Source organism: Somniosus microcephalus, unplaced genomic scaffold (genome assembly GCF_052327205.1).
Source record: "Somniosus microcephalus isolate GS21.2 unplaced genomic scaffold, FLI_Smic_1.0 unresolved_chr4, whole genome shotgun sequence".
In the NCBI taxonomy this organism is placed as follows: Eukaryota; Metazoa; Chordata; class Chondrichthyes; order Squaliformes; family Somniosidae; genus Somniosus; species Somniosus microcephalus.
The window spans coordinates 49,639,722-49,711,810 of NW_028225182.1; positions in this window are offsets into that span (position 1 = coordinate 49,639,722).

A 72,089-nucleotide genomic window follows, 5' to 3' on the forward strand; every position below is an offset into this window, starting at 1 on the left:
ATGGGTCATCTTCTGTTTCGACTTTTCCTTTTCTGCTTCTTGGAGACTCTCTGGGCTCCACTGTCAGCTGCCAGCTGCATGCGCAGTTCCTCCTTCTCTTCCTCCTTTTTCCGTAGTAGAGCCACCTTCTCCCGATGTTCCGTAGACTTTCGGTGCTCCTCCATGATTTCTGTATGGTGGGAGTCGAAGTTACAAGTTGGGCAGGACAGGACATAGTAATATTCGGTGTCGTCCTGATCTAGGCCAGCGAGAGGGTCTTCTATTTCCTCCATACCCAGCTGGGCGTTAGCCAGCTTTTGTTCCAAGTCCAGACATCTTTCCTGAAGAGACTTCTTCATGCGTACCTCTTCATCCAGCTTTTTCTGGGCTTTCAGCAAGTCGTTTACTAATGACCTCATTTGAGATTTTACTACTTCAACTTCTTTTGGAGATTGATTGATCGGACTATTCAATCCCTCTACCGGAGCAGCTGTTTCAGCGGTCTGTTGTTCTACGTTGACGTGAGTCAGCGTACTTTTGGCATCCAAGGGCTGCTCTGTTGCAGTCATCTCAGTCTGTGTTGCCACCTCAGCTCTTCCAATAACCTTTGAGAGCTCCGAACCCCTTTTGTTTGAATATTGAAGTTCGTGTTCAAGTTTTTCCCATTTCAGAGTCCTGTCCTTCAGCATATGCAGGAGTTGGCTGACCGTTAACTCCTCTGACATCAGACGTTTTGTGTGCTCCTGCTCCATTTTCTCCATCAGCTGCTTCTGTTGTCTTTCCAGATTCTCCAACTCTATATCAAAGAACTCTTTCGTTGCATTCAACTCTTGCTCAAAATGGCGAAGCATTTGTTCTAATTGCTGTTGTAGTTTGAAATGGAGTTGAGTTCGAGCCCGGTGTCCCTCAGAAATGGGCACATCAGTAGACTTGCCAGACTCAGAATCCACAGTTAAACTATGTTGTTGTTGCTCAGTGGAATTCTGTGCTGAAACTTTGTCTTTTGCACCTGAGTTGGGCTTACCATCATCCGTTCCAGAGTCTGGGCCGACTATCTTCACCGAGTTCTCACTCGTTATTGTTTGTAGGAAATGCCAGTCCATATTCATTTTCCTAATCCACTCCCGTCCTAGTAGTGGAGAACCTCCTTCAGATATCACATATAAGTCCATTATTTGACTGTCTTCGCCCTTGTGGACCACTGCAACCTCTATTTTCCCGATGGGGTACACTCTTTGCCCCGTGTATGTTTTCAATATAATCCCCGTATCCTGTAGGGGAATATGTTGGAATAACTTTCCGTAATCTTTCTTATTTATGACCATCAATGCCGATCCAGTGTCCAATTCCAGTTTTACTTGGACTCCTTCTATCTGAAGAGTGACCCAAATTGTCTGGAGGTCTGCACCCTTACCAGCGTTGAGTACTCTTAAGCTAGCCAGTTCATTACAGCTTAAGCTAGCCAGTTCATTACTGCTAGCGTCTGAATCGGACTCCTGTTCGGTCACCTTGTGTACCTTTGCGTATTTTCCTTGCGGTGACTTCTTGTTGCTGGTCTTCTTCCCTGACCTGCATACTCTAGCTATATGTCCAAGCCTACCACAAGTTCTACATTCTTGGTTTTTAAACCAACACTGGTTCTGATCATGCGTTGTCTTTCCACAACGATAACATTTGCCAGAACTCACACCCAATTTGTGTGCACTGAGCTCCGGTGACCGTAGCTGCATTACTGCCGTGCCTCTCGCTGCGGCTTCGTGTGCTGCTGCCATAGTGACTGCCTTCTCAAGCGTCAGCTCATTCTCCTCGAGCAGTCGCTTTTGTGTATCCTGTTTAAATAAACCACACACAAATTTGTCTCGTAGTGCCTCTGTCAGTCCCGTTCCAGACTGGCAATATTTCGCTAATTTACGCAATTCCAGCAAATATTCAGCATTGCTTTCATGCTGTAGCTGCCTTCTGTCGTAAAATTTAAATCGTTCCACTAGCATCAGCGGCGTGGGGTTTAGATGATCTTTCAGGACAGTAACAATCTCATCGAACGTCTTATCCGCCGGTTCATCTGGTGATAACAGGTGTTTCAATTGCCCGTATGTCTTCGCACCCATTAAATTTAATAATGTTAGAGCTTTATCTTGGTCACGAATTTTATTGGCCTTACAATAATTTTTTACTCTTTCAACATATATGGCCCAATCTTCAAGGTCACTATCAAAGGTGCTAATATTCCCGTGTTTAGGCATTGTAGATTTGCAATTTCTCAGATTTTATTTTGTTTACTTGTTATCAAAGATGGCGGCTTCCCGCTCTTGCCGTCGTCCTCCGCCCACAAAATGGCGGTTTTCCCGCGCTTGGCGGTCTTCACCCGTCCCCCGACGCCGTCTCCCTTCAGCCCCCGAGTGCGGCCCTTATCTTCGCCGCGATCGATAGCCCACGCTGTGCACCGCGGCTCTCGCACCTTGAGCTTCGGCAGCCGCCGGGCCTTTCAGTCCGAGTGCGGCCCTTATCTTTGGTCCCGATCGCTGGCCCGCGCTGCGCCTCGCACTTGAAGCGGCTCCCGGCCTCTGGCTCACCCGCTCGCGCGGCTCTTGCTCGCTCCCTCCCGGGCTCTGGCTTACCCGCTCGCGCGTTTCACCGCGGCTCTTATCAGGGATTGCGATCGCCCTTATCCTCTCCAACTACCCCAGCCCTGTCTTTGCAGCCAACGCTGCACGGCTTACCCCACCACCTAGGTTGAACAAGGAAACTGCAGAAAGACTTCTGTCAGTCGCTGGAAGCTGTCAGGATGTTTGCTGCACTCCAGTGCTCAGTCGCTGATGGAGGCTTCAGAGTCCTAAAGCCTGTCGCTTCTAGTGGGGTGGTGATGTTTGAAACCTCTCTTCAACTGCCGCAGGGTAAGAACCTGACTCGTCGCCAGTGTTAAGTATGTGTATTGTATTGAACAATTAACACAAAGACTTAAACGTATAACTCAAACAGGTCTTTACTGGTTGGAGGTCGGGACTATACGTAGGTCTTTACTTCATGCCCACAGGCGGGAACTGAGGGGAGATCAGTACCCACAGTACTATTTATACCCCTATGGCCAGGAGTGGTACTGCGTATCACTACGCCCTACAAGTAGTGCAGTCCTGTCCATAGGTTCAAAGTAGCACACATATTACATACACAACACACAGTACGAGAGCCGCTTCTGGAAGAACTCACATTTCTGCCAATTAACTCTAAGTCCATACTCTTTCAGTCTGTTGAGCACCAGTTCCAAGTTTGCGAGGTGTTCTTCATCACCATCACCTGTAATCAGAATATCGTCCAGGTAACATTGTGTGCCTGGAATTCCCTGTAATACCTGCTCCATGGCCCTCTGCCAAATTGCTGGAGCCGATGCCACTCCAAAAACCAGCCTATTGTACCGGTACAAACCTCGATGCGTGTTGATCGTGAGGTATTGGCGTGACTCTTCTTCAACCTCCATCTGCAAGTACGCTTGCGCCAGGTCTATCTTGGTGAAGTGTTTCCCGCCAGACAACGAAGCAAAAATATCCTCAATCCGCGGAAGCGGATACTGCACCGTGTGAAGCACCGGATTAACGGTGATTTTGAAATCTCCACAGATGCGAACCTTCCCTTGTTCTCCTGGCTTGTTGCTCGAAGGACGTTTCATAACGGGAACAATGGGTGTAGCCCACTCACTCCAATCTACCTTGGACAGTACACCTGAACGTTCTAGCGCTTCCAGTTCCGCTTCTACAGTAGGTCGTATTGCATAGGGTACCGGTCTGGCTTTAAAAAAATTTGGGTGTGCATGTTCATCAATCTTGATGTTTGCCGTAATTCCTCTCAGTGTTCCCAGTCCCTGCTGGAACACCTCTTTAGCATCATCCAATATTTTGGACAATCGTTTAGGTTTGACATCTGTTTCCCCGGAATCTACCGTTAGTGCCTTCAAGGAGTGCCAGTCCATATTCATTTTCCTAATCCACTCCCGTCCCAGTAGTGGTGGACCTCCTTCAGGTAGCACATATAAGTCCATTACTTGGCTTTCTTTGCCCTTGTGGACCACTTTTACCTCTATCTTTCCGATGGGGTACACTCTTTGCCCCGTGTATGTTTTCAATATAATCTCCGTATCCCATAGGGGAATATGTTGGAATAACCTTTTGTAATCTTTCTTATTCATGACCGTCAATGCCGATCCAGTGTCCAATTCCATCTTTACTTGGACTCCTGCTATCTGAAGGGTGACCCAAATTGTCTGGAGATCTGCATCCTTACCAACATTGTGTACTCTTAAGCCACCCAGTTCATTACTGCTAGCGTCTGAATCTGACTTCTGTTCGGTCGAACTGTTCTTTGTCACCTTGTGTACCTTTATGTATTTTCCTTGCGGTGACTTTTTGTTGCTGGTCTTCTTTCCTGACCGGCATACTTTAGCTATGTGGCCAAGCCTGCCACACGTTCTGCATTCTTGGTTTTTAAACCAACACTGGTTCTGATCGTCCGTTGTCTTTCCACAACGATAACATTTTACAGTACTCAAACCCAATTTATTTGTACTGAGTTCCGGTGACCGTAGCTGCATTACTGCCGTGCCTCTCGCTGCGGCTTCGTGTGCTGCTGCCATAGTGACCGCTTTCTCAAGCGTCAGCTCATTCTCCTCGAGCAGTCGCTTTTGTGTATCTTCTTTTAATAAACCACACACAAATTTATCTCGTAGCGCCTCTGTCAGTCTCGTTCCAAACTGACAGTACTTTGCTAGCTTACGCAATTCCATTAAATATTCAGCATTGCTTTCATCCTTCAGCTGCCTTCTGCTGTAAAATTTAAATCGTTCCGCTAGCATCAGCGGCGTGGGGTTTAGATGATTTTTCAGGACAGTAACAATCTCCTCGAACGTCTTATCCGCCGGTTCAACTGGTGATAAAAGGTTTTTCAATTGCCCGTATGTCTTCGCACCCATTAAGTTTAATAATGTTAGTGCTTTCTCTTCATCTGGGATTTTATTTGCTTTACAATAATTTTGTATGCGTTCTACATACATGGCCCAATCTTCGATGTCGCTATCAAAGGTATTAATGTTCCCATGTTTAGGCATCGTTGCAATTTAATTTATTTTTATTTTTATCCAAGATGGCGGCTTCCCGCTCTTGTCTTCGTCCTCCGCCTACAAAATGGCGGTTTTCCCGCGCTTGGCGGTCTTCACCCGTCCCCCGACGCTGTCTCCGCTTCACCGCGGCTCTCGCGCCTTCAGTTGCCCCAGACACTGCGCCTTTTTAGCCCGAATGCGGCCCGGCCCTTATCACCAGCCGCGATCGATGTCCCCGCGCTGCGCCTTTTGGCCCGAAAGCGGCCCCGCCCTTATTCCTCCGTCTTCCCTCCCCGTCTGTGCAGCCAACGCGGCTGACTTTTTGGTCGCGTCGCTGCCCGGCTTACCCACCACCGAGGTAGAAAGAAGATAGCTGACAGCCGCTGATGGAGGCTTCGAGTTCAGGATGTCTTCTGCACTCTGGTTTCTCGATGTCTGCCGCGCGACGTGTCTTCCAGCAGGGTGATGAGGGTGGAAGCCTCTCTTCGACGTCCGTTCTGTGGACGAAGCCGCCGTGGATATAAACTGCCGCAGGGTAAGAATCGGACTCGTCGCCACTGTTAAGTCTGTGTGTTCTAGTTGTAATTACTAACACAGACTACAAGATAAAAGTTCAACAGGTCTTTACTGGTTGGAGGTCCTCTTTTTATTTGAACCAAAATTTAAAATTTAAACCAGATCAACTGTAAATAAACAAAAGTTCAACTAAACCTTAATAAATCAAATTAAAATTTGGTGTTCCAAATTGACGATGCACTCCAGCCCCCGCGGCGCCCAACGGTCGCGGAAATACTCAAGCGTACCAGCGGACACCGCGTGCTCCATCTCCAGGGCTACCCGGCCGCGAACATGGCCGCGGAAGAGAGGCAGGCAATCCGGCTGGATGACCCCCTCGATCGCCCGCTGCCTGGACCAATTGATTGCTCTTTTAGCCAGGCCCAGGAGCAGGCCCACAAGGAGGTCCTCCAGCCTACCCGCTCCCCTCCGCACCGGGTGACCGTAGATCAAGAGCGTGGGACTGAAGTGCAACCAAAAATCGAGGAGCAGCCCCTTTAAGTAGTGAAAGAGGGGCTGCAACCTCTCACACTCCATATAAACGTGGAAAACGGACTCCTCCAGGCCGCAAAAAACACAGGCGGCCTGGGAGTCCGTGAACCTACTTAAAACCTTATTGCACGGGACCGCTCCGTGCAACACCCTCCAGGCCAAGTCCCCGATGGAACAAGGGAGGACTCCTGCGTAGAGAGCCCTCCATTGGGGACCTCCGCCACCGCCAGTCGGCAAGACGCCACGCCAAGGCGTGTCTGGACGGCAGACGAAGATGGCAAAGTGGAGAGTGTGCAGGAGCAGCCCGTACAGGAAACCCCTCCGCGCGGAATGAAAAGGCACGGAGGGTATTTCCTCGAGACGGCTCAAGTTGTGAGGCGCCGGCTCCCGAGGGGAGTTTCGGGGCCGGGCGCCAATATGGAATTCCGTCCGGACGGGGGTAAGCTCGGACAGGATCGCCCCACGTGCTTGAGCCGCCTCGATACACCTAGTGGAATCGGGGCCCAGTGCCACTTTCACCGACTCGATGGCTTCGGCCGCAAGCCGGACGTTGGCCCAGGACAGGCGCCACGCCAGCTCCTCCGGCGCCATCGAGCAGGTCCCCGACTCTGGTCACACCGCCAGCCACAGCCCCACCCTCCGCCAGCCGCCCGAACCCACATTCACGGAGGTGCGGATTCCTGAGCAGCGGCTCCCGAAGGAGAGCCGCCGCTCCTGACGGGGGAGAGCTCCGCCTGGAAGCGACATAGTTCCAAACCCATAGTAGTTCCTGGTAGAAGACAGGCAGCTCCTGCAGGCCGGCACGCCTGCAGCCCACTTTCACAAACAGGAGCTGCGTGTCGTAATTGAGGCCGTGCAGCTGGCGGAAGAAAAACGTCGCCAGCGCACACCATCTCGGAGGATTCTCTACGTACAGGTATCTCTGCAGCGTCTGAAGACGGAAAGTCGCCGCCTGGGTGCGAAGGCACACCAGCGCCTGACCGCCCTCCCTAAGCGGGAGACACAGAACCGTAGCAGAGACCCAGTGCTTCCTTTTGTCCCAGAAGAAGTCGATGAGCTTCTTCTGTATCTTGGCGACAAACGCAGGGGGAGGGATCAAAGTGACCAACCGGTACCACAACATGGCAGCCACCAGCTGGTTTATGACCAGCGCTCGACCCCTGTAGGACAACACTCGGAGCAGTCCTGTCCAGCGTCCTAGGCGAGCGGTGACTTTGGCCTCCAGCTCCTGCCAGTTTGCCGGCCAGGCGTCCTCGGCAGGGCTAAGGTAGACTCACAAATAGAGGAGGTGCGTGGTGCTCCAGGCGAAAGGCCTGAACTCCTCCGGCAGGGAGTCCACCCGCCACTGACCCACCAGGAGTCCGGAACATTTCTCCCAGTTGATCTTGGCGGAGGATGCGTCCGAGTAAATCTGCTGGCATTCCCGCATCCTCCGCAAGTCAGCGGGATCCGTGACCGTGAGGAGCACGTCATCGGCGTAAGCCGAGAGGACCACCTCCACGCCCGGCCCTTGCAGAGCCAGTCCCGTCAACCTCTTCCGCAAGAGGCGCAGGAATGGCTCCACGCAAATGGCGTATAACTGACCGGACATGGGGCATCCCTGACGCACCCCCCTCCCGAAGCGAAGGGGCGCCGTCAAGGACCCGTTAACTTTAATCAGACACTCTGTGGCGGCGTACAGAAGTCGGATCCGGGCGACGAAATGCGTCCCGAACCCGAATGCGCGCAGAGTCCCGAAAAGATACTCGTGATCCACCCTGTCGAACGCCTTCTCCTGATCCAGGGAGAGGAAGGCGACCGACAGACCAGCCCTCTGGGTGTGGTGGACCAGGTCCCGGACCAGATGGATGTTGTCGTGGATGGTCCGGCCCGGGACCGTGTAGGACTGGTCGGGGTGGATCATGTGGGCCAGCACGGTGCCAAGGCGAGCAGACATAGCCCTGGCAAAGATTTTATAGTCCGTGCTAAGGAGGGAGACCGGGCGCCAGTTCTTGAGGAGGCGGAGATCGCCCCTCTTAGGCAGCAGGACAATGACCGCCCTGCGCCAAGAGAGGGGCATCTCCCCGGTCGCCAAACTTTCCCCCAGGACCCGCGCGTAGTCGCCCCCCAAGACGTCCCAGAACGCCCTGTGGAACTCCACGGTCAGCCCGTCCAGCCCCGGGGACTTTCCCCTAGAGAGCTGGCGGAGGGCGCCGGTCAGCTCCGCCAGGCTTAGCGGAGCGTCCAATTTTTCGGCGCCCTCCGGACTGACCTTCGGCAGGTCCTCCCACAAAACTCTGCGCGCATCCTCGCTGGACGGATCCGGAGAGAACAGAGCCCCGTAGTAGGCGCGGGTCTCCGCTCTGATTCCCTCCGGATCCGAGACCAGAGATCCGTCGTCGGCCAGCAGCCCCAAGAGCTGCTTACGGACCCCTCGTCTTTTTTCCAGCGAGTAGAAGAAGGGGGAGCCGCGGTCCAGGTCCCGCAGGAGCTGGATCCGCGACCTCACGTACGCGCCTCGGGACCCGACGAGCTGCAGGTCCTTCAGCGCGCCCTTCTTCTCTTCGTACACCTTCCGCAGGGCCGAGTCCCCGACGACTTGACTGAGACGGGACTCCAGGTCGAGCACCTCCTTCTCCAACCGCCCGACCCGGGCCTCCCACCTCTTGGTCGACCCCTTCGCATACTCCTGACAGAAGAGACGCACGTGAGCCTTGCCCACGTCCCACCACAGCCTCAAGGAGGGGAAGCCCCCCTGCTTCCTTCTCCAGTCGGCCCAGAACCGACGAAACGAATCCCGGAACCGCGCGTCCTCCAGCAGCAGGTTGTTAAAGTGCCAGTACGCGGACCCTCCCCGAGCGCACAGCGGGACGAGCTCCGCCCACACCAGGTGGTGGTCCGTGCACGGCACCGGCCGCATGGAAGCCGCCGGAACGCAGGATACGTACGCCCGGGAAATGTAGAGGCGGTCGATTCTGGACCCTCCTCCTCCAGACCTCACGTAAGTGAAGGCGCTGGAGTCGGGATGAAGATTTCGCCAGACGTCCACCAAGTCGAAGGACCCGACCAGGTCCCTCAACTTCTCCATCGCCGGCGGGCATCGCGGGGGACCCGTACGGTCCCTCGCCTCGAGGGTACAGTTAAAATCCCCCCCGAGGATGACGCACTCACCCACGTCGATGGAGCCCAGAAGAGCGGACACTTCTTCAAAGAAGCGCACTTGCTGCGCACCGGCCTGAGGGGCATACACGTTCACTAGATGGAGCGGCACGCCCCCCAGGCGAACAGTGACCTGGAGCAAGCGGCCCGGCACGTGCTCCTTGACCCCCAAGATCTCCGGCTGAAAATGCGGGGCCAGCAAGATAGCCACCCCGCTGGAATTATTGGAGAGGTGACTCATGCTGACCCCTCCTTGCCACTCCAGGAGCCACGTGGCTTCGTCTCCCGGAACGGTGTGGGTTTCTTGCAGGAAGCACACCGCATACTTCCCGTCCCGAAGGACCGAGAAGTTATTGAATCTGCGGCGCGCCTCCCCGCTGCCGTTGATGTTGAGGCCGGCTATGGTTATCTTCATGTCAGAAGCATAGTGCAACCTCTACCTACAACTAACGGGGGGAGGAAGCGCAGCCGCAAGTCAGCCGCCACCTCCTCAGCAGCCCAATGAGAAGTGTTCTGAGCCGACGCAGCTCAAGTGGGTTCACACCCTCGTCCGCGTCCATGGTCTTAACAGCGGCGCGGACGGAATCAATGAGCAGCGCCAGCTCCGACCACCTGTCGAGGGCCAGCCGGACCTTCCCACGCCGACCCAGGCACGTGGCCATAAAATCCCGGAGTTCCCTTGCGGGAATGAGGGGAGACTTGGCAAAGGGCACGAGGTCGTCCACCGCCTCGTCGGCGCCGGAGTCCGACTCGTCCTCCGTGCCCATCACCGAGTCCCCATCCTCTTCCAGGGGATCGTCACCAGCGGCCGACCCGCCCACCTCGCAGTGCGCAGCGGACGGCTCGGCCGCAACAGTCGGCTCCGCCTCCGCCCGGATCCCACCCCCAGGATCGGTGGCGGAGGAATTCTCCCTGGGCTCCTCCGGGGGCGCCGGGCCAGAAGACGGCGGCAGCGGTTCGGAGCCCCCCTCCGCCCCAGACGCCAGATCGAACGGAGAAATCGGGGAGAACACAAATCCGAACTCCCCCAGGACGTCCGGCGCCCGAGACACAGCCAGAGGGCCTTCCTCTTCCGCGCCACCGGCCTCTGACCCGGCAGATGGGACGTCTTTGGCTAAATCCTCGACCAGGTCGAGCAGCCCCTGGGAAATGACCGGGCCGCTTTGGGCGAGCTCACTTTCTTCGAACTCGCCCGACCCAGACCCCAGGCCGCCCGACCCGTCGAGGGGTAACGGCATCGATAAATAGTCTATTTCAGCCGCGGGTTGATCCGCGACCCCCCCCCCCCCACGGGCAGGGTCTCGTCCTCATCCCCGGGAGGCACGTGCTGCACAGACACATCTGCCTCAGCCTCCCGAGGGACAGGCGACCCCTGCCGATCGCCGGTGATGGTGGCAGCGGTGGGGGGGGGGGGGGCGCAGCACCCGCGGCGGGCGACGACTCCCCCTGTTCGGAGGGACCCTCCTCCTCCTCCCGGTCCTCCTCCTCATCCAGGGTGTCGCGCCTTTTTAGCGCGGAGGGAGCGAGGGAGACCTCCATGTCTGCAAAGGCCTCCTCCTCAACTCCCTCCGGCGGAGCAGGTTTGTCGGGTTCCTCGGGCCCGAGCCCAGCCGCAGGTAATGGCAATACCGCTGCGGCGGTTGCGGCCACAGGCTCGGGCACGAGGCCCCTCCCGCTCGCATCTGCCCCGGTCAACTCCGCAAGGAGCGCGGGTGTAAGGGGCTCAAGGGGCAAGGGCTCGCCATCCATGGGGGGACCCGCCCTAAGGTGTTTTTTCTTTCCCCGCGCCCTTTTTCCGGCCGGACACGCTCCCTCCCCCCCGCCGGAGGCCTTGGTGGCATCGGCCCCCGACGTCAACCGCGCATCAGACGTACTTGACGCGCGGGCAGACCCGGGGGGAGGAGCAGCGGCGGCGCCAGCCTCGGCCGCACGAGATGATCCGGCGGCCTTGGAGGCAGGGCAGTTCCTCCTGATATGCCCCACCTCCTTGCAGGCGTGGCACCGCACACCGTCCGACGTCCAAAAGACGCGATAGGCGGTCCCCTCGTGGAGGACGACGAACGCTCCGTCAGTGTCCTCCTCCCGTGCCAGCTGGATAAACAGCTGGCGCCGGAAGGAGAAGACGTGGCGAAGGCTGGCCTCCCGGAAGCCGAGCGGGATAGGCGTGATCCCCGACCTCACCTCCCCAAGCTGACGCAAATGGGGAAGGAGGAGCTCACCGGGAACATAGGGCGGGACGTTAGAGATGACAATCCTCTGCGCGGTGGCCTCGAGAGGATCCACCGGCAGGAAGGTCCCGCCCACGGTGAGCCCCTTGGTGACGGCCAGGGACACCGCCCGCTCCGACCCCAGGAAGAACACAGCCTTCCCGTACATTTTCGAGGCCGCGACGATGGCTGAGGGGCCGACAACCCCAGCCATGGCTTTGACGCAGGCCTCGATGGTCATAGTGGGGTGAGTGTAGCTTTTCACCCCAAGCTTTTTCGTTATCAGTTTAAATGGTGACGGGGCAGCAGAAGCAGCGGGAGCAGCTGTGGCTGTGGCTGCCGCCCCCGCATAAGTCTTGGCTTGCCCCGCCACCGGCGATGATGTAGTCACCATTCTGGGGTGCTTTAAGGGCTACACTCACCCCAAGTCACAGGCCTGAAGGTGTTAATGGCCTCAGGTAATATATATATTTTTTTGTCCTCTATTGAGCAGAGGGAGCTGATTAAAATGAGGACACACCTCTCCCCTTACTGAATGAAATTGGGGGAGGGGCCCTCTCCCCTCTGCTCAATAGGCAATTAATAAAAGGTGATGGGACTGAGGTGCCTTAGAAAGACAGGCAGAGAAAGAGAGAGAGAGAGAGAGAGGGGGGTAGGAAGGAGGGAGACCACAAGGGCAGTGTTGCCACTCAGGATGGTGGGTGGGTGTTGGCAGGGGGGCACTCTCTGATGTAGTTTAAAAGTCTTTGGTGATGGTCTTCTGGCAGGGGGAGAAGATGTCTTCACCTGGAAAAGCTGGAGAAGCCCAGGCTCAGTCCTGCAACAGGTCTTAATGATGTAATTAATGAAATTAGAGGCTTCACCTGGTCAGCTCCAGCTCTCCCAGGACAGGCAATAGTAGGGGTGCTAATTAGTGGTGTGTGTGGCCTAGCTTTTAACAAGAGCCACACACACACACACTACACCCCTTGATGGTCCGGCCTTGCTTCTTCTTTTCTCCCCCCACCTAAAATACAAAGTCTTGGGAGAGTGCCCCAAATAACACCCACCTGTAGATGTTTCAACGAGATGAATCTTCCCTCCCTCCAAACAGTTGGTGGTTTTTTTCCCGATGTTTCTCTCCCCTCTCTCCTGAAGTGGAGGCCAATTTGGGGAGGCAGTGATAGAAAAGGCCTCTCCCCGGTTGATGTTGATATAGGCCTCCTTTCTTCTTCTCCTCCTCTGCCCAATCTCTCCAGGCACCTCAGTTGTTTGAAGATGTTGGAGGAGGTGGTGATCTATCTTTCAGCTACTCCTCTTCCTGGTCAGGAGACCACCACTCTCCACTCTCTTGTTTTGGCAGCTCCTTCTCCTCTTGCTGCTTGAGACAGCCAGAAAAGCACACAGGTCTTTACTGGTTGGAGGTCGGGACTATACTAAATACAATATTACTACACAGTGCTTATATACCGGTGGTCACCACCGGTATTACGTATACAGCAGCCAGAGAAAGTAGTACATCTCATAAGGTGGAACAGGCTTAAGTTCTCTTAAGGTGGAACACGTTACATACACCACAGAAGTGTGTTGCTGAAGTTGACTATATTGGATGGTGAAGTGTGTTGCTGAAGTTGACTATATTGGATGGTGAAGTGTGTTGCTGAAGTTGACTATATTGGATGGTGAAGTGTGTTGCTGAAGTTGACTATATTGGATGGTGAAGTGTGTTGCTGAAGTTGACTATATTGGATGGTGAAGTCTGTTGCTGACGTTGACTATATTGGATGGTGAAGTGTGTTGCTGAAGTTGACTATATTGGATGGTGAAGTGTGTTGCTGAAGTTGACTATATTGGATGGGTGAAGTGTGTTGCTGATGTTGACTATATTGGATGGTGAAGTGTGTTGCTGAAGTTGACTATATTGGATGGTGAAGTGTGTTGCTGAAGTTGACTATATTGGATGGTGAAGTGTGTTGCTGAAGTTGACTATATTGGATGGTGAAGTGTGTTGCTGAAGTTGACTATATTGGATGGTGAAGTGTGTTGCTGAAGTTGACTATATTGGATGGTGAAGTGTGTTGCTGAAGTTGACTATATTGGATGGTGAAGTGTGTTGCTGAAGTTGACTACAATGGATGGTGAAGTGTGTTGTTGAAGTTGACTATATTGGATGGTGAAGTGTGTTGCTGAAGTTGACTATATTGGATGGTGAAGTGTGTTGCTGAAGTTGACTATATTGGATGGTGAAGTGTGTTGCTGAAGTTGACTATATTGGATGGTGAAGTCTGTTGCTGACGTTGACTATATTGGATGGTGAAGTGTGTTGCTGAAGTTGACTATATTGGATGGTGAAGTGTGTTGCTGAAGTTGACTATATTGAATGGGTGAAGTGTGTTGCTGAAGTTGACTATATTGGATGGTGAAGTGTGTTGCTGAAGTTGACTATATTGGATGGTGAGGTGTGTTGCTGAAGTTGACTGTATTGGATGGTGAAGTGTGTTGCTGAAGTTGACTATATTGGATGGTGAAGTGTGTTGCTGAAGTTGACTATATTGGATGGTGAAGTCTGTTGCTGAAGTTGACTATATTGGATGGTGAAGTGTGTTGCTGAAGTTGACTATATTGGATGGTGAAGTGTGTTGCTGAAGTTGACTATATTGGATGGTGAAGTGTGTTGCTGAAGTTGACTATATTGGATGGTGAAGTGTGTTGCTGAAGTTGACTATATTGGATGGTGAAGTCTGTTGCTGAAGTTGACTATATTGGATGGTGAAGTGTGTTGCTGAAGTTGACTATATTGGATGGTGAAGTGTGTTGCTGAAGTTGACTATATTGGATGGGTGAAGTGTGTTGCTGATGTTGACTATATTGGATGGTGAAGTGTGTTGCTGAAGTTGACTATATTGGATGGTGAAGTGTGTTGCTGAAGTTGACTATATTGGATGGTGAAGTGTGTTGCTGAAGTTGACTATATTGGATGGTGAAGTGTGTTGCTGAAGTTGACTATATTGGATGGTGAAGTGTGTTGCTGAAGTTTACTATATTGATGGTGAAGTGTGTTGCTGAAGTTGACTATATTGAATGGGTGAAGTGTGTTGCTGAAGTTGACTATATTGGATGGTGAAGTGTGTTGCTGAAGTTGACTATATTGGATGGTGAAGTGTTTTGCTGAAGTTGACTATATTGGATGAAGTGTGTTGCTGAAGTTGACTATATTGGATGGTGAAGTGTGTTGCTGAAGTTGACTATATTGGATGGTGAAGTGTGTTGCTGAAGTTGACTATATTGAATGGTGAAGTGTGCTGCTGAAGTTGACTATATTGGATGGTGAAGTGTGTTGCTGAAGTTGACTATATTGGATCGGTGAAGTGTGTTGCTGAAGTTGACTATATTGGATGGTGAAGTGTGTTGCTGAAGTTGACTATATTGGATCGGTGAAGTGTGTTGCTGAAGTTGACTATATTGGATGGTGAAGTGTGTTGCTAAAGTTGACTATATTGGATGGTGAAGTGTGTTGCTGAAGTTGACTATATTGGATGGTGAAGTGTGTTGCTGAAGTTGACTATATTGGATGGTGAAGTGTGTTGCTGAAGTTGTCTATATTGGATGGGTGAAGTGTGTTGCTGAAGTTGACTATATTGGATGGGTGGTGTGTTGCTGAAGTTGACTATATTGGATGGTGAAGTGTGTTGCTGAAGTTGACTATATTGGATGGTGAAGTGTGTTGCTGAATTGACTATTGGATGGTGAAGTGTGTTGCTGAAGTTGACTATTGGATGGTGGTGTGTTGCGGAAGTTGACTATATTGGATGGTGAAGTGTGTTGCTGAATTGACTATATTGGATTGTTGTTGGAGGTGCGGTGCTTTACCCGGCAGACCCCGCGGCGACTCTAACGGTCGGACCGTTTTTCGGCGCTATTTTCAAAATATTTAAAATTTAAAAAGAAACACAACACACAGACGGGAAGATATTATCCCCCATACCGCCCCTCCCTCCTCCATCACCACCTCCGAGCCAATCTAGCGGTGAAAAAATAACATTTGTATGTGTAGGGTGTTCATGTTGTTATCAGGGTGGATGTGTTGGTGCTGTTGCCCCGCGGTGATGGTTTGGAGGGGTGGGGGGCGGTGTGGTGTTTCGGGTTTGGTGTTCTTGTTGTCATTGCTGTGCGGTGATTGGCTGGCTGGGGTTGTTTTGGGGTCAGGTGTTGTTGTTGGCGGTGTGTTAGTGCCCGGCGGTGATTGGCTGGCGGGTGTCGGGCAGGTGTTGGTGTTGTTGTTGTCCCTGCCCGGGCGATGATTGGCTGGCGGGGCAAGTGTTGATGTTGTTGTTGTCCCTGCCCGGGCGGTGATTGGCTGGCGGGGCGCGGTTGGGGCAGGTGTTGTTGTTGTTGTCCCTGCCCGGGCGGTGATTGGCTGGCGGGGCAGGTGTTGGTGGTGTTGTTGTTGTTGTTGTCCTTGCCCGGGCGGTGATTGGCTGGCGGGGCAGGTGTTGGTGTTGTTGTTGCCGCCGCCGCTCCCGTGCTGCCCCGCGCTGGCGCCGGCGGTTGGCTGGCGGGTTTGGGCGCCATTTTCAAGCGCAGGGAGAGGGCGGAGGTGAGTGAGAGGATTTTTCACCCAATATTTCTTCATGATTTTTTTTTTCCTCTCTCTCTCTGTGTGCCTTCTTCGTCTCTTTTTTTCCCTTCTCTCTCCCCCCCCCTCTTTCCTCCCTGTCGGCAACCGTGTGGTTTTAAATAACCCCCCCTGCCTTCCCTTCCTCTCCTTTTAAAAATAATTACAATCCCCTTCAAATCCTAACCCCCATTTTCTCTGCTCCCACTTTTTTTTGATAACTCTTATTATTTTCTGCAGAAATCTTTCTCTCAGATTGCAACGGGAAGGTGGGAAATGTTAAAAGCTTTAATCAGAAGCATTTGCAGACTGATTTCTCTTTACGAATTAAATGGAGTCTGATTTTTTTTTAATTGCACCCCACACACATTTATGCAAAGGGGGAATTTTATTATATTGCTAAAGTTTTTTGCATTTTAAGGGGGGAGGGCTACAATAAATAATAGGCTTTTGTTTGGATTGCAGTTGGGTTTTTTCTCTCTATAATTTACTTTGGTGTGATTGCAACTCCTCTCCAGTCCAGAAAAAAGGCAATGATTTCTGCAGAATTCAGTCACTTTGCTTCGATGGAAAGGCGACTTTTAAAAAAAAAAAAAAAATAATAATTTTTTTTTAAATCGGTGTTTTATCCTGCAGGGTGCATTGGGACAGCTTTTAAAACCGTCCGATTTCTTCGTCTCCACTTAATTTCAATCCAACTTTAATATAGGTCGCATCCGAATTCAGTTCTGCAGCAGAATGCCCCAAAAGTATTTTACAATCGACGTGTTTTAATGTGCTGGAGAGGAGCTGTCATTAGATTGGCAATCTGAAGTGTTTATTGTGCATTTGCTTTTCTTCCCATCTTTTTAACTGATTTTGTGATTTTGCAGTTAACGTTCAATAGTGATTGAAGTCATTAAACTTGTCTTTTTTCAAAAAAAATAATGCGAAGAGCATCTCTTCCCCACCCCCCCCCGAAAAAAAACTTTTAATACAGTTGAACAGATTTAAAATATGTATCTTTTCCAGTCTTTTTGAAAGATGGATTTGATTTCAAATATTACAACCGGTTTTATCTTCAGAATTTTTCGTGCACAAATAAGAATTGGAGGGGGGGAAAAAAACTGCCACAATTTTTGAGTTGATCTTGATCATGTCTGAAGCTTGCATTCAATTACACTCAAATACAATTAAAGTAATTTGCCCAAAATTTACAGCAGGATGCAGAATTTAACACTTAAGACTCTTTAATAGCGCTCTTTCATATAGTATAAATTTGTATGTATGTATCTGCAAATAGTCATAAAGCACAACTAGATAATCTCTTGTCGATAGTTCATTCAGAATGGATGAACCAAAAAATCTTGTTGTTTTTTGCTTTTAACGCTGAAATAGTAATGCGTCCCTTTGGATAAAATTGCACAATTTTGGAAAGTTAATGTAAAGGCTTGTATGGATTTCAATTGGAGAATTATGTAACAAATTTTACCACGGCCTTATAATAATAATGGCCAAACTACACGGAAAGCTAACTAAAATTAGTGCTGCATTGTCGAAAGTTTAAAATTTTAGGCGTCTTTAACCCTTTGAGAGCAGCACGCATTAATTGCCTTAATCACCGATAAGTTCTGTTTATTTGGATTAAGGGGTAACAAGGGAGCTGTAAATAATGGGAGATAACCTTTTAACTGCTTGAGTTTAAAGTGTTTCTGTACCTGGAATTTTAAAATGGGCTTTTTGTTTTAGGATACTCAGATTTTGTATCTTTGTCTGATTTAGAGTTATGGGGTTGTACAGAATAAGTTGATATAAGGTGAGCAAGTTGACAGCTAATTTTCCTGCAGCAATTTACACTATGTTGCAGTTACTAATGAATGTTATAGGGGAATGTTTGAGATTTTTTTTAAATCTGTAATCCTGTAGTATTTAGTTGCGCATGTTATTTTGTTGTCCCTTATTTGCTTTATGTGCAATTTAGTTTAAGAAATTTAATTAAAGGGAAGGTAAGTTATTGAAAAATATTTTGGAGGATGCAATGGGCAATTAAACACAGATTAACTGTGGCTTGGAGGCAGCGAGGATTAAATTGTGGACTTTGCACATGTAAAACACGTGCTCTATTACTAAGCTTCACGCTCGGGATTGGCCGTAGATAGCCCAAAATAGCTCGGATGCATATTTGTGATCAGCGTGTGATGGATATCATGTACAGTATTGGGGTATTTGCATCATACAGAGGATTACACAGGAAATACTGCACCGAAACAGGCCATTCGGCCCAACCAGTCCATGCCGGCGTTTATGCTCCACTCGAGCCTCCTCCCGTCTTTCCTCATTTAAATCTATCAGCATAACCCTCGATTCCCTTCTCCCTCAGATGCTTGTCCAGCCTCCCCTTAAATGTATCTATACTATTCGCTTCAACCACTCCCTGTGGGAGCGAGTTCCACATTCTCACCACTCTCTGGGTAAAGAAGTTTCTCCTGAATTCCCAATTGGATTTCTTGGTGACTATCTTATATTGATGGCCTCTAGTTATGCTCTTCCCCACAAGTGGAAACACTCTCTCTGTATCCACTCTATCAAAACCTTTCATAATTTTAAAGACCTCTATTAGGTCACCCCTCAGCCTTTTTCAAGAAAAAGAGACCCAGCCTGTTCATCCTTTCCTGATAGTTATAACCTCGCATTTCTGGTATCATCCTTGTAAATCTTCTCTGCACCCTCTCCAGTGTCTCCAATATCCCTTTTATAATATGGAGACCAGAACTGTACGCAGTACTCCAATTGTGGTCTAACCAAGGTTCGATACAGGTTTAGCATAACTTCCCTACTTTTCAATTCTATCCCTCTAGAAATAAACCCTAGAACCTGGTTTGCTTTTTCATGGCCTTGTAAACCTGTGTCGCTACTTTCAGTGATTTGTGTATTTGTACTCCGAGATCCCTTTGTTCCTCTACCCCACCCAGACTCGCACCCTCCAAGTAATGTGACCTCCCTATTCCTACCAAAATATAAGACCTCACATTTATCTGTGTTGAACTTCATTTGCCAATTATATGCCCATTCTGCGAGTTTATTAATGTCTTCCTGTAATTTGTTGCAGTCCTCCTCAGTATTGACTATACCCCCCAATTTGGTGTCATCCGCAAATTTAAAATTGTTTTTGATTCCCAAGTCTAAATCGTTAATGTGAATTGTGAACAGCAGTGGTCCCAGCACTGATCCTTGTGGAACACCACGACCCACCTTCTGCCACTGTGAATAGCTACCTTTGTATACAGCGCATATAATTTGTGCTGATACATATAACGTACTTGGGTATTTGTACCGTACAGTGGGTACTGACCCTCCTGAAATAATAGTAACTCTTGCTTAAAAAAAACAGGAGTTGGTAACTGCGCTCTGATGTATCCTGGATAATGCTTTAATAAAAGCTTGACAACGACTATTGTATTTATAAACCAACATATACTGTACTGTATATTTGTGGAGATAAACCGTGTTTCTGGTTCTGCTCCTGATTTTAAAGGTTCTGGATTTAAGTTAACCCGTTGAACGCTGACAAGGTTTGAAAAGACCTTTACTTTAATCATTGCATTTTCAGTGAAATTGGAGAAATGGTTGGTAACGTTTCTTAATTCATCGGCTTCTTTTTGTATATAGTGCACACTGTTCAAAGTGGTGGTTGGGGTGGGGTGGGCATCTTTTCCATGGGTCAGATCCGTACTTGGAATGTGTTGGTTGGAGGTTGTCGAGTTTCCCAAAGCAGGAAATGCAAATAAATTGCTGGAAATTGATTGCCGCCGGCAGTGTTTCTTTGGTTACAGAATTCAAACGTTGCAAGTTGGTTACTTGGATGACCTGAGATCAAGTACGGATGTGCTCAGTGTGGGACGCGGGCAGGAGAGGGGAGCCTCACCATTGTAGGCTGGTTTCTCGCTCAGCAATGTAGAATCAGTTACAGCACGGAAGGAGGCCATTTCGGCCCATCATGTCCGCGCCGGCCAACAAAGAGCTACCCAGCCTAATCCCACGTCCCAGCTCTTGGTCCGTAGCCCTGCAGGTTAGAGCATCCCAAGTCCTTTTTAAATGTGGTTAGGGTTCCTGCCTCTACCACCCTTTCAGGCAGCGAGTTCCAGACCCCCACAACCCGCTGGGTGAAGGAATTTCTCCTCAAATCCCCTCTAAACCTTCCACCAATTACTTTAAATCTGTGCCCCCTGGCTTTTGACCCCTATACTAAGGGAAATAGGTCCTTTCTATCCACTTTATCTAGGCCCCTCATAATTTTATACACCTCAATAAGGCCTCCCCTCAGCCTCCTCTGTTCCAAGGAAAACAGACCCGGCCTATCCAGTCTTTCCTCATAGCTAAGATTCTCTACTCCCAGCAACATCCTTGTAAATCTCCTCTGTACCCTCTCTAGTGCGATCACATCTTTCCTGTAATGTGGTGACCAGAACTGCACACAGTACTCTAGCTGAGGCCTAACCAATGTTTTATACAGTTGAAGCATAACCCCCCCTGCTCTTGCCTTTATTAGCCATGGCATAGAATACAAGCATTCCGTATGCCTTCTTAACCACCTTATCTACCTGGCCTGCTACCTTCAGGGATCTGTGGACATGCACTCCAAGGTCCCTTTGTTCCCCTACACGACTCGGGTTCCTACTATTTTTAATGTGGAAGCAAGTCATCCTCGGTTCCGAGGGACTGTCTAAGAAGAGAAGGATTTAATGTGTATTCCCTTTCTTTGTTAGCCCTCCCCAAATGCATTACTTCACACTTCTCCGGATTGAATTCCATTTGTCACTGTTCTGCCCACCTGACCAATTTATTGATATCTTCTTGCAGTCTACAGCTTCCTTCTTCAGTATTGACCACACAGCCGATTTTAGTATCATCTGCAAACTTCTTAATCATACCCCCTATATTCAAGTCTAGATCGTTGATATATACCACAAAAAGCAAGGGACCTAGTCCTGAACCCTGCGGAACCCCACTGGAAACAGCCTTCCAGTCACAAAAACACCCATCAACCATTACCCTCTGCTTCCTGTCTCCGAGCCAGTTTTGAATCCAACTTGACACTTTGCTCTGGATCCCATGGGCTTTTAACTTCGTGACCAGTCTGCCATATGGAACCTTATCAAAAGCCTGGCTAAAGTCCATATACACGACATCAAACGTGCTACCCTCCTTGTTACCTCCTCAAAAAATTCAATCAAGTTTGTCAGACATGACCTTCCCATAACAAATCCGTGCCGACTATCCTTGATTAATCCGTGTCTTTCTAAATGAAGATTTATCCTGTCCTTCTGAATTCTTTCCAATAATTTTCCCACCACCGAGGTTAGGCTGACTGGCCTGTAATTACTCGGTCCATCCTTTTCTCCCTTTTTAAACAAGGGTACCACATTAGCAGTCCTCCAGTCCTCCGGCACCACACCTGAAGCCAGAGAGGATTGAAAAATGATGGTCAATTTCCTCTTTTACTTCGCTTAACAGCCTGGAATACATTTCATCTAGGCCTGGGGATTTATCCACTTTTAAAGCTGCTAAACCCCTTAATACTTCCTCTCTCACTATGTTTATTTCATCTAATATTTCACACTCCTCCCCCCCCTGATAGCAATGTCTGCTTCGCCCCCTCTCCTTTGTGATTTTTTTTGTTTGTAAATTAGCTTGCTGACCGCTGCTCCAAAGATGGTTGACCCAAGGACAGCATCCTACCAGTGCAGTGCACTCCCCTCCGTACCCCACTCAGCCAAGTCTCTACTTGTATCTTGATCTGCAGGCAGCTGCCTGAAAATCTCAGAGAGAGAGGCAAGAAGGAAAGAGTGAAGCCACTTGTGACTTGAGCTGCCTTGTCTTGTAGCACCTGGAGCTGGTGGGTGGATCTGAGGAAGGATGTTCTTGCCATGGAAGGAGTGCAGCGAAGATTCACCAGACTGATACCTGGGATGGCAGGAATGACGTATGACGAGAGATTGGGTCGATTGGGCTTATACTCGCTGGAGTTTAGAAGAATGAGAAGGGATCTCATTGAAACTTATAAAATTCTAACAGGACTAGACAGACTAGATGCAGGAAGGATGTTCCTGATGGCGGGGGAGTCCAGAACCAGGACAGAGATGAGGAGGAATTTCTTCACCCAGAAAGTGGTGAACCTGTGGAATTCTCTACCACAGAAGGCAGTTGAGGCCAAGTCATTAAATATATTCAAGAAGGAGTTGGATATATTTCTTAAGTCTAAAGGGATATGGGGAGAAGGCAGGGACAGGGTACTGAGTTTGGATGATCAGCCATGATCTCATTAAATGGCGGAGCAGGCTCGAGGGTCCGAATGGCCTACTCCTGCTCCTATCTTCTATGTTTCTATGTAAACCCCTGAATTGAGGGCCAGCACCGTGCAAAGCCCCGGGGGTGAGCCTACATGTACGACAATGTGAACCCTTCAGAGTAAGAAACGCCAAAGTAGTACATAGAAGGCCAAATATTAAAAGCTTTTACATTTATCCTTCCTGTACAGATTTAACGTCCATGCTCTTGTATGCGATTACGTTTTGGGGCCCGTCTCATGCATGGAATTGTGAAAAAAAATTGCGAGTGAAATAAGAGAGAATGTTGGAAATACATAGTTTCATCAACTGACGAGTCTGGACCTGAAATGTGAACATCTTTATTTAAAAAAATCTTTTGTTCATGAACCTGGTGTGTATTTCCAACCATTTTGATATTCCAGTAATTGTAACGCTGTTCCAGTTGCTTTTGGCTTGGCTAAATGGTACTCTGGAGCTTTAAGAGTTAATCACTAACTTCCCCGAAAATCATTCGCAGCGGTGACCAGTTAAACCGATCTAGTCTGGCTCGGGGCTTTGTGTTGCGGATGTACCGTATTTGGCTCCACTTGGGGTGTTTGCAGAGTGGAGAAAACATGAGATCCATCTATCCTGTGCGAAGCTAGTTGTTTGCAAATGGCCACAAGCGCACATTGCCAGCTGATTTGCATTGAGCCCAGTTTACAGGGTCTTTTAATTTCAAGTCTCTTTCGTGTGGATTTATTGTAACCAAATCGTGAAAATCGATTGGATTGTGTGTGTGTAATATGGTCTACTTAACTGATTGAATTGTTGGAACTAGGATCTTTCTGCAATTTGGGCGGATTCCAATCTACTTGCATGAATTTTTAATTAAAAAAAAAAATCAAGTCGCACACTTCTAGTGTTCGGGTGGGTGTCCTCCGGGTCTCTGGCCTTGCCACTGTTCCTCAGCTAATAGATGCAGTGTGAAAATGGTCTCGTGTTTCTCCCTCCAGGTTACTCCCACCCTGCTGCAGAGGTCCTCGGTCCGCGGTGCTCACACAGTCACATTCTGTATGGACTGCAAAAGTAAAACCCTTTTATTCCCCGTCGCATTCGCTAAATTTATGGTATTTTTTAATCTCTCAAAGCGGCGAGTGCTGAGTGCTGCTGTCCTAGCAGTCGGGAGTTTGAGTGGCTTGGGTCAGGAGCCCAAACCTTGATAAAATTGCCACGATGTTTATACACAGTAATGAGTTGCTGTTTACATAGGAACAGATGGGAGAAAATCCTGAATTTTAGCTTTTTAATGTAATTAACATGGTTACATGATTAAGGATTATACAGCAAAGTGAAAAGCACAGCAAGTACAAATAAAACAAAGTGTATCATCCAGCATTCATTACATTTTGAAGTTCATTTTAAGGTACAAGTTTTGGGATAAAATCTTTACTGGTTGACTTTCAAACGAAATCCTTTATTTGAACCCCTGTGGAATTGCTCACTTTGTTTCCCATGTTGTGTTCTTCCTGTGAGTGTCTCCCACTCTTAGTCTCCATCGCACTAACGCTGTTAACATTCAGTCTTTCTCACAAAGGTCTGTGCTTATTACTTCCGACCCTCCGCCAATTTTCCTTATCTGTTACATAGAAACATAGAAGATAGGAGCAGGAGTCGGCCATTCGGCCCCTCGAGCCTGCTCCGCCATTCAATGAGATCATGGCTGATCATCCAAACTCAGTACCCTGTCCCTGCCTTCTCCCCATATCCCTTGATCCCTTTAGCCTTAAGAAATATATCTAACTCCTTCTTGAATATATTTAATGAATTGGCCTCCACTGCCCTCTGGCAGAGAATTCCACAGGTTCACCACTCTCTGGATGAAGAAATTCCTCCTCATCTCAGTCCTGTTCTCACCTATCGGAGCAGATCTGGCTGTACCCTCAAAAGAACCTTTTTTCCCCCTGATTTATGTTTACCATTTTATATCCCAATACATCACTAATCAGAGCTTCTCTTTTCCTGGCACCAAAGTTCCTCTTCAGCTTTTCACGGTGTCCAGCGGTGACTCCTGGCAAACTAAATCCAATAATACAACTTTCAGAGATACGGAAACCGATTGGCAACGCACCTCTTTCTAAACTCGATAAACACCGCACACTCTTCGACGTGCTGTCTTCGGTGAAGTTTCCCGTACCCAAGTTATATTGCTGACTCTGTGTTGCTTCCTGTCCAAGAGTGACGGTTATCCGAGATAGTGGGAGATTCCTTTCTGCTAACATTAAAGCTTGAAAATGAAGTTTAAATTTTCTTGGCCATGTATTGCAATTTTGCTGAACTGTCTCGCACTGTTTGCAGTTACACAGCAGCTGGTCTGAAGCCAACGTGGTGATATCTCCTGAAGATTGCCTAGTTTTGATTCTTTGATTCACAGACTTCACACCTAAACTGCACTGTGCAGTTTACAAAGCTGGAACAGTCAACTGAAATTGTGCAGTATAAGTGACTTCTTAATTGACAAAATTGTTAGAATATCTGTGCCTGCAGACTCGACTATCCCAGTGCTCTCCTGGATGGCCGTCTACCCTCCTTAAAACTTGAGCTCATCCAAAACTCTGTTACCCCTATCCGATCTTCCGCCGTCCCATTCACCCATCCTCCCCTTGTGCTTGTTGACTTACATTGGCTCCTGATCCACCAACGCCTCAAAATTAAAATTCTCACCTTTTTTTCCCAATCCCTTCATGGCCTTGCCCCTCCCTATCTCTAACTTTCTCCACCTCCCCCCCCCCCCCCCCCCCCCCCACTGCCCCGAGATCTCTGTGTTCCTCCAGCTGTGGCCTCTTGCGCATCCCCCAATCCCTTTGCCCCACCAATGGCGGCCGTGCTTTCAGCTGTCTGGGCGCGAAGCTCTGGACTTTCCCCCCGTTAAACTTCTCCACCTCTCCGACGAAGCTTTTAGTCACCATCTAATAATCACCTTTGGTACCCGGTTTTGTCTGATGACGCACATGTGCAGCCCTTCGGGAGGTTTTCCGATATTAAATGCTCTATATAAATGCAAGTTGTTGTATGGACCTAATGCAACATTTTGATAGCAAAATACCGCAGGTGTTGGAAATCCGAAATAACAACAGAAAACGCTGGAAAAACTCAGCAGGTCAGGCAACATCCGTGGAGAGAAAATAGAGTCAACGTTTCAGGTCAAACCCTTTGTCAAGACTGGAAAAGCACAGGAAATGAAATAGATTGAAAGGCCGGGCCGGGAGAGAACAAAAGAGAAGTGAAGAGACATTAAGAGGTATTCAAAACGAGACGAGATGGTGGTCGGACTAGTGGAGACAAAAGACGGCTCTAGATTAGGTGTGAAATGCGCCGGCAGAATGGGAGACAGCTGCCATGTGGGAGAGAGAGAAAAAGGGGGGGAAAGGGCCAAAACAAAGGTGTGGATAAAATATAAGTAAAAATGTAATGGGGGCCGAGGTTATGATCTGAAATGGTTGAACTCGATATTGAGTCCGGAAGGCTGTAAAGTGCCTAATCGGAAGATGAGGTGCTGTTCCTCGAGCTTACGCTGAGCTTCCGTGGAACAATGCAAGAGCCCGAGGACAGTGAGGTCCGAGTGGGAATGGGGCGGTGAATTGAAATGACAGGCCACCTTTTGAGTTGATCTTGATCATGCCTGAAACTTACATTCAATTACACTCAAATGCAGTGAAACTAAGTTTCAGTAAATTTACTGAAGATGTAGAATTTAACGCTTAAGTTAAGACTATTCAATAACAGTACCAAAATGTAACAATTCCAAAGCTGAGTGGTTTGTGGTTTACCACTGGTATCTTGGTAGCTGTTTAAACTGAGACCAGTCACCAAAACTGAGCAGGGCCTGCAGTAGCTTTGGCTAGCTCGAATTTTACATTGACTACTGCATCTATGCAAATGGCCGCAGTCCCACCTGCCAAATGTGCAATTTTTGAAATGAAATGAGATGAAAAGTACGAAAGCTGGAAAATAGCCTAACAGCAAGCATTTATGTAATGCCTTTTAATATAGAAAGACATGTACAGAGGGGGGAATGAGAACAGATGGCAAACCATAGTGAGAGAATTAGGAGGGGGGTTACCGAAAGCTTGGTCGAAGATAGAAGTGTTAGGAAGGGTTTTAGGAGTGGACGAGCAGTTTAGTGAGTGAGTTCGAGAGTAGTGCTGAGGTGGCTGAAAGCTCTCATCAATGGTGGGGTTTAAGGGGGGGGGGGGGGAGGGAGACGGTACTGCCCAGGTGGCCAGAGTCGGAGGACTGAAGGATGAGGCTGCAGATAGATTTTAGGGTGATGAGTGAATCTTAAATGTAATGCATTGGGATTTAGGGAACTATTGTCGGTTGGTAAGAACAGGGGTTGGTGGCCAATGGTACTTTGTCCAAGTTTGGATGAGTTGGAGTTCACGGGAGACGAGGGTTTTGGAGAAAATGTCCAGAAGTACAGGAAGCGTGCCTGAGGATTTCTGTGGGGCATTAGCATCTGAAAGAGAAAAGTTAACATTTTGTGATCATTCATCAAAACTGGCGGAGTCGGGTTTATTTTGAATAAGGTAAATCCATATTAGCGATGGCAAGACCCAACGAGTGATGTACTAAGAGGTCAACCTACAATAAAAATCGGCACGTGGCTTACGTGTATCCGAGATGTCTGTATGTAATTACCTCTGTTGCATGTTAAAAGTGAGTCCAGCTGGGAGGCTACAAATGCTACCCTGGCCATTCTCCCACTGTTGGCTAAGGTGTTGACGCTGTTAACACTTTCGTCACCTGACTGCTGCAACCAATTGTGTGACCTTCAAAGGAAAGGTGCCCTTTTAATCATGGACCTCCTCGTGGTATTCGGTTTTTCCGCTGCTCTGTATGAAGGAGTGGTGATGTAAGAATGATCTTGCGTACATCCCATCAAAGACTGTTCCTAAGAACTATGGACATTGTCCAAGTGTGCCTATAAATATAAGTTTGATTGTACCTTGAATCTTGCCAACCTCATAGACTCATGGAACGACAGCCCAGAAGAGGCCATTCAGTCCACCAAGTCTGCGCCAGCTCTTTCGAAGAGCAATTCAGTTAGTCCCACTCTCTTTTATCTGCAAGTAATTGTGGACGGTAGTTTCAGAAACACTGATCCGACAGTGGTATTTTCTGCCTTCTGGGGTGAGCAAATAGCCTGAGAGAGACACGCCATGTATTCCCCAATAAGTGACTTGCTGCGATTGAGGGTGAATTAATGAACCTGAGCTATGCTGACCCGTACATGGCATCGAGGGCAGAATTCCAGTTTCACTTTTTAATCTAATTATCATCTCTAAACACAAGTATTGGAAAAGCCTTAACAGAACAGCCCTGTCACATCAAGGGAAACCAGTGCTGTCATTACAGATAACAGTTTATTTAAGCGCAGCACCAGGCACAGTGTGCGAGTAACTAAATCTATAATGTATTAAAATTGGCATGTGGGTCCTGCAGTCACTCTAACTGATGGGTAACCACCTCCATGGATTTCTGAAATTAAAATATCACCAGCTGTCACATTTCCCTATTATGCCTGTAGGAGGCACTTGGATTTCCCACTTTAATCTGAGCAATAAGGTATTCTGGGTCCCTGTCACTCCCCCTCAGTGCTGTATTATGGGTCCCTGTCACTCCCCCTCAGTGCTGTATTCTGGGTCCCTGTCACTCCCCCTCAGTGCTGTATTATGGGTCCCTGTCACTCCCCCTCAGTACTGTATTCTGGGTCCCTGTCACTCCCCCTCAGTACTGTATTCTGGGTCCCTGTCACTCCCCCCTCAGTGCTGTATTCTGGGTCCCTGTCACTCCCCCCTCAGTGCTGTATTCTGGGTCCCTGTCACTCCCCCTCAGTGCTGTATTCTGCGTCCCTGTCACTCCCCCTCAGTACTGTATTCTGGGTCCCTGTCACTCCCTCTCAGTGCTGTATTCTGGGTCCCTGTCACTCTCCCTCAGTGCTGTATTCTGGGTCCCTGTCACTCCCCCCTCAGTGCTGTATTCTGCGTCCCTGTCACTCCCCCTCAGTACTGTATTCTGGGTCCCTGTCACTCCCTCTCAGTGCTGTATTCTGGGTCCCTGTCACTCTCCCTCAGTGCTGTATTCTGGGTCCCTGTCACTCCCCCCTCAGTGCTGTATTATGGGTCCCTCTCACTCCCCCTCAGTGCTGTATTATGGGTCCCTCTCACTCCCCCTCAGTGCTGAATTCTGGTTCCCTGTCACTCCCCCTCAGTGCTGTATTATGGGTCCCTGTCACTCCCCCTCAGTGCTGTATTCTGGGTCCCTGTCACTCCCCCTCAGTGCTGTATTCTGGGTCCCTCTCACTCCCCCTCAGTGCTGTATTATGGGTCCCTGTCACTCCCCCTCAGTGCTGTATTATGGTCCCTGTCACTCCCCCTCAGTGCTGTATTCTGCGTCCCTGTCACTCCCCCTCAGTGCTGTATTATGGGTCCCTGTCACTCACCCTCAGTGCTGTATTCTGGGTCCCTGTCACCACTCCTCAGTGCTGTATTATGGATCCCTGTCACTCTCCCTCAGTGCTGAATTCTGGTTCCCTGTCACTCCCCCTCAGTGCTGTATTCTGGGTCCCTGTCACTCCCCCTCAGTGCTGTATTATGGGTCCCTCTTACTCCCCCTCTGCTGTATTATAGGTCTCTGTCACTCCCCCCTCAGTGCTGTATTATGGGTCCCTGTCACTCCCCCCCCCCCCCCCCCCCCCTCAGTGCTGTATTCTGGGTCCCTCTCACTCCCCCTCAGTGCTGTATTCTGGGTCCCTGTCACTCCCCCTCAGTGCTGTATTCTGGGTCCCTGTCACTCCCCCTCAGTGCTGTATTCTGGGTCCCTCTCACTCCCCCTCAGTGCTGTATCATGGGTCCCTGTCACTCCCCCTCAGTGCTGTATTCTGGGTCCCTGTCACTCCCCCTCAGTGCTGTATTATGGGTCCCTGTCACTCCCCCTCAGTGCTGTATTCTGCGTCCCTGTCACTCCCCCTCAGTACTGTATTCTGGGTCCCTGTCACTCCCTCTCAGTGCTGTATTCTGGGTCCCTGTCACTCTCCCTCAGTGCTGTATTCTGGGTCCCTGTCACTCCCCCCTCAGTGCTGTATTATGGGTCCCTCTCACTCCCCCTCAGTGCTGTATTATGGGTCCCTCTCACTCCCCCTCAGTGCTGAATTCTGGTTCCCTGTCACTCCCCCTCAGTGCTGTATTATGGGTCCCTGTCACTCCCCCTCAGTGCTGTATTCTGGGTCCCTGTCACTCCCCCTCAGTGCTGTATTCTGGGTCCCTCTCACTCCCCCTCAGTGCTGTATTATGGTCCCTGTCACTCCCCCTCAGTGCTGTATTCTGCGTCCCTGTCACTCCCCCTCAGTGCTGTATTATGGGTCCCTGTCACTCACCCTCAGTGCTGTATTCTGGGTCCCTGTCACTCCTCCTCAGTGCTGTATTTTGGGTCCCTGTCACTCCTCCTCAGTGCTGTATTATGGGTCCCTCTCACTCCCCCTCAGTGCTGAATTCTGGTTCCCTGTCACTCCCCCTCAGTGCTGTATTATGGGTCCCTGTCACTCACCCTCAGTGCTGTATTCTGGGTCCCTGTCACTCCTCCTCAGTGCTGTATTATGGGTCCCTGTCACTCCTCCTCAGTGCTGTATTATGGGTCCCTCTCACTCCCCCTCAGTGCTGAATTCTGGTTCCCTGTCACTCCCCCTCAGTGTTGTATCATGGGTCCCTGTCACTCCCCCTCAGTGTGTAGGAGTGCTTGAACTCCTAACGAAAGTACTGAGACTGAAACTAGCAGTTAACCAAACGTGGTTTAATGCACTAGTAAAAGTTACAAACAAAAACGCAGGAGAAACTCTATACAGGTCTGTACACCAACTGGCTCCACGAGGGCTGAGGGGGAACGCCTCTCCCCTCTGATGTCATGACGTCATCACGTGTCCCGCCGTTGGGAACGTCACGTGACCTGCGTGATGACGTCATCGCGCTGGATCGCCATTTTACCTAACCCGTGCTGTTTATACAGAGCAAACACTTAAAGGTAACAAGCCCCTGTTAAAGGCAATTATATACATTACTGCAAGAGTCACTTGGTGGCTTTGCCACATACGCCCCCCCCAGAGTTGTCTTTAATAAGGAAAGTCAATCGCAGAGGAGGTTGGGCAAGCCTGTTTGAACTACTCCTAAATTCCAGGAATCGCCGATCGCCATCGTGGCCGCGGGGCACGCCCCGGAGTCGGTGTTCTTGACGCGCAGTTGCTTGTTCGGTGTTTTGGGCACGAAACTGCAAGGCGGGCGGCAGCTTCTGGCCTTCACGCCAAACCGAGCGTGGTAATTCCAGAAACCGGTTGTTGGAGGCGTCGAGGCAGGGCCCTTTGGTGCGGGGCGTCTCGCGACGGCGCAGTATTGTTGTCGGACAGCGTATATTTTATCCGCCTCTTCGGCGAGCGCTATGCAATCCCCGGCGTCCGATCTGGCGAGGGCCGCCTGCACCTGTTCAGGCAGTTGACTGAGGAACAGTTCGCGGAACAGGAAACATTGCGGTTCAGACCCCAGGAGTGTGAGCATCTGGCTCATCAACTCCGAAGGTTTGGAGTCTCCTAACCCGGGCAGCGTGAGTAGGCGGTGTGCGCGCTCTGCCTTCGTAAGGCCGAATACCTGCATTAGCCGTGCCTTAATGGCGACATACTTGTCGGTGGCCGGGGGGTTCTGTGCTGATGATCCTCGACGCTGTCGAGTGCGGAGGCCACGTAAAGATAACGGGTCTGATCCTGCACGACATTGCGGAGCTCGAACTGCGCCTCCGCTTGTACGAACCAGGAGGCCGCCTGGTGTTCCCAAAATTGGGGGAGCTTCAAAGCCACTGCGTTGGCTTCCATCATGGCCCTGCGTTCCGTTTCCGCCGCGAAGAACGTCCGCGAGGATTCGGGGTCACTAATGTAGGAGTGCTTGAACTCCTAACGAAAGTACTGAGACTGAAACTAGCAGTTAACCAAACGTGGTTTAATGCACTAGTAAAAGTTACAAACAAAAACGCAGGAGAAACTCTATACAGGTCTGTACACCAACTGGCTCCACGAGGACCGAGGGGGAACACCTCTCCCCTCTGACGTCATCACATCACGTTTCCCGCCGTTGGGAATGTCACGTGACCTGCGTGATGACGTCATCGCACTGGATCGCCATTTTACCGAACCCGCGCTGTTTATACAGAGCAAACACTTATAGGTAACAAGCCCCTGTTAAAGGCAATTATATACATTACTGCAAGAGTCTCTTGGTGGCTTTGCCACAAGTGCTGTATTCTGGGTCCCTGTCACTCACCCTCAGTGCTGTATTATGTGTCCCTGTCACACTCCCCCTCTGCTGTATTATTGGGGTCTCTGACTCTCCCTCAGTGCTGTATTATTGGGGTCTCGGACTCTCCCTCGGTGCTGTATTATTGGGGTCTCGGACTCTCCCTTGGTGCTGTATTATTGGGGTCTCGGACTCTCCCTCGGTGCTGTATTATTGGGGTCTCTGACTCTCCCTCGGTGCTGTATTATTGGGGTCTCTGACTCTCCCTCGGTGCTGTATTATTGGGGTCTCTGACTCTCCCTCGGTGCTGTATTATTGGGGTCTCTGACTCTCCCTCGGTGCTGTATTATTGGGGTCTCTGACTCTCCCTCAGTGCTGTATTATTGGGGTCTCTGACTCTCCTTCAGTGCTGTATTATTGGGGTCTCTGACTCTCAGTGCTGTATTATTGGGGTCTCTGACTCCCCTTCAGTGCTGTATTATGGATCCCTGTCACTCCCCCTCAGTGCTGTATTATTGGGGTCTCTGACTCTCGGAAGGTTGTAGAGGTAGGGAGGGGAGAGGCCATGAATGGAATTAAACAAGAGGATTAGAATTTAAATTGGAGGTGTTGGTGGACCGGGAGCTAATGTAGCATCGCTGATTATAATCGCTCAACCATTGGTGGCCGTGCCTTCTGTTGCCTGGGCCCCAAGCTCTGGAATTCCCTCCCTAAACCTCTCCGCCTCTCTCTCTTCCTTTACGATGCTCCTTAAAACCTACCTCTTTGACCAAGCTTTTGGTCATTTGCCCTAATTTCTACTTATGTGACTCGGTGTCAAATTTTTTGTCTTCTAATACTCCTGTGACGCGCCTTGGGACGTTTTACTACGTTCAAGAGGCTATATAAATACAAGTTGTTGTGGTTTTGTGTGGTATGAGCTGGAGTTTATGGAGGGTGGCGGCCAGCCAGGAGCACATTGGAATAGTTGAGTCTGTAGATGCGTAGGCATGGATGAGGGGGTTCAGTGGCAGGTTGGCTGAGGCACTGGTGGAGGCGGGTGATGTTATGGAGGTGGAAGTCGGTGGTTTTAGTGATGGAGTGGATATGGGATTGGATGTTCAACTTGAGATCCAATCGAAAGCCAGGGTTGTGAACAGTCTGGTTCAACTTGAGACAGTGGTTGGAGAGGAGATGGTATCGGTAAGAGTGCAGGGTTTGTGCTGGGGACTGAAGACAATGGCTTCAGTCTTGGTGTTTAACTGGAGGCTGGAGCCATCATCTTTGGCTCTGTCAGACCATTTGTATGACAACGTATTCCTGTATGCCGCACCTGAGAAATTGTGTACATTACTTCAAGAGTTCCATGGTCATTTCCTGGACGGCCAGTGGCGTGATTGCATGACTCGTACTACTTTCATGGGGTACAGTTTAACTGGTACTGGAATGATGTTTAGACTTATTTTGATGAATGTACAGAAGATAACATCTTGTTTGTACTGGGAAAGTGTTACGGTTTATTGCATTTGTGCCCATGCTTTTGAGCTGATCTTTGCCTACAGTTTGAGAGATGGGTGAGATCCGAGACGGTGAAATGGAAAAAAGAAATTGAAAGATGAATAAACAAAGAGTAATAGATTTTGGCAGAGATTTTACTCTGGCCAAATATCTCCACTAGGGAAGTTGGCCAGATAACTAACGAGTGACTTCTTTGCAAGGGGGGTTGGAGTTCGCCCCCTGAGTGGAGATCCTAATTGCAGTACTGAAGGAAGCCATTCAACCTATTCCACTGGTGCTAGCTCTTCAACGGGAGCTATGTACTGTACCATAACCAATCTACTCCAGTAAGCTGGAGGGGATGGATGGTTGGAGACACGTTTAGCCTTTCCTCGCCTAACCACTCATTCCTAGTATGGTTCTAATGAAGCTTTTTTTGTAATCTTTCCTTTGTTCTAATATCCTTCCTATAACTGGGTGCCAAGAAATGCAGGCAGTACTTAAACTGTGGCCTAACCTATGTTTTGTACAAATTCAACATTTAGAAGTTTTTAAATTTCCAATCTAGAATCCTATTTGCCTTTTTTATGTGTATTCTGCAGTCCCATCTTTATGTATCTGCACCCTGTATCTTTCTGTCCCTCCAGAATCTTCTTATTTAGAGTACACTTCGTTTCACTGTTAACACAAGAATTAGGAGCAGGAGTCGGCCATCCGGCCCCTCGAGCCTGCTCCGCCATTCAATAAGATCATGGCTGATCTTCGACTTCAACTCCACTTTCCTGCCCGATCCCCATATCCCTTAATTCCTCGAGTCCAAAAATCTATCTATCTCAACGACTGAGCATCCACCGCCCTCTGGGGCAGAGAATTCCAAAGATTCACCACCCTCTGAGTGAAGAAATTCCTCCTCATCTCAGTCTTAAATGGTCGACCCCTTATCCTGAGACTGTGACCCCTGGTTCTCGACTCTCCAGCCAGGGGAAACAACCTCTCCGCATCTACCCTGTCAATCCCCCTCAGAATCTTATATGTTTCAATGAGATCACCTCTCATTCTTCCAAACTTCAGAGTATAGGCTCAATCTCTCCTCATAGGACAACCCTCTCATCCCAGGAATCAATCTAGTGAATCTTTGTTGCACTGCCTGTAAGGCAAGTATATCCTTCCTTAAATAAGGAGACCAAAACTGTACACGGCACTCCAGGTGTGGGCTCACCTGAGCCCTGCACAATTGTAGCAAGACTTCCTCACTCTTGTACTCCAACCCTCTATGCTCTTCCTATTCCTCTGCATTGAACTGCATCTGCTGCCTACCTGCCCACTTTGCTCGCCTGTCTGTCATGCTGCAATCTCATGCTGACTGAGTTCACAGTTTGCAAGGCCTTCTAATTCGGTCTCAGGAAACCCCAGATCTGCTGACTGTGACGTGTTCTATTTTTAGTACTGATGTGTTGTGAACTGTAACATTTTTTTAAAGAAAAGTTTTGAAATTTTTGTAGCCCAAGAAAATCAGCTGATGTTGCTTTGTAATTTCCAGTGGAAATATTTGCCTCCTTTCAGAAGGCGCCACAGTGTCGTCACCAGAGGCTTTGTGAAGCGTAAGTGGGTTGTAAAGTCTTCATGCAACTTCGGTTATATTGTTTTACTAGGATTTCAGTAGAGTACTGTATAAAGGTGAGTGTGTGCATTTTTCATGGATTAATTGTGAAGAACACCAATGGTACAATTAGGTTACTGGTAGTTGGAGAGGGTATTTTTAGCTAAGGGGGAGGTGCTGCTGTTTTTTAGTCTGCCATTGGTTTGGGTTGGACGAGCAATTTGATTTGGTTGGTAAAAGAAGCAGCGTAATATACAATATTAAAGTGTTGGTTTAATTTTTTCCTATAGGAATTTGATTCATTATGCTAAACAAGCCACTGTAAACTCGCATAAGACACAATTTTCTTTCCTTTCACTGGTATTTGTCACTTACTAAGTTAAACTGTTTGTCAGTCTTTGGGAGAGAAATGTCATGCTCACTTCACACTGCCTTTAAGGTGAAAATACGATATTAATTTGTACTTGGATTTAAAAATTGTCTGATCGTTTTTAATTAAAAATTGTATGTTTCTAATCTAAAGTTGAATTTGGGAGCTTAAATTGGGGCTGAGTTTAAATTGTTTGCCTCAAATGGAAAAGTTTCAACTCTGTTCATTGACCTGCGCCAGAGTATTGAAAACGATGCCATTCTTACAGTTAAACCTGGTTTGTCAGTCATCTTCCAACAGGTCTGTACACCAGCTAGCGGAGATTGCCCAAGCCTCTGCTATGGAACTGAGCCGATTGCAGGAGAAACCATTCTCTAGGGCGCGCGTAATGCATGATAATCAAGTCATGTTGGTAGCGTCTGCTTCTAAGTTAGTGCGGAGTGGGATATATTTAGTATGAGTGGACAATAGCAGAGTCCTCTTGGGACTCCCAACAAGCATAGTTGGCTCTGGTCCACTTTCGAGCTCTTTAGATGCATCACCCAATGGTAGTACAGTATATATGAATATGAATAAACCAGATGGGACCCAGTCTTGGTCTCTGTCGTTGTGCAATATTTAATGTTGGTTTGCCCTTGAATATGTGATGATGCTGTCAGTATTGTATGGAGCTCCGATAAACAACATGACCACCAATACGGAGCTGGTTGGTAATTTACCTTCCTGAATAGAGGATCTGCCCAGAGCCATTCTGATATTTTCAGGACTGGGGTTAGCCACGGGTGGATCTTTATGTCTCCATGGTTAAAAAGGCCGCCCAGCCTGGTGGTTCTATCCTTGAATACTTTCAGCATCTTGCTAACTCGAGAGTGAAACCTGGTCCCATTTGGCGTCTTGTAACAGTGATTGCAGTCTTCCACAAAGTTCACTGAGGGCATCCACTAATATCTCATTAGAGGTCTGGAAATCTAATCCTAACAGCCCCTCCCTCTCTATTGCTTCGAGAGACTTGAGTCTATTTTACCATCAGTTTGTGTCCATATCTTGAGCCACTATCTTCGCTCTATGACCTTAAATCCTGTGGTTTCAGGCTGTGGAATAAATGAGATCCAGCCACTAATTGTCAGTTTAATTTTGCATGATTTGTATATCAATTGAACAATTCATGGAACCCACCCCTGAGTTTTCTACCAAAAGCACACTGTTTTCATTTGCAACAAGAGACTCTTCCTGCATTCTATCTTCCATCTGCTCTATCAAAACTGGAACGAGGTGGACTTTGTGAATCGTCAGCTTTCTATGTAGATTACACCCTCCTGTCATGTCTTTGTATTTTATGGCCCCATGGTTTTAAATGCATGTTTTGCTAAATGGCATGTCGAGTGATCCCGCAGTACCACCACCGTTGCATCTTGGCCAAGCTTTGCAGTTTGACCATGGCTGTTGAACGACGTACACTTTGGTAGATCTCTCCTGGTGGCATGAGTCACTACCCCTCCCAAGAGTCTCCCTCCTCTTCCTGACGCCATAACTTAGCCAATCTCCAGTGGCGTGTGAAGGATGGATAGAATGAAGAGCAAGACTTATTAAATTTAGTAATGGAGCAGGGACAGTGAGAGGATGACTGCCTTGATTCATCTTCACTATGTGCTCTTGTATGTAGGAAACTTTGTATTCATTAAATATATTCAAGAAGGAGTTAGATATGTTTCTTAAGGCTAAAGGGATCCAGGGATATGGGGAGAAAGCAGGGACAGGGTACTGAATTCGGATGATCAGCCATGATCTCATTGAATGGCGGAGCAGGCTCGAGGGGCCGAATGGCCTACTCCTGCTCCTATCTTCTATGTTTCTGTGTGTGAACTGCCTTCAACAAATATTTGTATAATTCTGGGCAATACCTTCCGGCCTTGCGTTAGTGACCTGTGTTTTGCTACCGGATGTTTATTTTTGTGATTCTGCTCCCTTCATGTGTTCTCTACATGCAATTCTTAAAGCGGAGTGACTGCTGCCAACGACCGGAAGGATGGTGTTTCTGCTTTTTAAAAAACGAGCCCACTCCCGTAACGAACCAGAAGCACGCAGAACAGTTCTACGCAGCTTCCAGTTCGTTGGCAGCAGTCGCGTCCTTCTTAAAGTGGTCCAAATTCACCGCTTGAAATGAACACTGTCTTTCTATTGGTTTCGTACTGTAGTTGTACCACTCGCTCCTGCCCTGCCGTCTCAAGCAGCCAGTGGCCACACCAAAGTAGACTTGCTGGAATTGCTAACGTAGGGGGCTGGGAAGAAGACCCAGTTTTAAAAAAAAAAAAAAAAAAAAAAAAAAAAAAAAAAAAAATTGCCTTCCAGTTACCAGTGTTAGCAAATCCAGCAAGTTTCCTTTAGTCATGCTGCCGTCGGTGCTGGATCTCTGTGTCAGGAGCCTATGGCACTCAGTCAATATAAAGCACCTTTTAATTCGGCAATACTGAGCCAGAATTGCTCGTACCTTTGAAAAGTAGGTTCTCTGACTGTCTCGGGCCCACTCCTGACTAATGGTGAACGGTTCTGCCGGTGCCAGCGCCAAGTGGCCAGTCTTCATGTGTGAAGCTAAACAGCGAGTGTTGGCAAGCTGCTTTTGCCCATGAGAGGAATGCCGGCCGAGCCTAATTGTGATCGCACCCGACGGCAATGCATGCTGATTTTATATTCTGGATCACCGGATAGGGATCGAGCAAAAAATCCTGCTGATTTAATTTTTTTTTTTTAATTCCTCCTCCCGGGAGACAGTTGCAGCATCCTTGCCTTTGCACTAGGTGAGATCTGCTAATGAATCAAACTCGCTGGCTTGTTTGGATCAGCTCCACACTCAGCTTTTATTTCACCAGAGTAGGCGAAAAGGATCTTGGAATTTTGCTCCTGCAAAATAGCTGCTGGGTTTACTTACCTACCATGCATTTCAAAATAGTTTGTAAAAGGCAAAATGCTGGAAATCTGAACTATAAACAGAAAATGTTGGGAATACTCAGCAGGTGATCCACAGATTCTGCCTGACCTGCTGAGTATTGCCTTCATTTTCTGTCAAAATAGTTTGTATCGTGAATAGTTTTGAGATGTGATATTAATGCAAGTCTCATTTTATTGTCGGGCCAGTTGGATTAGACAGACTAGATGCAGGAAGGATGTTCCCGATGGTCGGGGGAGTCCAGAACCAGGGGTCACAGTCTAAGGATAAGGGGTAAGCCATTTAGGACAGAGATGAGGAGGAATTTCTTCACCCAGAGAGTGGTGAACCTGTGGAATTCTCTACCACAGAAGGCAGTTGAGGCCAATTCATTAAATATATTCAAGAAGGAGTTGGATATATTTCTTAAGGCTAAAGGGATCAAGGGATATGGGGAGAAGGCAGGGACAGGGTACTGAATTTGGATGATCAGCCATGATCGCATTGAATGGTGGAGCAGGCTCGAGGGGCCGAATGGCCTACTCCTGCTCCTATCCTCTGTTTCTATATTCTCAAAGCTTGATATCGAAGACTCGGTCGCTAGTTCACCATGTTATTGTGCGTGTGTGTACTGTACTTATGGGCAATGTTCAGTTTGAAGGGTGTCTTAATTTAGGAGTCATTATCCTACTTTAAAATTGTAATTTTATCTGATTTCCATAGTTTTTGTGAAGACTCCACTTTTCGAAGTCTAGATCTGGGAATAATGGCAGAATTGGGACAGAAGGAGCGATTTTCGTGGTGAACTGTGTCTCTAGTATACTCATTTTGGAGACATCGAATCACAGAATGTTGCAGCAGAGGGCATTGGCTTTGGCCAATCAAGTGGTGCCAAAGGTTTTCCATGAGCATCCTAATATGATCTTTTCCTTGCTTCTTATACTCTCTAATATTCCTCTTTTTCAAGCAACTATCTAATCATCCTTTTTAAAAAGGACTTTGCTCCGTACAGTAGAAGATTGTGTGAAGTGAGAAAGAAGACGCGGGGAGACACTGAAGGACACAAATAATGACATCCTAAAGCTTTCACAACCAATGGATTCTTTTTTGAAGTGCAGTCGCTGTTATGTAGGCAAATATGGTGGCCAATTTGCATACAGCAAGATTTCATAAACAGCAAATGAATGAATGAACAGATAATCTGTTTTTGCTCGTGTTGGTTGAGGGAGGAAGTTGGTCAGCACAACAGGGGAACTCCGTGTTCTAATTTGATTGGTGTGCTCGGGTCTTTCATTTCTACCTGAGCAGGTGGTTGAGGCCTTGGTTTAACATCTCATCCAAAAGGAATCACCTCTGATAATATAGCACTCCCTCAGTAATGCACTGACATTATTCTAGATCAAGAAGTCTGTAAATGGCAAGGACATTGCAACTGGTGAAAGAGGAATGTCAAATTCAGTAAATCAATAAGAAAATATGTGTTCGAGGCATAGGGGGGATGGACGAGGAGGGAAGAGCAACCTTAAAGAAAGAGAAATAGATGGAGAGTTGGAGATGGGAGCAAGAGTGAGAGACAGAGGGGAGAAATGGAAGACCGACAAAGGCAGAGAGAGAATTAAGAGACTGATAGTTTTGAGTTTCAGAAAGGATGAGTGGGTGAGAAGCGCACACAGGAAGATGCCATTTTTACTGTTGACTGCAAATCACAAGACGTCAATTAGCACATTGTGGCAAAATCACTAAGTGACTTATATAATTGTCTGTAACCAATGCTATTACCTCTAGCATTAATTGTCTGTAACCAATGTTATTACCTTTCAAGTTGGCTCTGGTTAAACAGAGCTAGATCGACAACATTGCGATCTGACGCGATGACGTCATCACGTGGATCACGTGACGTCCCCTTCGACGAGAAACGTGATGACGTCAGAGGTAGAGGGCGGGACCAGCCAGTCCTCGTGTGGATTGAAAGAGAAAAGACCTGTTTTGAGCTTCTCCTGTAGTTTCTTGTTTTGTAAAGTTCTTAGACAATAAATTCAGTTTGTTAACTTCCAGTAAGTTATAGATTCTTTGTTAGGAGTGCAGAGACTCCTACATTGGTGACCCCGATTCCTCGCGATCGTTTTTCGCGGTGAACATTGAACACAGGCCAGTGATGGAGGCCAACGCAGTGGCCTTGAAGCTCCCCCAATTCTGGGAACAACAGGCAGCCTCTTGGTTTGTGCAAGCCGAGGCGCAATTTGAGCTCCACAACATCGTTCAGGATCAGACCAGATATCTCCACGTGGTCTCCGCCCTCGAGAGCTCGACGGCGTTGAGAATCATCAGCCTGCTGGAGAGTCCTCCGACTGCTGACAAGTATGTCGCCATCAAGACACGATTGCTGCAGGTATTTGGTCTCAGCAAAGCGGAGCGCGCTCGCCGTTTACTGGCTCTACCAGGGTTAGGAGACTCCAAACCCTCGGAAATGATGAGTCATATGCTGACTCTCCTGGGGTCCGAGCCCCAGTGCTTTCTGTTTTGCGAACTGTTCCTTACTCAACTTCCTGAGCAAGTACAGGCGTCCCTCGCCCGAGCAGAAACCGCAGACTGCGTCGCGCTCGCCGAAGAGGCGGATAAGATTTACGCGGTCCGGCAACAATACTGCGTCCTCGCGCAACGTCCCGCCACGAAGAGCCCGGCTCCGACAAAGGCGCCTCCGATGACCGGTTTCTGCTACTACCACGCTCGTTTCGGCCCGAAGACCCGCTGCTGTCGCTCGCCGTGCACTTTCGTTACCAGACCGTCGAATAGACCGCCGCGAGTCATGCACGCTGGTCCCGGTACTTCCCCTGCTGCCGCGATGGCGATCGGTGCTTCCGGGAATCTCACCTACGTAACCGACTCCATCTCCGGCCGTCATTTTCTATGCGACACGGGGGCGCAATGCAGCATACTGCCCGCCTCGGTCATAGACCTTCGCTCCGGCAGCCGTGGCCCCCCTATGCAAGCGGCCAACGGGGGTTCGATCCGCACTTGCGGGAAGCGCCTCGTCCGAGTATGTTTCGGTGGACAGTTTTTCAGCTGGAATTTCATCACCGCTCAAATCTCACAGGCCCTGTTGGGTGCTGACTTTTTAGGCGCCAACGGCCTGTTGGTGGACGTGAAAAATCGACGCCTCGTTCGCGCCGCCACGCTCGATGATATTTCGGGGACGCGCAGCACGGCTGTGTCACACGCGATTTCATGTGCGCGGCCGCAGCCCGACGATTTCGCCCGGCTCCTCGAGGATTTCCCCGAGCTGACGAAGCCCAACTTTTCAGCTCCGACCGTCAAGCATAGGGTGGAGCATCATATTTCGACTACCGGCTCGCCCGTTTACGCCAGGGCGCGACGTTTAGAGCCCAGTAAGCTAGCAACAACAAAGGCGGAGTTCGCCGTGATGGAAAAAATGGGGATCATCCGTCGGTCCAGTAGCCCCTGGTCCTCCCCGCTCCACATCGTCCCCAAGCACGGCGGGGGATGGCGGCCCTGTGGGGATTATCGCCGCCTCAACGACATAACGACGCCCGACCGCTACCCCATTCCCCATATACAGGACTTCTCAGCACATTTAGCGGGGACGTCCATCTTCTCCAAAATCGACCTCGTCCGTGGTTACCATCAGGTGCCGGTGCACCCTCAGGATGTCGAAAAGACAGCGGTAATTACCCCCTTTGGACTCTTTGAATTCCTGCGAATGCCCTTTGGGCTTAAGAACGCGGCACAGGTGTTTCAGCGCCTCATGGATTCAGTCCTGCGGGACCTTGATTTTCTCTTTGTTTATTTGGACGATATTCTGGTTGCCAGCACCTCCAAGGAGGAACACCTCGAGCACCTTCGGGTCCTTTTCAGACGGCTTCAGCAGCACGGCCTCATCGTTAACTCGGACAAATGCCGTTTCGGCCTATCGCAACTGGATTTCCTGGGCCACCGCATAACCCCCACGGGGGCAACGCCACTTCGGGTCAAGGTGGAGGCAATTGCGGCGTTCCCGAAACCGAAATCCGTGAAAGCTTTACAGGAGTTCCTGGGGATGGTTAACTTCTATCATCGTTTCATCCCCAGGGCTGCACAGCTCATGCGTCCTCTATATGAGGCCCTCAGAGGCTCGACGGGAAAGGACCCTGTGGTATGGTCACAGGACATGGATCGTGCTTTCGAGGAGACGAAAGCCGCACTCGCCAATGCGACCATGTTAGCACACCCCCTGCCGGGAGCCACCATCGCTCTCACGACGGACGCGTCAGACTATGCGGTGGGGGCCGTCCAGGAGCAGTGGGTCGACGGCGCGTGGCAACCCCTGGCCTTTTTTAGCCGCCGGCTACAACGGCATGAACACCGGTACAGTACTTTCGATCGAGAGCTGTTGGCTTTGTTTTTGGCCATCCGCCATTTCCGTTTCCTCCTCGAAGGACGACGCTTCATCGCGTTTGTCGACCACAAGCCATTGCTGTTCGCAATGGCCAAGTCTGCGGAACCATGGTCGGCTCGGCAGCAACGGCAGCTGACGTACATATCGGAGTTCACCACCGACATCCGACATGTGGCCGGTAAGGACAACGTCGTCGCCGATTGCCTATCCCGCGCCGCCGTCCAATTGGGCATTGACTACACACAGATGGCGGTTGACCAAGTGGACGACCCGGAGACCCAGGGTTTTCGTTCGGTTCCAAACAGCCTCCAGCCGAGGGATGTGCCTTTCCATTCCGCAGGTACCACTTTGCTCTGCGACGTTTCGCTGGGTGCACCCCGTCCGATCGTCCCGTCTAAATGGCGTCGTACGATTTTCGATGCCTTACACGGCCTATTGCACCCTGGGGTGCGGGCATCGCAAAAACTGCTGGTCTCCAAATTCGTATGGAGGGGAATACGCAAGGACGTCAGGGACTGGGCGAACACTTGTGTTGTTTGCCAACGATCCAAGGTGCAGCGCCATGTCAGAGCCCCGCTTGCCACCTTCGAGGTCCCGGAACGGCGATTTGATCATATTCACATCGACTTAGTGGGACCACTCCCACCTTCCCGGGGCTTTACGTACCTTTTGACGATGGTGGATCGCACCACGAGGTGGCCGGAGGCAGTTCCCCTGACGTCCACCACATCTGCGGACGTTGCTCGAGCTTTCGTTTCGTCCTGGGTAGCCCGCTTTGGTGTCCCTGCGGACATTTCGTCGGATCGGGGGCCGCAATTTTCGTCCGAACTGTGGAACGAAGTGATTTCCGTGTTGGGCGTTAAACTCCACCGCACTACAGCCTATCGCCCACAGGCGAACGGCTTGTGCGAGCGGTTCCACCGCTCCTTGAAGGCGTCGCTCAGGGCCAGCCTGCTGGATGCATCCTGGGTCGACAAACTACCGTGGGTGATGTTAGGACTCCGCATGGCGCCGAAGGAAGATCTCCAGTCGTCGGCGGCGGAGGTGGTTTACGGGCAACCGCTTCGAGTCCCAGGGGAATTCCTGCTGTTACCTACGCGACCATGGTCCGCGGCCACACAAAAAGAGACCCTCCGGGATGCGGCCCGCTGTTTCCGCCCAGTTCCGACCTCACGGCATGGTTTGCTTTCGTCCAACGTCCTGGGGGAGTTGTCGAAAGCCAAGTTCGTGTTTGTGCGCCAGGACGGCCATCGTAACCCGCTCGCACCGCCGTATGCCGGACCCTTCAAGGTTTTGCAGGTAGGGGACAAGAGTTTCGTGATTGACGTCGGGGGCAAACCGGATCACATCTCTGTCGATCGCCTCAAGCCTGCGCACCTGGACCTCGAACGACCGATCGAGCTGGCACAGCCTCCGCGCCGCCGCCGGCCGCTACCACACCTGACGCCGCCGTACCGCCTACCAGTTCGCCGCCTGCTCAGCGTTTTCCCCTCCGGGAATTTCGGAGTCGGTCCAACAGACTTGTCCGACCTCCTCAGCGATTGACCCTTTTTGTTAAAGACAATTCTGCGGGGGCGTATGTGGCAAAACCACTAAGTGACTTACATAATTGTCTGTAACCAATGTTATTACCTCTAGCGTTAATTGCCTGTAACCAATGTTATTACCTTTCAAGTTGGCGCTGGTTAAACAGAGCTAGATCGACAACATTGCGATCTGACGCGATGACATCATCACGTGGGTCACGTGACGTCCCCTTCGGCGGGAAACGTGATGACGTCAGAGGTAGAGGGCGGGGCCAGCCAGCCCTCGTGTGGATTGAAAGAGAAAAGACCTGTTTTGAGCTTCTCCTGTAGTTTCTTGTTTTGTAGAGTTCTTAAACAATAAATTCAGTTTGTTAACTTCCAGTAAGTTATAGATTCTTTGTTAGGAGTGCAGAGACTCCTACAACATGATTAATCGACCTTCAATCAGCGAGGCACCCCAAATCTCATTTTGTTGCACACATCTTGAGTTACTTATTACTGAAGCTACACGCCCATGAGCTTGGCATTGGTGCAGATCAAGTCTAAAGCCATATCTCAGGCTTGCTCTTCCTGGCTGGCTTAGTGACAGAACCAGAGAGAAAAGTGTTTTGAGGGTAAAATCTTCTTTTAACTGCAGTTTAATTAAACTTGTTTGACAACTTGGTGGAGTTTCCAAAGATCGTTTCACTCCAGGCTGCTGTTCAAAACTCCATTATTGTAGTAAGGGGGCCTCAGGAGTGGATGGGCACATAGATCTTCAAACATCTTAGATTTGAAAACACTAGGATTGATTACTTTTAAACTCTTCAACATATTTGGGTGAGGAATTGGCAAATTTAGAACCCTTAAACCACTGGCTCCTGGTTAAGCAGCGCCTCGATTTCAAAATTCTCATCCTTGTTTTCAAATTCCTCCATGGCCCTCGCCCCCTCCCTATCTCTGTAATAGAAACATAGAAGATAGCAGGAGTAGGCCATTCGACCCTTCGAGCCTGCTCTGCCATTTAACGAGATCATGGCTGATCATCCAAACCCTAGCACCCGGTCCCTACACCGACAGCCATCCCACCCAAGCCCTATCCCCGTAACCCCGCGTATTTAATCCCCCCCTAACACTAAGGGCCAATTTTTATCATGGCCAATCAACCTAACCCGCACATCTTTGGACTGTGGGAGGAAACCGGAGCACCCGGAGGAAACCCACGCAAACACTGGGAGAATGTGCAAACTCCACACAGACAGTCACCCGAGGCCGGATTTGAACCCGGGTCCCTGGCGCTGTGCGGCAACAGTGCTAACCACTATGCCACCGTGCTGCCTCCTTCAGCCCCACAGCCACCCCCCCCCCCTCCCCCGAGATAGCTGCGCTCCTCTAATTCTGCCCCCTGAGCATCCCTGATTATAGTCGCTCCACCATTGGTGGCCGTGCCTTCTGTTGCCTGGGCCCTAAGCTCTGGAATTCCCTCCCTAAACCTCTCCGCCTCTCTACCTTTCCTCCTTTAAGACGCTCCTTAAAACCTACCTCTTCGACCAAGCTTTTGGTCACCTGCCCGAATTTCTCCTTGTGGGGCTCGGTGTCAAATTTTTTGTTTTATAACACTCCTGTGAAGCACCTTGGGACGTTTTACTATGTTAAAGGGCGCTGTATAAATGCAAGTTGTTGTTGTTATGAAGAAATACAATCTTCATCTTGGAATTAACTCTTGCTGTGACAAAGACGGGCTGTTTTTTCCTCTATTTCCAGTGTTAAATTAGATTCTCCCGAAATAACTCGATCTGGGACAGTGCAAGCGGGGTATTTGTCCCTGACCCAAACTGGTTGCAGTGCGTCAGTGACTTCAAAATGCTAACGTTTTAGCTGCAAATTTATTTACCTGCCTAAATTAGTCAAGCAAATGAGGAAGTGTCTCTTGGTCCATGGGAAGGTGATTAACTAATCAGCTTGAGTGCTGATGGACCAGGGCAACACAACATTTCTTCTGTTTTAATTCCTACAGATGAGAGCTCTATTTAATTGCAAAATATCTTGTTTTGATTTTCACTGGTCCAAGTTCAGTATTATTGGGAGTGTTTGTGAAATGTCATGTCTTTTAATATTTTTGCATTCTAGGCGTTGCAATTTTAGAATGTATTGTAATTGTGAAACTTGCTGCAGTATTATTTTGTCAGAGTTGAATTTTTACTTTCGATAAACCTGATGTTTCTAGCCTAAGTCACAGTCTGATGGTGCTTCTTGCCAGGCTAGGAGAAAGAGGGTTCATGCCCATTTCAGTGAGCAGATTTGACTCCTTATAGCTACAATAAATGATCAGTTAAAAGGTCACACTTTGGGTTATAGGGAGCAGAGGTTGCTGACAGGAGTGGTCCTTGGCACTGTTGTTCTGCTGTTTTAGGGTTAGAGTGGGTAAGTGGCATCGCACTTAATCTTCCATAGCTGGTACTGGCTTGGTCTTGGAGTATATTATAATGCAGTATTTGTCTGCCCATAGCCTTGTTCTTGAGTTTACACTTTAACTGTTAGTTACATGAATAGGTCTGTGAGCAGCATATTTAAGTTACTGCTAGAAATGAGATTCTGCACAAAATGTCAGCTCTCAGCCTGTTCTCATCAGTTCAAAAGCATGAAACCTGCGGAAAAAGGGGCCGAGAGGCGCCAGAAAATGTGTAGGTATCTACTATTTAGCCATAAGAAATATATCCAACTCCTTCTTGAATATATTTAATGAATTGGCCTCAACTGCCTTCTGTGGTAGAGAATTCCACAGGTTCACCACTCTCTGGGTGAAGAAATTCCTCCTCATCTCAGTCCTAAATGGCTTCCCCCTTATCCTTAGACTGTGACCCCTGGTTCTGGACTCCCCGCCATCGGGAACATCCTTCCTGCATCTAGTCTGTCCAGTCCTGTCAGAATTTTATAAGTTTCAATGAGATCCCCTCTCATTCTTCTAAACTCCAGCGAGTACAAGCCCAATCGACCCAATCTCTCCTCATACGTCATTCCTGCCATCCCAGGTATCAGTCTGGTGAATCTTCGCTGCACTCCCTCCATGGCAAGAACATGCTCTCTGGAATCCTCTCTCAGACCCTGGTTCGAAAACCTCTGCAATGAAGCCTGGGTACAGCATCAGTCACTTGTGTTTTAGATTCTTCTGCAGTTACCTGTAGCATCATGGCGGTCTGGTGATAGGAATGAATCTGAATCGTTTTAAAGAGGAGGAGCCGAATAAAGGTTGTGGGGGCTTACCCTTTAATGAGGAAACGTCGGGCGATTGAGTGGCTCCGAGCTTTGCTTGTGATTGTCTCCGCAGAGGTTTGGGCGCAGGTTATTTGTCTGCTCGCAGTGAGGGGATTGTGTGAGTCGGGGGCCATCTAAATGAGTGTGGTGAAATAAACTAGTGAGTTAAACATGGTTTTAAAAATGATTAGGAGTGTAAGTATTGAAGTTGTTAATTTACTTGAACATTTTATAGGTTGCTACAATTCAGGCTTTCACAAGACCTGTGAAAAATGATACTGTTGTGTTAAGTGGAATATAATTTCTACAATTGAAATGATTTCTGGCCAGTAAAGCGTGGGCAATAAATACGCCTGCGCACCCTCGAGCTGTTTGGGCAGATGAAAGTTTTCTCTGATTAGATTCTTGATTCGGAACCTTGGCAGCAATTAGCAGGGGGAAAAAATGGGAATTCTCAAAGCTTGCGATTGAGGTGTGTGAGTTGAAAGCTAATGGGTTTGATGGCACAGTGCCCGTCTTCCAGTTCCATTAGATTCACTCATGTAACTCTTTTAAAGGTTTATTTGACTTGGATTTTTATTTAGCATTACATCACCATTGCCGTTCCCAACGTTTTTCCCAGGCCGGGCATGTTTTACCTTTTTGTAGTCGACAGTTTAGATGTGTTGTAGAAGACCCACTGAAATTTGGACTAGACAGGAAAAAAATCTGTTCATTTTTTTCTTCCTCTTAAAAATATTTGGTTATGGGTACTGCCCAAAGAAATAGGAAGTGAGGAAATACAGAAACAAGGAGGCAAGGAAAGAAAGAAAACAGCAAATAGAACGAACATTTCTACAATGTTGCCTGGACCAGGTTTTTTCAACACAAACCAATAGCTCATTATGCATATATGTAATGTAGAAAATGTTGGCCCTGTCGAGTAGTCCAGTAATTGGAGTTGGTGGGTCTGGCAGTTAGTTGCTGGTTAATAAGAGTGAAATATGCTTGAATCCACATGCCTTGCCATATGAATCCGTCACTGTGCAAATAAACTTGTTTCTGGCTTGACGGTTGAGGTGTTCATGTTGCAAATACCTCAGGAGAAAAGTGTTTTGCTCGACATAAGCTCAGTTTTTAGGACAGGAAAAGGCAATTAAACTGAAAAACTCAAGTGCATTCTTTTCCCTCCATGTGAATGAGGAAAGTCCAGTATCCGTACCATGTCCGTTATTGCCCATGGGAATAAATCTTACCGATTTCATTTGTGAGGTGGTCTTTTCCAAAGGACCACGATTCGCCGAGTTCCCCTTGGCGGCTGTATGGACCAGATTTCTCACTACTTCTGATTCCCAGCCCAGAGAAATGGGGCAGATGGTTTTGCAAAAATACATTTAAGTCTGCATCTGGGTAATCAACAGAATTATTGGGGTTTAGGTAATCACTTACCAGGTTGTGTGTAGCTCTTCAGTTGGCGACAGTTTGCTATCTTTTTCCATCTCTTGTACTCTTTTTTTTCATTCTGCATACTGTACTATAGTTTTTCAAACTGCTGTACATGCGCTACCAAGTGCACTGCAGCATAGTATATGCTCAATTCCGTACTCGGTGTTTTATCTGTATTATACTTGATTTGCAGGCACATCACTTCTGTTGCTTTGTCCTAATCAAAGTATTCTGCTTTGTGGCCAGGTTTTCCTTTTAAAATTGATGTCTCTTAAGTTAGGACAGAAGTTCCCCTGTCAGTGTCTTGATGTGCAGGGTGCCCCCTACATGGTAAAGGGCTACACTAGTGGACTGCTGCAATAATTAGCATTCTATCTGTGTTTAACTTTGGTTCAATTAGGGTGGACTTTTCATCATGACTGAGATTACTGGAGGAATTTGGCAAGACCATACTCCTGCACTGACGTAAAAGTTAAACCTGACTCTGTACAAGTGTATTCACCCTCCCTTTGAACAGTGGTGGCCACTTTCTGACATCGGGATAGGTTCCGGCCAGACTCGCATGTACACACTTTAGCAACATTTCCTTCCACAACTTTGAAGCAATTACAGGAAACTGTGTTATCCGGAGGCTAAGTGTCCGGCAAGCTCGAGCCACCGGCAAAAATCAGGAGCCGTTTTGTTAGGGTTTTTTTTTCTTCTCGTGGCTTTTTTTTTCCAACAGTCAGGCTCTGGAAAGTCTCTCTGAAGCTGTTGCTAAGCTACAGAGACGCTTCCAAGGAACGGCCGACTGTTTAGAAGCTGTTGCTAAGCAACAGTGTTTGTTGTCAGATACGGAGATGAAAAGCTCCGTATGCTTCAACATTAACGCTGGTGTGTCCGGCAGGTTTGAGGGAACAGCAACAGCTCGGTCCCGTCGGTGCCGGATAGCACAAAGTTTCCTGTATCTATGTATAACTGTTGAATATGTGCAGTTATCAGTTGCCGAAACTGACAGTATAAATGGGACATGTTGGGCAGCATTTGAACTGGGTAATACTACAATCCTTTCATTAACTTGTTCTGTGATTATAAATGGGACTAAGTTGAGAGTCCCATTACTGTTCAACTTGGAAAGAGAGGACTTGAATTTTCTTTCTCATTTCTGTTTAAAACTTTTTTTTGTTTTGAAAATATATATTGGCCTGGAGACGTGCCACTTTCAAAATTAGAAGCCTGTTGTACCACAGAGCTTGGTTTGCATGGATTGAGCTCTGTGGGACTTGGGTTGGCAAACCACAAGCCATCAACCCGTGCCTGTTTAAGGGAAAATGTGCCCATCTGTTTTATCTGCCATATTGAGTATTTATTACTCCACAGCTAAATCACTGAAGCCAACTGCTCCGCTTCACAGGTCACTGTAGATTGGAGAATAGAGGACCAAAAGAGGCAAACGGATAGTACAAATGAATGTCTTACAATAGTATTTCAGTGCAAAACTGAAGACCAAATGAGCCAGGGGGAGGGGGGGTGAAGGAAGGGTTAAACAGTGGCTTTTTAATATAGCAGAAATAGACAGAATTTTGCTTGTGGAAAAGTTTGCCCCTTTGTGGGTATTTTTTCAAAAACCTTTTAGGCCCAGGTTTAGTTTTTCTTCTTCTTAGGCAGTCCCTCGGAACCGAGGATGACTTGCTTCCACACTAAAAATGAGTTCTCAGGTGACTGATGAGTCCAATGCGGGACCTACAGTCTCTGTCACAGGTGGGGCAGACGGTGGTTGAAGGGGCGGGTGGGTGGGGTGCTTGGGTTGATGTGCGCTCCTTCCGCTTGCTCCCAGCGAAGAGACTCGAGGTGTCTGGCGCCTTCCCGGATGCTTCTCCTCTACTTTGTGCGGTCTTGGGGCCAGGGATTCCCAGGTGTCGGTGGGGGTGTTACACTTTTTCAAGGAGGCTTTGAGGGTGTCCTTGAAGCGTTTCCTCTGCCCACCTGGGGCTCTTTTGCCGTGCTGGAGCTCCGAGTAGAGCGCTTGTTTTGGGAGTCTCGTATCGGGCATGTGGACAATGTGACCCGTCCATCGGAGCTGATCGAGCGTGGTCAAAGCTTCGATGCGGGGGATGTTGGCCTGAGCGAGAACACTGACGTTGGTGCGTCTATCCTGCCAATGGATTTGCAGGATCTTGCGGAGGCAGCGTTGGTGGTACCTTTCCAGTGCTTTGAGGTGCCTGCTGTACACGGTCCATGTCTCTGAGGCATACGGCAGGGCGGGTATCGCTGCTGCTCTGTAGACCATGAGCTTAGTTTTTCTACTCTTAGAATGTTGATGCATAATGTTGATCCATAACTGCCCATTCTTTGATTGGCTAGCTCCCTACAAATGGTGGGCAACAAGGCAAGAGGGACTAAACTGTTTAGAAACATCAAGTATTATTTAGCGCCGGTGTGCTCTGAAATTGCCCACATGGGGAACGCGCACCTTGGTTGACCAGCTATGGAATGGACCTTACCTGGAGAATAGGTACCTTGTGGGCTGCTCTGGAGCTTGGACTGGCTGGGATAGGTGACCCATGTGCTTTGATGGCCAGGAAGACATTAAGGAAAGAAAGTAACAGTTTCAAATTGTGGAGGAGGGTGGGGAGCAGAAAGAGAAATGAGAAAGCAGGGCACAATTTTTATCTTACAATAGCAAAATACTGCGGCTGCTAGAAATCTGAAATAACAACCGAAAACGCTGGAAAACCTCAGCAGGCCAGGCAGCATCCGTGGAGAGAGAAACAGAGTTAACGTTTCAGGTCTGGGACCCTTCATCAGAACTGGAAAAAGCTGGCGATGTAACAGATATTGAGCAGGTGCAGAGACAGGGGGGTGGGGGGGGAGGAGGAAGGGGGAAGGAATTGAAGGAATATGCTGTGCTCATGTAAGAGGCAGGAAAGATAAAATGTTGCAAATGGGAATGGCAAAATCATACAGCATGAAAAATGGGGGCAGGGGTTATTGTCTGAACTTGCTGTTGAGTCCAGAAGGATGCAAAGTGCCTACTCGAAAGATGAGGTGCTGTTCCTCGCGCTTACGTTGAGCTACATTGGAACAATGTAATAGGTCGAGACAATTTTTATCTTGCTGTATATGTACGTGGCCACTAAGGCTTTGCGCTTACTAGCTCCCGAATCAATCAAAAGTTCAATATAGAATATGATCACTGCACTTCTTTAAAATGTTGGTATTGCCATAATATCTTCAAAATCACCATGTAACAACGAGGAATGAAATTATAGGAGACTAAATTGTATTTGTTACACTGCATTACACTCCCTATCTCTGTAATCGCCTTCAGCCCACAACCCCCCCCCCCCCCCCCGAGATATCTGCACTCCTCTAATTCTGCCCTCTTGAGCATCCCTGATTATAATCGCTCCACCATTGGCGGCCGTGCCTTCAGCTGCCTGGGCCCTAAGCTCTGGAATCCCCTCCCTAAACCTCTCCGCCTCGCTACACCTCTCTCCTGTGAAGCGCCTTGGGACGCTTTACTACGTTAAAGGGGCTCTCTAAATACAAGTTGCTGCATTGTCACATCCTCAGGATATTTCCAAAGTGCTCACAGTGAATTACTTTTCAAATGCATTCATTATTATGTCAACCAATTTGAACACAGCAAAGTCCCACAAACTGCAAATGTTTTTGGGTGCTGTTTGAGAAAAGAACATTGAACAGAGCACCAGGAGGTACTCTCTGCTCTTCCAATAGTGTTTCGAATAGAATTTTTTAAGTTCTCCTGAACAGGCTGGTGGGACCTCTGCTTAATGACTTTTTTTTAAAAAATCGCCGCCTCCAACAATGCAACAATCCGTCAGTAGTGTGTGTGTCAGCTGAGTAGGGCTGAGTGTGTTTGTCTGGGAGTAGGGCTCGAGCCCACAGCCTGATCCCGAACCGAGTGCTACAGATTGGGTGACCGCTTTGCGGAACACCTCCGTTCAGTCCGTAAGGGTGACCCCGAGCTTCCGGTCGCCTGTCACTTTGGTTCACCGCTCCATTCCCACTCGGACCTCACCGTCCTTGGCCTCTTGTATTGTTCCACGGAAGCTCCACGTAAACTCGAGGAACAGCACCTCATCTTCCGATTAGGCACTCTGCAGCCTTCCGGACTCAATATCGAGTTCAACAATTTCAGATCATAACCTCGGCCCCTATTACACATTTTTTCTTGTAATTTTTCCACTCCTTTCCGCCCCCCCCCTTTCCTTTTATTTCTCTCTCACACCTGGCAGCTATCTCTTGCCCTGCCAGTACACTTTACACCTAATCTCAGCCTATTACTATCTCGTCTAGCTCTTTTACTTCTTTTGTTTCTTTCACTTCTTTTGTCCGATCGCAGCCCTGCCTTCGATCTATTTTATTTCCTTTCTAGTTTTGGAGAAGGGTTCGACCCGAAATGTCAACTCAAATTTCTCTCCACAGATGTTGCCTGACCTGCTGAGTTTTTCCAGCATTTTCTGTTGTTATTTCGGATTTCCAACATCTGCAGTATTTTGCTATCGTCGCTACAAATGACTTAGTACTTCGAGCATTTATTCCTCATTTCCGTGGTTACTGACAGTTTGTCGGCTTCCTCCTTCTTTAGAATGTTTTAAAAAATAATTTGGTTTTGATACTTTGCTTCCTTTTTGGGGTCGACGATACAGTAGTCGTGGTTGTACTGAGTGGGACCACCAAAGACCCTATGGGTGGAAAATGTGTCATGAGGTCCGATTTCAGTGATGTTCTGAATATAGGGCCCAACATGGAAATAATTCATGTCAGTAATTCCGTGTTGGGTTTGCACTTTCTGTATGGAATGTGTATTTGCAGCAATGTCATTTTCCTTTAAGCTGTCGAATTGTGGTTAACGGGCTTTAAAACTAGCGGAGCGTTTTACAGCCACGTCATGTGATTGCTCTCCTCAAGCACGGAAAGTAACACCATGTCGCTTCTGATACGGCAGGCAGTGGGTCAAAGTGAAGAGAAAGAGTGGGAGAAAAGGAACTGAAATACTGCTGCAAAATTGGTCCACGTCCCATTCTGGTCAACATTTCCGAATGGAGTCTGAGTTATGAAATAGTACAACTGTTTCTTTTTTTCTCCGCAATGGTTAGATTCACACCCAAGAGAGAGACAGAGTTTTATAGCTTTGGGTTGGAGCCTTGGATTTGACAGGACTGGCGTTGTGGAGAATTTCGGAGACAGCTCAGTCTGTTCTACAAAACAAGCCAAAAGCTGTTTGTCGGTACAAGGGCAGGGCGCTTTCTCTCTCTCTCCAAAACCCAAGAATAGCGACTTTCAGGAATGATGGGGCACTTTTCAATAGGCCTGAAGTGCCTTCACTTTGGACAGAACATTAATGGGGTGTCTGGCCCCATGGTCTCCTTGCAGCCCTATCTGCCAGTATTGCACAGTGTTGCCAATGAAAGCTGATTTCCAGCCTGCTCATTGATTTGCAAACTTCTGGTTCGCTGATTGGAAACCAAGATTTGTCTCTCCTCGTCATGACCCTTTTGAAAGTTGAGGAATGTGTCGGGGTTTAGCTGCATGTCTACATCTTGGTAACATAGAAAACATAGAAACATAGGAGCAGGAGTCGGCCCTTCGAGCCTGCTCCGCCATTCAATATGATCATGGCTGATCCTCTATCTCAATACCATATTCCCGCTCTCTCCTCATACCCCTTGATGCCTTTTGTGTCTAGAAATCTATCGATCTCCTCCTTAAATACATTCAGTGACTTGGCCTCCACAGCCTTCTGTGGTAGAGAATTCCACAGGTTCACCACCCTCTGAGTGAAGACATTTCTCCTCATCTCAGTCCTAAATGTTCTATCCTGAGACTGTGACCCCTCGTTCTAGACCCCCCCAGCCAGGGGAAACATCCTCCCTGCATCCAGTCTGTCTAGCCCTGTCAGAATTTTATACGTTTCAATGAGATCCCCTCTCATTCTAAACTCTAGTGAATACAGGCCTAGTTGACCCAATCTCTCCTCATACGACAGTTCTGCCACCCCAGGAATCAGTCTGGTGAACCTTCGCTGCACTCCCTCTATGGCAAGTATATCCTTTCTCGGGTAAGGAGACCAAAACTGCACACAGTACTCCAGGTGTGGTCTCACCAAGGCCCTGTACAACTGTAGTAAGACATCCTTGCTCCTGTACTCAAATCCTCTTGCAATGAAGGCCAACATACCATTTGCCTTCCTAACTGCTTGCTGCACCTGCATGTTTGCTTTCAGTGACTGGTGTACAAGGACACCCAGGTCCCTTTGTATATCAACATTTCCCAATCTATCACCATTTAAATAATACTCTGCCTTTCTGTTTTTCCTTCTGAAGTGGATAACTTCACATTTATCCACGTTATACTGCATCTGCCATGTATTTGCCCACTCACTCACTCAACTTGTCTAAATTGCCTTGAAGCCTCTTTGCATCCTCCTCACAACTCACAATCCCACCTAGTTTCGTGTCATCAGCAAACTTGGAAATATTACATTTGGTTCCTTCATCCAAATCATTGATATATATTGTGAACAGCTGGGGCCCAAGTACTGATCCCTGCGGTACCCCACTGGTCACCGCCTGCCACCCCGAAAAAGACCCATTTATTCCTACTCTCTGTTTCCTGTCTGTTAACCAATTTTCAATCCATGCCAGTATATTACCCCCAATCCCATGTGCTTTAATTTTGCACACTAACCTCTTATGTGGGACTTTATCAAAGGCTTTCTGAAAATCTAAATACACCACATCCACTGGTTCTCCCTTATCTATTCTACCAGTTACATCCTCAAAAATCTCCAGTAGGTTTGTCAAACACGATTTCCCTTTCTTAAATCCATGTTGACTTTGTCAAATCACGTTGATATTTTCTAAGTGTCCTGTTATCACATCCTTTATAATAGACGCTAGCATTTTCCCTACTACTGATAGGCTAACCAGTCTGTAGTTCCTGGTTTTCTCTCTCCCTGTTTTAAATAGTGGGGTTACATTTGCCACCCTCCAATCTGCAGGAAATGTTCCATAATCTGTAGAATTTTGGAAGATGACAACCAATGCATCCACTATTTCCATGGCTACCTCTTTTTAGTACTCTGGGATGCAGATTATCAGGCCCTGGGGATTTATCATATCGGTAAATGCCCCGATGCGTTGGGAGTCCCCCAAGGATCTGTTTCTCATCAGCATGTTGCCCCTGAGCAACATGAAGAAGTGACGGCTGGTTCCACATGTACATTGATGATATCGAGCTCTCCTCACCCCCCACCTCGATCCATCCACCACTTCCAAGTGTTGTCACACTGCTCATCCGACATCCAGTCCTGGATGAGTCGCAATGCCCTACAATGAAATATTGGGAATGCCAAAGCCATTGTCTTTGTCCCCCACCACGGACTCCGTTCCATCGCCAACGATTCTGTCCCCCTCCCTGGCCACTCTTTCAGGCTGAACCAGACATTGTGGGCAGTTTTGGTCGCCTTATCTGAGGAAGGATGTTCTTGCCATGGAAGGAGTGCAGCGAAGATTCACCAGACTGATACCTGGGATGGCAGGAATGACGTATGAGGAGAGATTGGGTCGATTGGGCTTATACTCGCTGGAGTTTAGAAGAATGAGAGGGGATCTCATTGAAACTTATAAAATTCTAACAGGACTAGGCAGACTAGATGCAGGAAGGATGTTCCCGATGGTCGGGGAGTCCAGAACCAGGGGTCACAGTCTAAGGATAAGGGGTAAGCCATTTAGGACAGAGATGAGGAGGAATTTCTTCACCCAGAGAGTGGTGAGCCTGTGGAATTCTCTACCACAGAAGGCAGTTGAGGCCAATTCATTAAATATATTCAAGAAGGAGTTAGATATATTTCTTAAGGCTAAAGGGATCAAGGGGTATGGGGAGAAAGCAGGGACAGGGTACTGAATTTGGATGATCAGCCATGATCTCATTGAATGGCGGAGCAGGCTCGAGGGGCCGAATGGCCTACTCCTGCTCCTATCTTCTATGTTCAAGACTTCTGCATCCTATTTGACTCTGAGCTGAGCTTTTGACCCCATATCCTCCTCATCACAAAGACGGCCAACTTTGACCACTGTAAATTGCCCGTCTCCACCCTTCCTTCAGTGTATCTACTGCTGAAACCCTTATCCATGCTTTTGTTACCTTCAGACAAGACTATTGCAATGCTCTCCTGGCCGGCCTTCCATCTTCCACCCTCCATAAACTTCAGCTCATCCAAAACTCCGCTGCCTGTATCCTAACCCACACCAAGTCCCATTCACCCGTCGCCCATCAGCCTTGTGCTCACTGACCTGCATTGGCTTGCGGTCCACCAACAACTTGATTTTAAAATTGTCATTGTCGTGTTCAAATCCCTCTGTGGCCTTGCCCCGCCCTGTCTCTGTAACCTCCTCCAGCCCTACAGACCTCTCAGATATCTGCGTTCCTCCAATTCTGGCTTCTTGCACATCCCCGATTTTAATCGCTCCACCATTGGCAGGCATACCTTCAGCTGCCGGGGCCCTAAGCTCTGGAATTGCCTCCCTGGACCTCTCCGCCTCTCTCTGTCTCTTTCCTCCTTTAAGACGCTCCTTAAGACATAAGAACATAAGAAATAGGAGCAGGAGTAGGCCAATCGGCCCCTCGAGCCTGCTCCGCCATTCAATAAGATCATGGCTGATCTGATCCTAACCGCCAATCTACTATCACAGAACCATCTCCTGAATCTAACAGAATTAGACACACGAAATAGCAGCAGGATCAGGCTACACGGCCCCTGGGCCCGCTCCGCTACCCACAGGGCCATGTCCGATCCGAACCTAGACTCATGTCCAAATTCCTGCCCGCTCCCCATAACCCTTAATTCCCTTTACTTCTAGGAAACTGTCTATTTCTGTTTTAAATTTATGTAATGATGTAGCTTCTACAGCTTTTTGGGGCAGCATATTCCATGGACCTACCACCCTCTGAGTGAAGTAGTTCCTCCTCATCTCAGTTTTGAAAGAGCAGCCCCTTATTCTAAGACTATGCCCCCTAGTTCTAGTTTCACCCATCATCGGGAACATCCTCCCCGCATCCACCCGATCCAACCCCTTCACAATCTTATATGTTTCAATAAGATCACCTCTCATTCTTCTGAACTCCAATAAGTAGAGTCCCAATCTACTCAACCTCTCTTCATACGTCCATCCCCTCATCCCCGGGATTAACCGAGTGAACCTTCTTTGTACTGACTCGAGAGCAAGTATGTCTTTTCTTAAGTATGGACACCAAAACTGTATGCAGTATTCCAGGTGCGGTCTTACCAATACCTTGTACAACTGAAGCAATACCTCCCTATTTTTATATTCTATCCCCCTAGCAATGAAAGCCAACATTCTATTGGCCTTCTTAATCACTTGCTGCACCTGCATACTAACCTTTTGAGTTTCGTGCACCAGGACCCCCAGATCCCTTTGTACTTCAGTACTTTCCAGTTTCTTGCCATTAAGATAATAACTTGCTCTACGATTTTTCCTGCCAAAGTGCATAACCTCACACTTTCCAGTATTGTATTCCATCTGCCAAATCTCTGCCCACTTACTTAGCCTGTCTATGTCCCCTTGCAGGTTTTTTATGTCCTCCTCACTCACTACTTTCCCTCCCATCTTAGTATCATCTGCAAACGTTGATATGTTACACTCGGTCCCCTCCTCCAAATCGTTAATATAGATTGTAAAGAGTTGGGGACCCAGCACTGACCCCTGCGGAACACCACTAGTTACTGATTGCCAGTCTGAGAATGAACCATTTATCCCAACTCTCTGCCTTCTGTTAGATAGCCAATCCTCTATCCATGCCAGAATATTACCCCCAATCCCGTGATTTTTTATTTTAAGCAATAATCTTTTGTGTGGCACCTTGTCAAATGCCTTTTGGAAGTCTAAATACACTACGTCCACTGGTTCCCCTTTATCCACCCTATATGTTACTTCCTCAAAGAACTCCAGCAAATTTGTCAAACATGACTTCCCCTTCATAAAACCATGCTGACTTTGTCCTATTAAATTATGATTATCCAAATGTCCTGTTACTGTCTCCTTAATAATGGACTCCAAAATTTTACCTACCACAGATGTTCGGCTAACCGGTCTATAGTTTCCAGCCTTCTGTCTACTGCCCTTTTTAAATAAGGGTGTTACATTAGCAGTTTTCCAGTCTGCCGGGACCTTTGCTGAGTCCAGGGAGTTTTGGAAAATTATTACCAATGCATCCACAATCCCTACCGCCACTTCCCTCAAGACCCTAGGATGTAAGCCATCAGGTCCAGGTGATTTATCCGCCTTGAGTCCCATTATTTTACCGAGTACCACTTCCTTAGTGATTTTGATCGTGTTTAGCTCCTCCCCCCCAATAGCCCCCTGTTTGTCCAGTGTTGGGATATTCTTAGTGTCTTCTACTGTAAAGACTGATATAAAATATTCATTCAGTGTTTTTGCCATCTCCATATTTCCCACCATTAATTTCCCGGTCCCATCCTCTAAGGGACCAACATTAACTTTAGCCACCCTTTTTCTTTTTATATAACTATAAAAACTCTTACTATCTGTTTTTATATTTTTTGCTAATTTACTTTCATAATCTATCTTCCCTTTCTTAATCTTTTTGTTATTTGTTGCTGTCTTTTAAAGTTTTCCCAATCCTCTATCCTCCCACTAGATTTGGCTACCTTATATGTCCTTGTTTTTAGTCGAATACTATCCTTAATGTCTTTACTTAGCCACGGATGGCTGTCTTTTCTTTTACACCCTTTTCTTCTCAGTGGAATATATATTTTTTGGAAGTTGTAAAATAACTCCTTAAATGTACACCACTGATCATGTATCGTCTTACCCTTTAATCTATTTTCCCAATCCACGCTACTCAATTCCGCTCTCATACCTTCATAGTCTCCTTTATTCAAGCTTAGCACGCTTGTTTGAGATCCAACCTTCTCACCCTCTAATTGAATATGGAATTCAACCATGTTATGGTCACTCATTCCAAGGGGATCCTTTACTAGGACATTTTTAATTAATCCTGTCTCGTTACACAGGACCAGATCTAAGGTTGCTTGCCCCCTGGTCGGTTCAGTTACATACTGCTCAAGAAACCCATCCCTAATACGCTCAATGAACTCATCCTCAAGGCAGCCCTGCCCAATTTGATTTGTCCAATTAATATGATAGTTAAAATCCCCCATAATTATAGATGTTCCCTTATTACAAGCCTCAACTATTTCCTGATTGATACTCCGTCCAACAGAGTTGCCACTGTTCGGAGGCCTATAGACTACGCCCACTAGTATTTTTTTTCCCCTTATTATTCCTTACCTCCACCCAAACTGTTTCATTATCCTGATCTTTTGACCCAATATCATTTCTCTGTATTACAGTGATTCCTTCCTTTATTAACATAGCCACCCCACCTCCCCTTCCTTCCTGCCTGTCCTTCCTGATCGTTAAATAACCTGGTATGTTTAATTCCCAGGCATTGTCACCCTGCAGCCATGTTTCTGTAATGGCCACAAGATCATACCCATATGTAGTTATTTGTGCCATTAACTCGTCTATTTTGTTACGAATGCTACGTGCATTCAGAGAGAACTTTCAAATATGTTTTGTGACACTTAGTTCCTGCTTTTGCCCTTTTTATTACTTTACCTTTTACTCCATACCTTCTGCCCCTTTCTGACACGCTCTGGTTTTTAATTTCCCCACTGCTACCTAAGTCTATGACCTTCTCTGTTGTCATTTTTATTATTTGCTCTCTAGGAACCTCCCCCCCACTAGTTAGTTTAAAGCCCTCTCTACAGCCCTAGTTATATGATCCGCCAGGACCCTAGTCCCAGCACTGGCCAAGTGAAGCCCGTCCCAACGGAACAGCTCCCTCCTGCCCCAGTACTGGTGCCAGTGTCCCAGGAAGCAAAACCCATTTCTCCCACACCAGTCTTTGAGCCACGCATTTAACTCTCTAATTTTATTTGTCCTAGCCAAATTTGCTCGTGGCTCAGGTAATAATCCAGAGATTATTACCCTTGAGGTTCTGTTTTTTAATTTGACCCCTAGCTGCTCATACTCCTTTAACAGAACCGGCTTCCTAGTCCTATCTACGTCGTTTGTACCAACATGGACCACGACAACTGGATCCACCCCCTCCCACTGCAAGTTTCTTTCCAGCCACGAGGCGATGTCTCTCTTGCTCTCGGCTGCAGAGAACTCTATCTATCCCCCTAATAATACTGTCCCCTACCACTACAACATTTCTATTTACTCCCCCCTCTTGAATGGCCCCCCATTCCACGGTGCTGTGGCCAGGTTGCTCATCCTCCCTGCAGTCCCTGCTCCTGTCCCCACAGGGAGTAAGAACCTCGAACCTGTTGGACAAGAGCAAGGGCTGTGGCTCCTCCAGCTCTACCTCCTGGATCCCCGTACCTGCCTCACTCGTAGTCACACCGTCCTGTGCCTGACCATGGGCTACATCTGAATTAATTAACTTCATAGGTGTGACCACCTCCTGATACACAGAGTCCAGGTACTTCTCCCCCTCCCTGATGTGTCGCAGTGTCTGAAGCTCAGACTCCAGCTCATCAACACGGAGCTGGAGTTCCTGTAGCAGCAGACACTTGTCACAGACGTAATCACCGTGAGCCTCAATGGGGTTCACCGGCTCCCACATCTCGCAACAGTAACACATCACCTGCTCCATTCTATCTAATTAATTAAATTTTTTATTGTTAGTTATGGACACCCTCTGCCCGATTTTAGATGCTAGTATCCCCTTTAATTAATTGGATTTAAATTAAATCAATCCCTCTAGTTACACCAGTTAAATGGTTTACCAACAGTCACTCTGCACCAGAAAGGCCTTATTAACTGCAACCCACAGAGTTAAAGTTTGAAAAGAGCACCTAACACTCCACTTACCCTAACTCACACTGCCCCAAACTCTCAGCACTCTTTGATGACTCGCAGTAGGACTGGTCTTTTTATACTGTTTGTTTGTTTACAGCCAAATGAGTCACCCCTGCTGATTGGTTAGAAAACTGGTTTCCACTGCCTGCTGTGCCAATTTACTCCTACTGCAGTGTAACCTTGTTTTACTCTTCTTAAACCAACAGAATCCCAAATATTTAACTTTTCCCCTTTACTTAAACTGCTTAAGCAATCTTATCAAGAATGATTGAAAGAGAAATAACAATTTAAGAACTCTCACACTTACCCAAACTCACAGCACGCTTTGATGACCAAGCTCTGCCCTAATATCTCATGTTGTTTGTTAACACTCCTGTGAAGTGCCACGGGATGTTTTCCTACATTAAAGACTCTATTTTCGAAATGACTGGAATCAGTCACCTGTGCAATGCGTTCACTTCTCCAGAGAGGGTTTCCCCACGTGCCGGTATATGTAAAGGATATGCCCCGATTCAGATAGCTGGGGACAACATCCACTCGGTGGAATGCCTGGAGTGCATTTCAGCTGAAAGCTCCCTTTCTGAGGATTGAAGATCCTCATTAAGCCAAGAATAGTCTCAGACAGAACCCTTTCAGGACCTGTCTATTGCAGAAAAGTTTTGGATTGTCTGTGAAATAGTTTCCCTGTCAGACTGTCTTTTTTTTTGTGGAATTTTGGGCCCAGCCTTCAACCTTTACCCTGGCAATGGGCTTTTGGCAAGCAATATTTATGACTCCTGCAGCTGTCTCTCTGATGTTGAACACCAAGTTCTTGTTAACATCAGCAGAATCCATTGTTAAGTGTTTGTTGAGATTATTTCCTTATTTTTATTAAAGAAATCACACCAAATAACAATACATTTCATACCCCTCTCCTCTTCTTAGGCAGTCCCTCGGAACCGAGGATGACTTGCTTCCACACTAAAAATGAGTTCTCAGGTGACTGAGGAGTCCAATGCGGGACCTACAGTCTCTGTCACAGGTGGGGCAGACGGTGGTTGAAGGGGTGGGTGGGGTGCTCGTGCGCTCCTTCTGCTGTTTGCGCTTGGCTTCCGCTTGCTCCCGGCGAAGAGACTCGAGGTGTTTGGCACCTTCCCGGATGCTTCTCCTCCACTTTGTGCGGTCTTGGGCCAGAGATTCCCAGGTGTCGGTGGGGGTGTTGCACTCTTTCAAGGAGGCCATGAGGGTGTCCTTGAAGCGTTTCCTCTGCCCACCTGGGGCTCTCTTGCTGTGTCGGAGCCCCGAGTAGAGCGCTTGTTTTGGGAGTCTCGCATCGGGCATGCGGGCGATGTGACCCGTCCGTCGGAGCTGATCGAGCGTGGTCAGGTGTGGTGGGCCATTACATTAGCCATAGCTAGTGAGTCAATACCTGCCGTGCCTGTCCTCTCAGTGATATTGCTGCTTGCCAGGTTGTGCCTTAATCGCTCTCTGTCTTGAGAGACTGTCTCCAGTGCTGGGAAGTCATTCTCCAAGAAAATATGATGCATGAGCCTGCACCAGGAATCTGGTGGCATCAGGATCGCATGCCCAACACCGTGGTACTGTCTGTGAGACCTCATCCCTTTTTCACGGTGATTGGCTCCTCCAATTCACAAATCCCTTATTTGTGGTTTGAGGAACCCTGCATGGAGTTGTGACTGATCGTGACACTCCGAAGGAGAAAGGTACCAATGATTGGGATCTTACTTCCAAGTAAGCCAGGGAAAAATTCCTTTAGTGGGATTACCTTTCCACATCCTGGTCACGTCTGGACCAGATCTAGAGAAGGCTTAGGAGAGGAAGGGTTTATTTCCACTACCAATAAGTCAGGATGGTTCTGCTCAATCCGATATCTTACGTAGAAACATAGAAGATAGGAGCAGGAGTAGGCCATTCGGCCCCTCGAGCCTGCTCCGCCATTCAATGAGATCATGGCTGATCATCCAAACTCAGTACCCTGTCCCTGCCTTCTCCCCATATCCCTTGATCCCTTTAGCCTTAAGAAATATATCTAACTCCTTCTTGAATATATTTAATGAATTGGCCTCCACTGCCTTCTGTGGTAGAGAATTTCACAGGTTCACCACTCTCTGGGTGAAGAAATTCCTCCTTATCTCTGTCCTAAATGGCTTACCCCTTATCCTTAGACTGTGACCCCTGGTTCTGGACTCCCCCGCCATTGGGAACATCCTTCCTGCATCTAGTCTGTCTAGTCCTGTTGGAATGTTATAAGTTTCAATGAGATCCCCTCTCATTCTTCTAAACTCCAGTGAATATAAGCCTAATCGACCCAATCTCTTCTCATACGTCATTCCTGCCATCCCAGGTATCAGTCTGGTGAATCTTTGCTGCGCTCCCTCCATGGCAAGAACGTCCTTCCTCAGATAAGGCGACCAAAACTGCACACAATACTCAAGGTGTGGTCTCACCAAGGCCCTGTACAACTGCAGCTCTTGATAGCTGGAAAAACACTTGCAAGAAAGGGAGAGTTGAAAATGGCCACTCTGCCTCAGATAATGCAGTCTACCCAGGGCACTGGCTGCATAGTCAACCTGACTGGACAACTGTTTTCACATGGCTCTGCATTAGAAGTTCCTGCGTTTCCACATTTTTGAAAAAGAACTACTAATACAAGGTGAATCCAAAGGAAACTGCATCCTCCTTAGAATGTTAAAGAACTTGCATTTCTATAGCGCCTCGCACAACCTCAGGACATTGCAAACCGCTCCTTAGTCAAGGAATTACTTGGCGATGTGGGGAAACGCAGCCAATTTGCAGATAACAAGGTCGCACAAACAGCCAAGTGAGATGAATGACTAATTAAACTGTTCAGTGGTGCAGTTTGAGGAATAAATGTTGGTCAGGCCCCATCTCGTCAAATAGTGCCATGGGATCTTTTACATCCACCTGGCAGGTGGGGCCTCGGTTGAACGTTTTTGTTTGAAACGCGACTCCTCAGTCCTGGAGTGTCAGTCGAGATTATGTGCTGAAGTGGGGCTTGAACCTACAACATCTGATTCAAGAAGCAAGAGTGTTACCACTAAGCCGTGGCTGACGCCTGTGTTAACAAGATACCTGTCTGTCATTGCATTTTTCTGTGCCTGCAGGGAACCAAAGCAGGATTTTAAGTTTGTAAGTGCTTACTTTTGGATGACTTTGGGAATTTTCTCAGCAGTAATAGTTTCAAAACACTTCAGTGTGCGGCTTAAAAGTTTACAGCACACTGTCGCTCTTTGTGAGAGTAATCCAGAGCTAATCCCACTGCCCTGATTTCTCTCCATAAACCTGTAGCTTCCTTTGCTTCTAATATTGATAGATTTCCCCATTAAAAGATTCAATGGACTACCTGTTGAAAAGCAGTCCATGCTCCAGCAAAACTCTAAAGAGATTAGCTGATGATGCAAGTTGTGTGTTGCTCCTCAACAAGGTGAGAGTTGTTGGAGAGAGTTGGGAACCGAACCGTTTTTATTATGGATACCCAATATCGGTATCGTGCATGTCCAGGTCAGGTATAACACTGTTATACGCATAGCGAGGTTCTCTCTGCTCTGCCCAACAAATGCCGTGGCTCCAGTCTTGGAGCAGCACCCCGCCTAATGCACCAACTTTTCATTTTGCACACCAGTCATCTCGTGGCATCCGAATGAGGTTGCCATTTTATGCTGAAGTTGGGATAGATTTGTACTGTGGGCCTGTGCCCCTTTAGAGTTGAATTGAGGCTCCATGGTTATTTCACATAGGATCCTTCCAGGCAGCAGAGAGAGGTGATTTAGAATCAGGAATGGTGGCATGGTGGTTCTGTTACTGGACTAGTAACTCATGATCTGGAGCCGGGAGTTCAAATCCCACCGTTAATTAAATAAATCTGGAATAAAAAGCTGGTATCAATAATGGTGACCATGAAACTACTGGATTTTCACAAAAACTCATCTGGTTCACTAACGTCCTTTAGGGAAGGAAATCTGCCTTCCTTACCCGGTCTGGCTGCTATGTGACAGCAATGTGGTTGACTTGTAACTGCCCTCTGAAATGGCCAAGCAAGGCAATTAGGGAGGGGCAATAAATGCTGGCCTAGCCAGCGACGCCCACATCCCGTGAACAAATTTTTAAAAATGCACAGAAGGCGGCCATCGTGCCCGCGCCGGCTCTTTGAACGAGCTCTCCATTTAGTCCCACTCCCCCACTCTTTCCCCACAGCCCTGCAAATTTTTCCTTTGCATGTATTTATCCCATTCAACTTTTGAAAATTACTATTGAATCTGCTTCCACCGCCCCGCCCTTTCAGGCAAGCGCGTTCCAGATCACAACAACTCGCAGCATTAACAAAAAATTCTCCTCCTCCTCATCCTCTCTTCCCCCACCCCCCCCGGTTCTTTTGCCAATTATCTTAAATCTGTGTCTTCTGGTTACCGATTCTCCTTCCAGTGGAAATAGTTTCTCCTTATTTACTCTTTCAAAACCCTTCATAATTCCGGAGACTTTCATTCCATCAGTCTGGACTGGGTTTGGACCCAGGCAGTGAAAGGACAATATCTGATCCACTGCACAACTCCGTTTCTATCTCCCTACCCCCAGATTAATACATACTTTATTTTGATGCAACATAACCTACTGAAGGAGCGTATTAAATGGTTAAACGGGGACTTTTGCTACCTGACTCCTTTTTGAGAGGGACCTGAATTCTCAATGAAGATGCCAATCATAAGTTGAGGAATGATTTAATATGGAACACGGGTTTCATTCACCCGTGGCGGTAGATTTTCCACTTGCCGCCCCAGTGTAAAAATGGTGACGTGGATTGGCCGCCAGGTATAGAAACTGGTAGATTTTCATTGGCATTGAGATGAAAATTGGACGGTTTTTATAACTGGCAGACGACCCACATCGCTGGTTTTATAACCAGGCGGCAAGCTGAAAATCTACCCGTGAGGTCCAGCTTGGTGACATTTGCAAACCAGCACACACGATAATAACATCCATTTTGACAGTTCAAAACCAAAAAATTTGAAGTGTACGGAACATTGTTATCTTAACTATTTTGCAACAGTTGAATTTTCAAATGGTATCCTGATAATGAGACTTGCAGGTTAATTTTAAAATGCACAAGAAAGGGCACTGAGCACTTAACGGGAAAATGGAGGTTTGATGTTTCCCGCCTGATCGACTCCCAATCTGGGGCCACTGAATATCACAATATCACAGTCTAAGGATAAGGGGTAAGCCATTTAGGACAGAGATGAGGAGGAATTTCTTCACCCAGAGAGTGGAGTGGTGAACCTGTGGAATTCTCTGCCACAGAAGGCAGTGGAGGCCAGTTCATTAAATATATTCAAGAAGGAGTTGGATATATTTCTTAAGGCTAAAGGGATCAAGGGATATGGTACTGAATTTGGATGATCAGCCATGATTGCATTGAATGGCGGAGCAGGCTCGAGGGGCCGAATGGCCTACTCCTGCTCCTATCTTCTATGTTTCTATGATGGAGATGCCCTGCCTGGACTACACCTTGTGTCTCCTGGCCATTAGCCAAGGGGTTGTTGGCAGGAGCTCAGGTGGGCCTGGGGTTTAAATCCATTGATGAATGACAATAAAAATTACCCACACTAGAAAGCGGATGGAAAACTCAAAGGTAAACCTAAAATGGCCTCCAATCCGATTTAGAAACCTGTTGCTAACTGTTACAGATTTAGGTGCTTTCAATGGAACTTTGGAAAGATGGCCTCGGTGTACTCACGCCATGTGATGTCTTGAGTTTAAGAACTGACCACATCCTCCCCTCCGTTCAAGATGGTTTTGTATGGTATTTGGAGTGCCAAAATATAAAACAGCAAAGGTTTCTCTTGCCCTAATTATCCTTTAGTGTCTGCTCCATTTATCACTCATCTCTGCTTTCCTGCCTTATTTCCCTTTTCGATCTGTCGCTTATCTCACTCAATTTGCCCTCTCTTCTCCCCTTCCTGCTGCTTCTTGATAACTCCCACATTGTGTTGTAGCAAACATACAGGAAACTTTGGTATACGGGACCGGCGTGTTGCCGGTTGATCAAAAATTCCGGATGACGGAGAGGGTTATCTACCGAGGCTATTTTTAACAAAGAAAAATTAAAAAATCAAGAAATGTGCAGTATGCAGTAATTGGGTACTCACCGACAGAATGTTGTGTTAAATGGATGGTGGAAGATGCTTGATTAAGTACAGTACTACCAGTTGAGGGTAATGCAATGACTACCAGCAGCGTGGGAGACACACAGTACCCCTGTAAAATGGCGGATCAGAAGAGACTACCAGCAGCGTGGGAGACACACAGTACCCCTGTAAAATGGCGGATCAGAAGAGACTACCGGCAGCGCGGGAGACACACAGTACCCCTGTAAAATGGCAGATCAGAAGAGACTACCGGCAGCGTGGGAGACACACAGTACCCCTGTAAAATGGGGGATCAGAAGAGACTACCGGCAGCATGGGAGACACACAGTACCCCTGTAAAATGGCAGATCAGAAGAGACTACCGGCAGCATGGGAGACACACAGTACCCCTGTAAAATGGCAGATCAGAAGAGACTACCGGCAGCATGGGAGACACACAGTACCCCTGTAAAATGGGGGATCAGAAGAGACTACCGGCAGCGTGGGAGACACACAGTACCCCTGTAAAATGGCAGATCAGAAGAGACTACCGGCAGCGTGGGAGACACACAGTACCCCTGTAAAATGGGGGATCAGAAGAGACTACCGGCAGCGTGGGAGACACACAGTACCCCTGTAAAATGGGGGATCAGAAGAGACTACCGGCAGCATGGGAGACACACAGTACCCCTGTAAAATGGCAGATCAGAAGAGACTACCGGCAGCGTGGGAGACACACAGTACCCCTGTAAAATGGCAGATCAGAAGAGACTACCGGCAGCGCGGGAGACACACAGTACCCCTGTAAAATGGGGGATCAGAAGAGACTACCGGCAGCATGGGAGACACACAGTACCCCTGTAAAATGGCAGATCAGAAGAGACTACCGGCAGCATGGGAGACACACAGTACCCCTGTAAAATGGCAGATCAGAAGAGACTACCGGCAGCGTGGGAGACACACAGTACACCTGTAAAATGGGGGATCAGAAGAGACTACCGGCAGCGTGGGAGACACACAGTACCCCTGTAAAATGGGGGATCAGAAGAGACTACCGGCAGCGTGGGAGACACACAGTACCCCTGTAAAATGGGGGATCAGAAGAGACTACCGGCAGCGCGGGAGACACACAGTACCCCTGTAAAATGGGGCATCAGAAGAGACTACCGGCAGCGCGGGAGACACACAGTACCCCTGTAAAATGGCGGATCAGAAGAGACTACCGGCAGCGTGGGAGACACACAGTACCCCTGTAAAATGGGGGATCAGAAGAGACTACCGGCAGCGTGGGAGACACACAGTACCCCTGTAAAATGGCGGATCAGAAGAGACTACCGGCAGCGTGGGAGACACACAGTACCCCTGTAAAATGGGGGATCAGAAGAGACTACCGGCAGCGTGGGAGACACACAGTACCCCTGTAAAATGGCGGGTCAGAAGAGACTACCGGCAGCGCGGGAGACACACAGTACCCCTGTAAAATGGTGGATCAGAAGAGACTACCTGCAGCGCGGGAGACACACAGTACCCCTGTAAAATGGTGGATCAGAAGAGACTACCGGCAGCGCGGGAGACACACAGTACCCCTGTAAAATGGCGGGTCAGAAGAGACTACCGGCAGCGCGGGAGACACACAGTACCCCTGTAAAATGGCGGATTGAAGAGACTACCGGCAGCGCGGGAGAGTCAGACTCCTGTTACAGGGGTATTGAGGTGTTCCGACTCCCGACAGCGCCACAAAGCCGAGTAGTGGCAGTTTGGAGAACTACCCCCACCTGACTAACTCGGCCACCGTGGGAGACTTGGACTTGGACTCGGCAACATTGCCGGTTTTTGAGGTGTTGTTTTCGCAGTGAGAATTTTGCCGGTTAATAGCGAATTCCGGATATTTAGGTGCCATTTAAACGAAAGTATCCTGTATTACAAGTTGTTGAAGAGTGGCCTCGGAAATATCATGCAGGCCCATGTCTTGCTGGAATCCTGTTTCTCTTGCCTGGAGAGCAGGGTGAAGTGAAAAGAGGGTCTGAGCAGGTGAGCACAACAAATGGGGAGGTAGAGAAAGAGAGAATAGCGAACAAACCTGTTGTGTCGGTACCTTTCTACCTAGACACAATTTAGGACTCAGAACTCAGAGATTTAAACATGAAGTGCTTTATTGGAAGGAAAGGAAGTTCTGGAAAGTTCCGAACAAAGAGAGCTAAAACTTAACAGAGAACACCCAACCATTTATCTCCTGTGACAGCGCCACCACAGGTGGGAGGAGAACACACAATAGAACACACAATACATAACATTTCCTCCCCTCTTAAATGGAAGGTCCACATTATTCCTCAACAGGTAAGTTACTTTCAATGCACTCAACGAACCTAGGGTAGAGGTAGACTGCCTCAAACCCTGACTTTACCCTGGGGTTTATTCTGCCCCAGTCTTGTGGGTAAGTCACTAAGCCTACAGATCCAAGCGTCTTGGAGGCCGCCGCTCTCTGACAGGATACCGGCGGTCATCGCTGGCTTCCACAGCAGTAGGCATTGACACAGGCCTGGATGGAGAAGGTGCCTGTGTCAGTTGAAAGTCAGGAGTTTGCACAGGTGGAACCGTCTCTTTGACTTCCTGTGTTGGAGAAGAGCACTGTGGCAAAGGATGCTGGCTTGCGGTATCATCCGGAAACAGTTCAGGCCAACCAGCCGTTGGCGCCTCTGTGGCTGTCTCTGCTCCTAGCAACAGTTGATCTGTGTGTCTTCTCCAGACGACGTCCTCAGCAGTCTCAACCGTGTAAGACACAGGGCCCGTCTGCACGATCACCGTAGCAGGAACCCATTTCGGTCCAGTGTTGTAGTTTCAAGCTAGGACGTGCTCTCCCGGATGAAACCGTCTCTCCTTGGCTCTTTTCTCTCTTTTCAACTTGAGCTTGTTGTTGACAATGGACAACCTGTTCTGCCCTTGGAGGTTTGAGTAAGTCAAAACTTGTCCGCAACTGCCTCTTCATCATGAGCGAAGCGGGGGAAGTTTTGGTTGTGGCATGCGGCTCGTTCCTGTAGGACAACAGGAAGCTCTTCAGACGTTGGTAGATTGAGCCCTGACTTTGCGATGCCTTCAAGGCGTGGTTCAAAGTTTGCACAAACCTTTCTGCCTGGCCGTTAGTAGAGGGATGATAGGGCGCAGACCTGATGTGTTGGACACCATTCACATGCAGGAAGGTTGCAAACTCCTGTGATACAAATTGTGGACCGTTGTCACTTACGAGTTGTTCTGGTGAGCCATAACGGCTGAACATCTCACCAAGTTTCTCAATTGTTTTCTCTGCCGTGGTAGACCTCATCACAGCGACCTCCGGCCACTTGCTACGAGCGTCCACAACCACCATAAACATCTTCCCTTCGAAAGGACTGGCGAAGTCCACATGTACTCGCTGCCACACTTCTGCAGGCCAATCCCAGGGGTGTAGGGTTGCCAGCTGTGGAACATTCCGGACCCTTTGACATGGGGAACATGTTTTGGCTTTCTCCTCAATATTCCCATCGAGACCTGGCCACCAGAAGTAGCTTCTTGCCATTTCCTTCATCCGAACCATCCCACTGTGGCCTGTATGAAGTTGTTGCAGTATAGGTTCCCTCAGAGGTGGTGGAATGATGACACGGCGTCCCCAAAGAAGACAACCTGCCTGGACGGAGAGCTCATTTCTTTTTGAAACGTAAGGTTTCAAACTAGGAGAATCTCCTATCGCTCTCCCTCGAATGACATCGTCCATTACCTCAGACGACTGGATTGTTGCGGGTGTACCTTCGCACCTGAACTGCAGTGACAGGTGCTCCCTCCACTTGACTAAAGGAGAAGATGTCTATCTGACGAGGCTCTGGGGGAGTAAAAGGCAAGGGTAGCCTCGAGAGACCGTCTGCGTTGCCGTGCAAGTCTGATTTGCGATATTTGATGTCGTATGTGTGTCCTGACAACAGTAAAGCCCACCTTTGCATCCTGCTTGCAGCGAGAGATGGAATTCCGGTGTGGGGCCCGAAGATTGAAGTCAATGGACGGTGGTCCGTCAGGAGTGTGAACCTTCTCCCAAACAGGTACTGATGAAATTTTCGAATTCCAAAAACGATTCCCAAGGCCTCGCGCTCGATCTGCGCATAGTTACTCTCGGCCTTGTTCAAGGTGCGTGATGCGAAGGCGATAGGTTTCTCTTCACCCGAAGGCATGATGTGGGATATGACTGCTCCCACACAATATAGTGACGCATCACATGCTAGCTGCACGGGTAGCTTTGGGTCGAAGTGTGTCAGGACCTCCGAATTCAGCAATGCTTTCTTTGCTTGGGCGAAAGCTTCGTTGCACAGTTCAGTCCATTTCCATGTTTTGCCTTGACATAGCAGCTGATGTAATGGCTTCAGCAATGTTGCTAAGTC